This window comes from Equus asinus, unplaced genomic scaffold (assembly GCF_041296235.1).
Source record: "Equus asinus isolate D_3611 breed Donkey unplaced genomic scaffold, EquAss-T2T_v2 contig_2, whole genome shotgun sequence".
Taxonomy (NCBI): Eukaryota; Metazoa; Chordata; class Mammalia; order Perissodactyla; family Equidae; genus Equus; species Equus asinus.
Window position 1 is genome coordinate 781,980 of NW_027224849.1, and position 71,131 is coordinate 853,110.

General features: G+C 47.5%; 2 protein-coding genes and 1 pseudogene across 3 annotated transcripts; 2 read left to right on the top strand and 1 right to left on the bottom strand.

Moving 5' to 3' along the window:
• The first annotated feature begins 1,131 nt into the window (after positions 1–1,131).
• On the top strand, positions 1,132–2,782 carry LOC139043308 (olfactory receptor 2L5-like; annotated as a pseudogene).
• A 39,649-nt stretch (positions 2,783–42,431) lies between these two features.
• LOC139043317 (ral guanine nucleotide dissociation stimulator-like) lies at positions 42,432–44,125 on the top strand. The gene is made up of 4 exons (XM_070503549.1): positions 42,432–42,693; positions 43,071–43,192; positions 43,398–43,489; positions 43,824–44,125. Exons 2-4 carry the CDS (start codon positions 43,083–43,085, stop codon positions 43,883–43,885), a joined length of 264 nt encoding a protein of 87 aa, XP_070359650.1. The 5' UTR covers positions 42,432–42,693; positions 43,071–43,082; the 3' UTR covers positions 43,886–44,125.
• A 12,236-nt stretch (positions 44,126–56,361) lies between these two features.
• Positions 56,362–60,142, bottom strand: LOC123284031 (ral guanine nucleotide dissociation stimulator-like). 2 transcript variants are annotated; one of them, XM_070503547.1, is made up of 7 exons: positions 59,778–60,142; positions 58,931–58,999; positions 58,413–58,487; positions 57,794–57,826; positions 57,295–57,416; positions 56,998–57,089; positions 56,362–56,663 (listed from the first exon to the last, which is right to left on the bottom strand). In XM_070503547.1, exons 1-7 carry the CDS (start codon positions 59,919–59,921, stop codon positions 56,602–56,604), a joined length of 597 nt encoding a protein of 198 aa, XP_070359648.1. In that variant the 5' UTR covers positions 59,922–60,142; the 3' UTR covers positions 56,362–56,601. The 2 variants fall into 2 exon arrangements, with proteins under 2 accessions (XP_070359648.1, XP_070359649.1); XM_070503548.1 differs by lacking the exon at positions 59,778–60,142 and adding an exon at positions 59,239–59,405.
• Positions 60,143–71,131: the final 10,989 nt, after the last annotated feature.

Below are 71,131 nucleotides of genomic sequence, written 5' to 3' on the forward strand. Positions count from 1 at the left end.
GTTCACTTCCGACGTCTCTGGAGGAGAAGCCTCCTCCTACCTCCGTGAAGACCGTCAAGGTGCCAAGTCCTTTTTCTCCATTTAAGTAACTGAACATTTCTCTAGCCAAATTCTTTCTTTCAGAGAATCCTGAACTGTTTCATTTCTCATTGTGCCTTTTGCTCACCTGCTGTCTTTAATTTATAACACATCCAGTTGTTTATCATCATAATAATTGGGTTTTAAAAGAGAGAAATGGTAAGTATATATGCTTAAATTCACACACTTATCTAGAACTGGAGATAATTTTAAATACAAAAAAAAGGGAAAAATGAATAAGACAAAGTGTCATAAAGCAATGTATAATGTTATATACATGTTAGAGAAGCAGAGAGACAGAAAACATCCTCTTGGGGAGATGTTGAGCAGAGTGATGACAGCCACAATGAGCATGTGTGTAGATGTTGGAGCAGAGGGTCTTCTTTAACTGCAGCACTCAGAACCTGAGTGAGGAGGCAGAAGAGAATGACTTTGCATAAGTGCAACTTGACAATAACGATTTATGCTATATTTCAGAACAGATGAACCAAATGATAATACCTGACTTCAGGAAAACTTGACTTGACGTTATTGTGAAAAGAAGATTTAAGAAAGACAAAGCTCCTCAAACATGAGCTGATAGACTACTTCAATTTTAGAGGTAAGTTTTAGTGAAAAATATGAAAGAAAAATCATCCCTTAAGGGTCATAAACATTTATTGATACTAGAACTCTATCATATATGGGTTTCCATAAATTTTCTATGCATGAACTTTGAATACAACAACTGATGTTAATGATATCTGAGTTTGTGTAGGGCAGTAAAACATATTTATCCTAAGGAGATCAAAATAGAAATCTTGTTTTTAAAATATTTTAATAGATTCTTAGAAAACACTTTGGCCACAAATGTTCGCATTTTCACATTTTAATCTCTGGATCAGAAAATAAAGTTTATTTCTCCCAAAATAGATAAGTTCAGTTCTTCATTTAAGAGCTATGAAATTTTAAATAATACACAGTCTAAAATATTAAGTTAAAAAGAGATTATAGTTTTATACTCAAATCACTTACTCTTGTGTCTGTCTCTAGGAAAAATCATGTTAATGCTCCATGGAAAATTATAATCTAACATCAACTGATTTTATTTTATTGGGGTTGTTTCCACTGTCAAAAATTGGCCTGTTCTTCTTCATTCTCGTTGTTCTCATTTTCCTAATGGCCTTGTTTGGCAGCCTGTGCATGATTCTCCTCATCTTCCTGGACTCCCAGCTCCACACACCCATGTATTTTTTACTTAGTCAGTTCTCCATCATTGACTTGAATTACATCTCCACCATTGTCCCCAAAATGATTTCTAATTTTCTCTTTGGAAACAAATCTATCTCCTTCATTGGATATGGGGTTCAGAGCTTCTTTTTCTTGACTTTAGCAGGTGCGGAAGCGCTGCTCTTGACATCTATGGCGTGTGATCGTTATATAGCTATTTGCTTTCCTCTCCACTATCCCATTCGTATGAGCAAAAGAATGTGTGCGCTGATGATAAGAGGATCTTGGATAATGGGCTCTGTCAACTCTTGTGCCCACACCACATATGCCTTCCACATCCCTTACTGTTGATCCAGGGCCATCAACCATTTCTTCTGCGATGTCGCGGCCATGTTGACTCCGGCCTGCATGGATACCTGGGTCTATGAGTACACAGTGTTTGTGAGCACCACCCTCTTCCCCGTGTTTCCTTTCATTGGCATTGCATATTCTCATGGCGGTGTTCTCCTTGCTGTCCACTGCATGCACTCAGCAGAAGGGAGGAAGAAGGCCTATTCCACCTGCAGCACCCACCTGACTGTGGTGACTTTCTATTATGTGCCACTTGTTTACACTTATCTACACCCAAGATCCCTAAGATCGCCAACAAAGGACAAGGTTCTGGCTGTCTTCTACACCATCCTGACCCCACTGCTCAGCCCCATTGTCTACAGCCTGAGAAACAGAGAGGTGATGGGGGCCCTCAGAAGAGTGATTCAGAGAATCTGCCCTGTGAAAATGGAGACAGAGCTTTTTGCATGTGTAGCCAGGACTTGGATATACGTTCATTCACCAGTGTACAGAATTAAAAATATTATTTTATGCTTAGGGTGCAAGGACCACAATTAATCGAGAGAAGAAGATTATCACTTAGGTCTGGACAAAATTCTCTTGTAAATATATATGCATGTGAGTATATATATACATATATAAAATTCTAAGCCTTATCTTTTTTCTTCATGATGCTTTTTCCCATCAATTTCAAATAAATTTCCAAATTAATTTATTTTTTGCTGATGTGATGTTGATGATAATTATTGTTTGTCATGCAGCAACGAAAGGAGAAACTAACTGAAGTTGTCATTCATCATAGCAGTTCTACTATTTTCAAAAATATCTAAAACAAAAATAAATTTTTCCTGAATGTCAAGATCTAATTGAAAGTCAGAAGACTTCTTGTTATTCTCATAGTAAACCTGTAATTTACCATGCCAGTTAGTCTTTCTTTTAATTTAAAGAAACTTATCATTACAGGTATTTAGCTGAGACTTCAAGAATTCATCAGGGGTTCAGAATTCCTTATACTACTCTGAGTGGAATATGAGAGGTTTATGTCTCTAATAGGGTGATGAATGCTAAGGAAACGATTTAATTTCAGGTATACCTCAGGATCAACAATAAAAACGTGGAGGTGCTAACAGAGGTCAAGGAAATTGTGCAGTTAATTATACGATGAGTGGCTCAAAGGTTTAGTCAAATTAGTGGGAATTCATTAATCAAGGACATTCCCACACCCATCACTGGTTTTCTACATATACTGTTTGCATCCTAAGTAATGTTAAGAAACAAATTCAACTGAATAAATTTTAAAGGTTGTATTGGTTTTATTTAATGAATCGGGCAACATCCCATCTAGTAAACAGAAAGGAGCTCTGAAGAACTTTACACAATGAAATACTCTTATAGGCAGAAGCAGGCAGGGCAAGAAAGTTATTCTTGCAAAGAGCTGATTGTTTCAGGCAAGGTCACCTTCCCTTGGGGGATGGCAGGAGTCCATTAGGTGGGTTACGTCACTGGTGCTGAAGGGGTAATTCCAGATTGACTGGTTTGAGACTCCAACCCTGTGGAAGGTTGAAATTGTAATTAAGTTTGGTATCAAATCTCAGTTTTGTGATTTGGGCTTAGCGCATACGACTCCATTCTGAACCTTTTGTCTCTTTTTTAATAGTAGCCACTGCTACTCGTAGCATTAGATAATGTCTCTCAGATGAGATTTTATTCCCCATTACTGCATCTCATAGCTCTACTGAAATATGTTGAGAGAAGCCAACATCTATGGATCAATTTTACTCATTGATATTATGGCTCAGTCGCTATCACAAATAGATCCCACCATTACATCCAATAAAAATCCATCAGCTCCAGTAAACTCCCTCGGTGAAATGCCCATCAGTGATGAGTGCAGAAACGCTCTTTACCCTCTCAGGTATGGCAGGAGGGGAAGGGTCATACTCCACAGAATTTGAAGGGCACAGCACAAAATGAAAATACGAGGCTTCTTGTTCAAAAAGCAGGAAAGACTACCACTATTGGTGCTAAAGTATAAAGTTTCTTCCTTCAGAATTAATTTATTAGCTATAAAATGAAATACAAATTACAAACAATATGTTTGTATTATAATTTTATATATAATCAATAGATATAGTTTATTATGTAATATCAATATTGGTCATAAGATTTTTCTGGAACTCTTTTCTCCAAATTTATCTTCATCAAAATTTATAGTTTTAGGAACTTCGGTTGTTGTCAATATAATTGAAAATATTGTCAGTCACTGGTGGCAAATGCTAAGTTGCAATTACGTTTTGGTGATTTTTAATTTTGAGAAGAATCTGCTTAAGTTATCGGAGATATTAAGAGTGTTTGTGGGTTATGAAAATTTGGACTGAATTTCTGATACCTTATATAAAAATATAAATTACAGTAAAGATAGAGCTAATGATTCTCAAGGAGAATTTTTTATAAAAAAATTTCTCTTATGAATAAATTTCAACCTATCCATATCAGCCAATTTCATGTAACTCTGAATTTAATTTTAAATATAAAGCTAATAAATGGCATTTTAAAATAAAAAATCTGAATGAAAATAAACTTAAAGCTTCCAAATGATGGTCTCACTATTTCAAATCATGCTTATTGCTACCTAACTTCAATGAAAAGGACACATTCTGACAATTATTTCACGTTTGTTCTTTATAAATAAATGAACCTGCATTGCTGATTTGACTTCCATATGACTTTCTTTGACAAGGAAAAGAGCTTAAGAGAGATTGTCATCTATGAGCTTAATTTTAAAGAAGTGAGAAAGAAAAAAGCAGACTGACAGTTGTCTACTCAGCTTGTCTGATTAAACAGCTGGGTCACGCGGTCCTGTTGATCATCACTAATTGGAGTCGGGAAGACCTGTAGGGGGAGCTCTCACACCTTGTCACATGTCATCAATTACTCCAAACAAGAAGACGCAGAAGCTTGAATCTCTGACAGAAAGTACAACTACTTCACCACTGAAGGGAGATTTCTCTCTCTACCTGCCAGTAGCCCAGCCAATAAGAAACGCCACAGCTCAGCCACCGAGAAGTTGTTGCCACCCTGAACTTCTACTTTTCCCCAATGAACTTCGTTTAGAATAGACCATCCTTACTCTCTTCTTTCATTATAAAAGCATGCTCCTCTCCTTTCTTGTCTGGATTTGCCTGTGGTTCACTATAGCATGCACATCCCAAATGGGAATTCTTTTGGCTATTCCAAAATAAACTCATTTTGAGGGTAAAAATAATAAAATTAGCTTTAACGTTGACAAAACATATTTCTATATATTTTATCCTGAATAATGTCAAATGACGTGCGACAAGAAAGGCCCGTTTGGTCTTTTTTTTTTTTTAAGATTTAATTTTTTTTCCTTTTTCTCCCCAAAGCCCCCCGGGTACACAGTTGTATATGCTTCGTTGTGGGTCCTTCTAGTTGTGACATGTGGGACGCTGCCTCAGCGTGGTTTGATGAGCAGTGCCATGTCCACGCCCAGGATTTGAACCAACGAAACACTGGCCGCGTGCAGCGGAGTGCGCGAACTTAACCACTCGGCCACGGGGCCAGCTCCCTGTTTGGTCTTTTTGTCCCTCTTTATAATGGCTGTTTTTAAATGTGTGCTTTTTAACTCTGATGAAGTAAGATTTCATATAAGATCTACTTTATGGACTGTATTAGATCAAGTGGAGATAAGCAAGTAATATGGTTGGGATGACAATGTTACATTTTTAAAATGGCAAATAAAAGAAATGTGCTATGGAGGGCAGATCTCAGAACTGCATTTGTTGATATGCATCTAGAAGATAGAGTAAATGTTAGATATCAAATTGTAATTAAAAATATTTAAACACTATACACTAAAGCTATCCAAATACTGAATAGTTTCACTTCCTATATACATTTATTTTATATATGATACAAATATTTTACATATATTTATATGTAATGTGTATATTATCTATATTATCTGTATACTATTACATTTATCTTGAAAAGAGAAGATTGTTATATATGCCTGTCAAAACAAATATGTAAGGGCAAAATGAAAGTGGTGGCTATACAAAAAGAGTGGAAACTAAGAAACCCTTAGACGAGGCTTTCAATATCCACAAGGAACCCTCTGTTCTGTGAATGTTACAAAGTAACATAGATCACTCAGGGGCACTGTTTGGCCGGTTGCTAAACCACAGTTGTGTGTGTGGTCTGACCAGTAATCAGTTATCTAAGTAATTTAGTCTGTGCGCTGTAACCAGTCTTTGTTTAAAGGTAGTTGGCAGGAAGAAAATATGAAAGAGGAGTGGGGTGTAAATAGATTATAAAATCAAAACTGATTTTCCAATGATGATTGGGCTGATAAATGTTAGTGTCGTTTCTCCTGAGGCTTGTGCGTTAACGGAGGACTCAATAATATATTCTGTCTGTTTTTCAAAGGTGAGTTAGGGGGTTTATGGAACAACGACAAAAAAACCAAAAAACTTTTATTTGGGAACAAAGAAAAGGCATCAGGATTACCCAGTAATTGGAATTCACAGTGTGATTGCTTTGTTCTCAGGGACACTGTTCACAGGGAGTTTCCAGTTCGTGGTTTGCTTTCTCCAACTTGAACATCACCTGGCCTCCCACAGAGACTATTTACGAAAAACAGGGCAGGTTAAAAGCTCAGGGACTCAGTAAAGATTTACATTGTCTCTCACATAACATGAAAAAAAGGCTTGAAAGCAGCTTTGTTTCCTTTGCTAACCAACTTCCGAGAGCTGGGAGCCCTGCCAGTTCAACTCCTTCCTGGACAGGCCAGGGCACTTGTTAGAGTCTACACTATAACAATAACAACTTAGAACTAAGTAGGAGAAATTACAAGCACTTGCACCTGTAGTTTGGATCCAAAAAGAAAAGCTTGTTAAAACATCCCTGGGGTTTCCAACTCAGCTCTCCCAGGCATTTTGGAAAGTAATGAGGTCCCACATGAACATAAGGAGAATTTGGCAACAGTGAGATAAAAAAGAAACTTTGAGAACAAGTTTTAGGTTTGCCTCATGCAATTCTCATACACAATGCATGGACCTTTCGCGTCTCATTAAACTCGGTGTGTCTGTGTTGACAAGCACATCGAGAAGAACTCATTTTCACCCAAATATTCATTTTTACATTACTTTTGAACAGATGCCTTTTTGAAAATCTTAAAAAAACAAACCTTTCAAACAGTTGGCTAACACGCATGAACTAACACTCATTCAGTTTTTAAATTACGGATAATATCCGTATTAACATTATAATGACTCTGTACTACAGATTGACACGGTACATCGTAACAGCTCCGAAGGATTCTTCCTTGATGCATCTCAACACATCCTTGAAGCACCTCAACATGGACTGGAGAGGAGGCACTTGGAAGGAAATCAGAATGTACACTAAATAATACAGTCAACTTTTGGGGCGTGGATGGAAGTGGGGGGCCTCCATTTAAAAAGTAAAGTATGGTGGCACTGCCCCACTGGTCGGGGAACAGGACACCTTGTAAAGTGTGCCAGGAGTGTAACCTGTTTGGAAGGTGCGGTTCGCTCCAGGGTACATGTTGGGGGAGTAGGCGGGAGCCGCTGCTGCGTAGCCCGTGGGGAAACCAGCTGGATAACCAATTCCTTTGGCATTGGCATAGGGAACCCCAGAAGAACCAGGGCTATAAACAGGATTCATGATTTCAAGAACATGACATCCACAACCACGGCTAAGACAGAGGTCCAGATCAGCGCTGTCCAACAGCACTTTCTGCAGCGATGAAGCTCTTCTCCATGTGGGCCGTCCGATAAGCACCCATCACCTAAAAGTAACAATCGCTCCCCGCGCCGCGGCGGGCGGCCTGGGCCTCGCTGACCAGCGCGCCGGCCAGGGGAGCGCCGCGAGGCCTGCTCCGATGAAGGGCCCGAGCCGCCAGGGCCAGTCTCCGCCGCCGCCGCGGGCCTCTCCCCTGCTCCGCGCCCGGCGCGCCTCTCCGCAGCCCGCGCGACCCGCCCACGCTGCTGCATCTTTTGTTTTTATATATTCTTTGATATTTTTGTTTTTCTCCCAACATTGTAGTATGAAAATTATTTTATAAATGAGTAAGTTGAAAGACATATACAGTCAATGCTCATATTTCTACCTTCATTTAACTGTTTGTTTTATTTGTTTTATCTCATATCTATATATTTATGAATGCCTTTCTCTATTTAGTCCATTTTATTTATCTATTTTATTTGTTTCAAAGTGAATTTCAGACACTGGTACACTTTAGCCCCTGAACATTTGAGGATAGATATATAATATTAACTAAGTAGAGTTGTTTGCTTATTTTTAAATTTTATTTCTATATTTTCAATTAAAAAATTAGTATGTAAAACTACATATGCTATATTTTTACTTAAATACAATTAGATACACAAATTTAAGTGTACCACTCAATGAATTCTGGCAAATGCATACACCCACGTAGTGTGTTGCATTTATCCTGCAGAAAATTTCTTCCTCCTATGCCCATTCCCGTTAATCCTTGCCCCAAACCCCAGAAGTTTCAACATCGTTCTGACTTTTTACCACCTTGGATTAGTTTGTTTTCTGGACGTTTATACTAGTGGAGTTCTATGGCATCCAGTTTTGAGTAAGAGTTCTGTCATTCTACATGTTTTTGAGATTCACCCATGTTGTAGTATGTATAAATACTTGATTTGTTGTTGTTGGTTAATTTAAACTCTTTTCTTTTGAGAGATAATTTTAGATTCATATGCTATTGTAAGATATAATGTAGAGAGATACTAAGTAACTTTTACCCATCTTTCCTCAAGGATGACATCTTACAAAACTAAAGTACAATAATTATAACCAGCACAGAAACATTGATAAAATTTATCAATATTTCTCAGATTTTCCTAGTTTTACTTTTCTCAAAAGTATGTGTGTAGGTGTGTGCGTTTAGTTCTATGTAAGTTTATTATGAATGTAGGTTAGAGTGTCCTCCACTGTGGTCAAGATACAGATCAGGTTCATTACCATGAGAGTCCATCAGTTTGCCATTTACTGCCATACCAACACACCCTCCCCTAATTCGTGGAAATCATTAATTTATTCTCAACTCTATAATTCCATCATGAATTACATGAATTTATGTATATTACATAAATATTATATGAGAGGAGTTTTATACACTATATAATTTTTCAGGACTGGCTTTTTTTCACTGAGCATAATTGTCTGGAGATTCATTCAAGTCATTGAATGTAACAATTCCAAAAACTTAGACCATTTTTAATTAATTTGTTTTTATGTTGGAAATGGAAACATCTTGTATATTTTTTAACACTAGAAAAGAGGGGACTGGTGAAAGAGGAAGTTGACTAATATAAAGTTATTACCATGCAAGCTGTAGTTGAAATTATTCTGTTTAATATAATAAATTTATATAATAAATTTAAAAATCTCAAACTACACTTCAACATACTAAACTTTTGAGATGGAATGAAAATAGTTAATAAGAGAAATTTTATAGGAGCTAATGTCTGCATTTAAAAAAAACCTTAAATAAACAACCTAACCTTGAAGTTTCCAAAGAACTAGTAAAAGAATAAATTAAGTCCTAAGTTTGTAGTAGAAATAAATAAAACTGAGACTGAAAACAATAAAAGAGATGAATTAACCTGAGAAATGCTTTTTTTTAAAGGTAAACAAAATTGGCGAAAATTTGGCTGGACTAATCAAGAAAAAAAAGAAAGAGGGGTCAAAAAATACAATCAAAAATGAAAGATTACACATTACAAATGATACCACAGAAATAAAAAGGCCCATTACGTATTATTATGAACAACTATATGCTAACAATTTAGATGGTCTGGAAGAAATGGATGAATTTCTAGAAATGTAAAATCTACCAAGACTGTCATGAAGAAACAGAAATGATATCTACATATACAATGTAATATTATTCAGCCATAAAAAAGAGTGAAATCTTGCCATTTGTGACCATGTTGTTGGACCCTGAGAACATTATGCTAAATACAATAAGTCAGACAGAGAAAGACAAATACTGTAGGATCTCTCTTATATGTGGAATATATCTATACAAACACACACTATTTATACACACTATGTACTATACACCATGTATATACTCTATAATATGTATGCTAGATATGTATGCTATGTACTATAGATAGATCGATCGATAGATAGATACAAGCTCATGGATACAGAGACCAGACTGGTGGTTGCCAGGGGTGGGAGGAAGGAGATGGGAGAAATAGTTAAATTGCTGTTTGTTTTTGTCTAGTTTAAATCAATTGAACAAAAAAGTAGAAATAAAAAGAAGTAGAAAATCCAAACAGACTAATATCAAGGAAGAAGATTGAATTAGTAATCAAAAATCTTCCAACAAATGAAAGTCCAGGATCAGATGGCTTCACTTGTGAATCTGACTAAACAATTAAAGAAGAATTAACACCAATCCTTCTTAAACTGTTTCAAAAAACGGAAGAGAAAGGAACACTTCCGAACTCATTTTATAAGACCAGAATTATCCTGATAGCAAAGCCCGATTAGGACACTAGAAGAAAAGAAAATTACAGGCTAATATTGCTGATAAACATAGATGCAAAAATTCTCAAACAAAAATTAGCAAACTGAATTCAACAGCGTATTAAAAGAATCATATACCATAATAGAGTAGGACATATCCCTGCTATGAAAGGATGTTTCAATATGTGTAAATCAATAAATGTGACATTAGCAAAATGAAGAATAAAAATCATACAATCATTCCCATAGATACAGAGAAAGGATGTGAAAAACACTTAACATCATTTCAGGATCAAACATGATAGCTATAGTTCCCACTGTTGTATGATATATATGAATGTTGTTAAGAGAGTAAATTCTGAGTTATCATTAGGAGAAAAAATATTATTTTATTTCCATGTATTTTTATTGTATCTGTGTGAGATAATGAATGTTAGCTAAATTTATTGTGGTAATCACTTCTCAATATATGTGAGTCAAACATTTATGCTGTACACCTGAAACTCATACAGTGATGTATGTTAATTATATCTCAATGAAACTGAAAAAAGACCTCTCAAACTAGATATGGAAAGAATGCAATTCAACATAATAGAGACTATGCATGACAAGCCCACAGCTAACATCATACTCAACAGAAAAAGCTGAACACTTTCTCTCTGAGATTAAGAACAAGACAAGGGTGCCACTCTTGCCACTTCTAATTAACATAGTACTAAAATCCTAGCCAAAGCAGTTAGGAAAGAAAAATAAATAAAAGGCATCTGAATAAGAAAGGATGAAGTAAAATTTTCTCTGTTTGTAGTCGACATGATCTTACATATAGTAAACCCTAAAGACTCCACAAAAAACTGTTAAAACCAATAAATGAATTCAATAAACTTGCAGGTTATAAAATTAATATGCAAAATAAGTTACATTTCTATACACTAACAATATACTACCTGAAAAAGAAATTAAGATCTCATTTACAATAGCATCAAAAAGAATAAAATATTTAGGAATACATTTACTAAAGGAGGTGAAAATCTGTACACTGAAAACTATGAAATACTGATAAAAGAAACTGAAGACTCAAATAAGCTGAAAGATATCTTGTGCTCAAGCATGGAAAGAATTGATGCTGTTATAATGTCCGTTATACCCTAAATGGTCTACAGATTCAAAGCAATGCTTATCAACATCCGATGGCTTATTCCAAGAAATAGAAAAAAAATCTTAAAATTTGCATGGAACCCATAAGGCCCCAAATAGCTACAGCAGTCTTGATCAAGAACAAAGCTGATTTCAAGCTGTGTCACAAAGATATAGTAATCAAAACCATATGGTAATGGTATAAAAAAGACATAGGCCGCTAAAAAAGAAAAAAGAGAACAGAAATAAACCTGACTGATGTTTTTACAAAGGCACTAAGAAGGGGCTGGCCCCATGGCCGAGTCATTAAGCTTTGGTGGCTCAGGGTTTTGCCAGTTCGGATCCTGGGTGTAGACCTAGCACCACTCATCAGGCCATGCTGAGGTGGCGTCCCACACAGCACAACCAGGGGACCTACAAGTAGAGTATACGACTATGTACTGGGGGATTTGGGGAGAAAAAAAAGAAGATTGGCCACAGATGTTAGCTCAGGTGCCAATCTTTGAAAAAAAAGGCACTAAGAATACACAGTGGGGAAGGGTATGGATGTTAGCTCAGGGCCAGTCTTTCTCAGCAAAAAGAGGAAGATCGGCAGTAGTTAGCCCAGGGGTAATCTTCCTCAAAGGAAAAAAATCATTAAAACTCAAAAAAGTAGCACAAATCTCCCTGGTAATGGTAAATGTACAGCCATAGTTAAATCTGCAATATGGTAATAGTGGTGTATAACTCACAACTCTAGTTTACAAGGTAAAAAAGTCAACGTGGCAAAAATAACCAAAAATTCAATAATCTGTCATTAGTTACACAATACTAAAAAAATTTCAATTGTAGCAGCAAAAATCTAAAATTTGAGGAGGAGAAGAAACCAAAATATAAAGAATGTAAAATATATTGATGTTAAATTGTTAACAGTTCAAAATAGGATGTTATAAGTTTAAGGTATTTTATGTAAGCCTCATGGTAATCACAAAGAAAAATCTCATAGTAATTATTCAAAAGAACATGATAAAAAGTCAAAGCATACAGTTACCAAAAACATGAAAACACAAAAACACAGCAGGAAAAGGAAGAGAAACAAGGAACAATGGATATATAAAACAGCCAGAAAACAATTAATAAAATAGCAATAGTAAGTCCTACCTATATATAATTACTTAAAATTTAATCAAATTAAACTCTTCAATCAAAAGATAAAGAATGGGTGAATGGATAAAAACAAGACCCAGTGATATGCTGCCTACAAAACACTCATTATAATTTTAAGGACACACATAGGCTGAGAGTGAAGGGATGAGAAAAGACATTTCAGCAAAAGTTAAACAAAAAAAGAAGTGGTAGCTATACTTATCACAGACAAAATAGACTTTAAACTAAACATGATAAAAAGAGATAAGATTATTACATAATGATAAAGGGATCAACACATCAAGAAGATATAACAAGTGTAAATATTTATGCACCCAAGATCTGAGTAGCTAAATATATAAAACAAAAACTAGCAGACCTAAAAAGAGAAAGAAACAGCAATACAATAATTATTGGGGACTCTAATACCACATTCTCAACAACAGATGGATCATTCAGACAGAATCAATAAGAAAACAGTAAATTTGAGCAACACTATAGATCAAATGGACCTAACAAACATATAATGAACATTCTGTCCAGCAACAGCAGAATACACATTTTCTCAAGCTCACGTGAAATATTTTTCAACATATCATATGTTAGGCCACAAAATAAGTCATAGTAAATTTAGGAAGATTGCAATCATCCAACTATCTTCTCTGACCACAATGGCAAGAAACCAGCAATCAAAACAAGAGGAAAACTGGAAAATCCAAAATCACATGGAAGTTAGATAACATTATCCTGAAGAACCAATGGATCAAAAAAGAAATCAAAGAGGAAATAAAAAAGTTTCTTGAGACAAATGAAAATGGAAATACAACATACCAGAATTTATCGAAAGCAGCAAAAAGAGTTCTAAGAGGGAACTTCAAAGCAATGAGCACCTACATTAAGAAGCAAGAAAGATCCCAAATAAACGACCTAATTCTACACCTTTAGGAACAAGAAAAAGAACAAATTGAGCCCAAAGTTAGCAGAAAAAAAAGAAAATCATAAAGATTAGAGCAGAAATAAATTAAAGAGAACAGAAAAACAATAGAAAAGATTAACCAAACTGAGTTGATTCTTTAAAAAGATAAACAAACTCTTAGCTAGATTAACCAAGGGGAAAAGAGAAAGAACCCAAATCAAGAAAATTATAAATTAAAAAGGAGTTAACCTAGATTCACCAAGAAAGAAAAAGGCTCAGATAACGAAAATCAGAATTAAAAGAGAAGACGTTATAACTGATACCACAGACATTCAAAGGATCAAAACAGGCTACTATGAATATCTATATGTCAACAAACTGGACAACCTAGAAGAAATAAAAGAAAATTCTTAGAAACATACAACTTACCAAGAACCAATCAGGAAGAAGTAAAAAATCTGAATAGACCAATTACTAGTGAGGACATTGAACCAGTACTCAAAAGTCTCCCAGCAAAGAAAAGCCCAGGATCAGATAGTTTCACTGGTGAATTGTACCAAACTTTAAAAAAATCCTTCTCAAATTCTTCCCCAAAACTGAAGAGAAGTAAACACTCTCAAACTCATTTTACAAGGTCAACATTAAGCTGATACCAAAACCAGAAACAGATATTACTAGAAAAGAAAATTACAAGCCACTATCCCTGATGAATATCAATGCATGAATTATCAATAAAATACTAGTAAATTGAATCCAGCAGCACATTAAAAAGATCATTCACCATGTTAAAGTTGGGCTTACCCCTGGGATGCAAGAGTGTTTCAACATATGCAGAGCAATCAATGTGGTGCATCACATTAATAGAATGAAAGAAAAGAATTCTGTAATCATCTCAATAGACACAGAAAAAGCATTTGACAAAATTTAGCATCCATTCATTAAAAAAACTCAAAAATTTAAACATGGAACATATCTCAACATATTAAAGGCCATATATGACAAGTCCACAGCTAACATCATACTCAAGAGCAAAAGGGTGAAAGATTTTTCTCTAAGATTAGAAACAGGACCAGAGTGCTCACTCTCACCACTCCTATTCAACAGAGTACTAGAAATCCTAGCTAGAGCAATCAGGCAAGAAGAAGACTGACAAATTATCAGAATTGGAAAGAACGAAATAAAATTGTTCCTATTTGCAGATGACATGATTTTATATGGAGAATATTTCAAAGATCCAACCAAAAATCTGTTAAATCTAATCAATAAATTGAGTAAAGTTATAGGATACAAAGTTAATATACAAAAATCAGTAGCATTTCTTACACTAGCAGTAAAATTTCTGAAAAAGAAATAAAGACATTGATCCAATTCACAATAGCATCAAAAACAATAAAATACTCAAGAACAAATTTAACTAAGGAGGTGAAAGATCTCTGCTGAAAACTACAAAACATTGATGAAGGAATTCAAAGAATGCAAGTGGAAAGGTATTCTGTGTTCATGCATCGGAAGAATTAATATTGTTAAAATGTCAATATTATCAAAAGCTATCTATAGATTCAGTGGAATCACTATCAAGTTTCTAATGGCGATTTTTACAGAAATAGAAATAATACTCCTAAAGTTTACATGGAATGACCAAAGACCCCAAATAGCCAAAGAAATTCTGAGAAAGAAGACCAAAGCTGGGAGAATCTCAGTTCCAGATTTCAAGATATAGTAGAATGCTATAGGCACCAAAATATTACAACACTGGTATAAAAACAGACGAATAGAAGAGCATTGAGAGCCCAGAAATACACCCAAGCTTGTGTGGTCAACTAATATCTGACAAGGGAGCTGAGAATGCTCCATGGTGAAAAGACAGTCTCTTCAATCAACGGTGCTGGGATGATTGCATATTCACATTTAAAAGAATGGAACTGAGCTCATGTCTTACACCACTTGCAAAAATTAACTTGAAATGGATTAGGCTTAAATGTAGGACCTGAAACAAGGAAATTGCTAGAAGAAAACTTAGGAATAAAGCTCCTTGACACGGATCTTGCAATAAACTTTTGTATATGGATTTTTTTGACGCATAAAGCACAGGAACAAAATAAAAAATAAACAAGTGGGACTACATCAAACAAAAAAGCTTTTGCATGACAAAAGAAACCATCAACCAAGTGAAAAGACAACACCTGGAATTGGAAAAAATATTTGCAAACCATGTATCTGATAAAGGGTTAATATCCAAAACATAAAAACTCATACAACTCAATGGCAACAAACAATGAAATTGAAAAGTGGGCAAGGGATCTGAATAAACATTTGTCCCAAGAAGATCTGCGAAAGGCCAACGTACATAAAAATATGCTGAACCTCATTTGTTATTAGGAAAATGCAAATGAAAATCACAATGAGATATTAGCTCATGCCTGTTAGAATGACCACGGTCGAAAAGACAACAGTTAAGAGATACTGACCTGGAAGTGGAGAAAAAGGAATGCCTGTGCCCTGTTGGTGAGATTGTAAATTGGTACAGCCACTGTCAAAAACAGTATGGAGGATTCTCAAAAAATTAAAAATAGAACTACATTATAATTCAGCAATTTCACTTTTGATAATATATCCAGAAGAATAAAAGCATAAACCCAAAGTTAAAATAATACTCCAAAGTAACCCCATTGTTAGCCTCCAATATGGTTCTTTTTGCTTATCATCACCTAGAATATCAATACAGATTACAAGATATCCTGCTAAACTGTGTGCTGCTTAGTTTCATGTTTGGAGATTTCTGATAAATGTTATGGCAATAAAATATTCTTTTATATTTTGATTTTAATACTCAACTTCAAGTTTGTGTTCTTCGTTTAGGTTCATTAATGCTGCTCTGTTTGCGATTATTCTTCTTTAGGTTTAGAATGACAGTTCTTCCATCCTGGGAAAAAATGAAGACTATTAAAGGAAAATGCCACAGATGAAATTATTTTTGTGGCAAAAAGAGGGGAGATCATGCATGCATGTGTGAATACCTGCTAATGTACTCCATTCACGTGTGGCGATTCTGCCCAAATCTGAGCCCTTTTGTTGAACTAAGTGCTATGGACTGGATATCTGTATCCTCTCAAATGAATATGTTGAAATCTTAGCTGCCGATATAATGCTATTGGGAGACACTAGGCACTTTTGTAGATGATTATGTCATAAGGAGGCAACTCTTAAAAGGGATTAATGTTGTTGTAAACGAGAAGCCAGAAAGCTCCCTTACCCCTTCCACCATGTGAGGACACAACAAGACTATGGTCATCGATGAACCCTCACCAGACATCAGATCTGCAAGACCTGATCTTGTAGTTTTAGTGCCCAAAACCGTGAGAAGTAAATTTTTGTTTTTTAAGCCGCCCAGTCAGCAAATTCTTGTTATAGCAGCTGAATGGACTTACACCAAGGAAAGCATCCTTTGACAGGTTGGAAAAGATCACAGCCCCCAGTACAAGGTAGACGTGCAGACAGGGAAACTATGGAATGCAGAAATTCTGCAATGTCAACAATTTGCTGCTTTGGGGCCTACTGTAGAAACAGTTCAGAGCTGGGAATGTCTGGGTCATAAGGAGAAGGTCTCTCTGATCGCTCACCAGGGGAAGCTGGTGATAACGGCCCCAAATATGCCGGGACACTAGACAAGTTCTTTCCTATGCTAAGGAAGGAGAACTCACCACAAACCTGGAAACTATTCAGTGTATACTCTAGCACATCTCCAAATCCAAATCTTGTCTATGGTCTTGTTTCACTCTTCCTCAAAGCTTCTCTGAAGAACCAAAGGTTCCCTCAAGTTTTGAGGGGAGGGTGAATGCAGGGAGGTAAGCATCTTATATAAGCTTCTCTCCCATAATCAACTTAAAAACTAGTCTCAGAAACACACCCAAACAGAGACAGTGGAGAAGGCAGACCCTAACCCCCCACACAGGCTCTCTGACCTCATGTAGCAGCTTAACATCTGGTTGTTCTGGCCTCTCTCACATCACAGGATGAAGATAGTATGATAACAAGCAGGAGACACTGCTTCAAAGTCCATTCTGCAGACTGCAACTCTGTCTTCCTTAGAATCTGGCTACGAAATCAACTAAGGTATAATGGGAAGTGGGGGAGAAAGGTGATACATAGGTGGGGGGATTTTCCTGTTGTTGGATCTTTGCAAGCCAGCTGTTCCAGTCTGGTTCAAGCTCACTATAAGCAGAGTATTCAATCGGCAACCATATCCACCTGCACAATCTTCTGGGCCACCCCTTGCCAGACCCCTTCCCTCCCATCCCCCAGGGACTTAGTGGAGGGCTCTCCCTTTTCCATACAAACGTGGCCCTCCTGGCTCAAGAAGTCATTGACTGTGCCCCTCTTCCATGAAAGAATGAATTGTACACAGCAATTGCTCAGCCTTCTCTTGAAGGGTGTGAAAACACCACAGAGGACAAGTGGAGGAAACAGAGGGAGGTGTGAACTGTATGTGACTCCTTATGACAGGCCTGCTTCCCCTTGGCTGGCGAACTCTCCTATATGTGCTCCATTTAAAAATGATGTGATATTAAACATGGCAAATCACAGAGAATCAATGTTAAAACTAATGCCAACAGTTCAAACATCCAATGACGTAGCAGGATGTCAAACTAACGTGCAAAAGTCAGCAGCTTTCATGTAACAAACAGTAGCCACAGCATATAATAGATGAGTAGACCTTATTTACAATAGAAATAAGGAAAGATAAACTAAAAAAGGTTGCCAAGAAATGACCTGGACCTCTATGCACAAAAGTACAAAATAACCTATAAATGCATAACAAACACAGAGACAAGATGGTCCTCTCTGCTAAGTTCAACCATAAAACCTGGACAACAGTAAAAGAAGAAATTTAGTGAGAACTCTGAAAGGTGGTAAGAAGAAGGCAAACTGACTTGGGACTTCAGGACTGGAGGAACAACACAGTGACAGGGTGTCTTACTCCCCAACTTTAGAAGGAGACCCAGATTCAGTAATCTCAGATCCTGATCTGCCAACAGAACTCAGCCCAGATAGGCTTGTCCTCCTCCAGATGTAATGAGTCTCAGGAACTCTTCCGAATTAGCACAGCAACACTCCCAAGGGGGTCTTTGGAAAGTGTCACTAACAAAGAAACCAAGAGAAGATTCTCCTTCCCTGTCACCCATGAGACTTTCCTGCTTCCCCTGGAGGTACCAAGCCTGCTGGGCAGCAGCAAGAGGGACTTTGCCCACTGGAGGGGACAAAATGACTTCCTCCTAGGTTTTTAGGTTCTGTGGCTGCTCTGCAGATTAAGTTTGCGTGAGACAAATTAACAAAAGGAAATAAATTGATTACACAGTAATTTGACTATGGCTTGAATTTCATAAAATATAAGACTCAAAAAGGTAGCCAGATGATTCAGACTTTTTTCAATTTTTACCAATTTATTAAATTAATGTTTCTCTAATAAACACTAACCGCCACTTGAGTGAGGTTCATAATCATTCTTGTGATTGTGTTCACAAATTAGAGACAGTTTACTTACCCCTACTGCTGTGAATAAAATCAATTTTGTCAGTGCTGTTGGCACGTCATAACTGAAAATTCTGTAAAGTTGAGATTTGGGCCTACAAAACGCAATTTAAGAGAGTAGGTAGGTCTTGACAGTAAAGACAGCATCAAAAGCTTCATCCAGGCAGTTTGCTGTGACAAAACTTCAATGCTATCATACATCGCCTGGGATTTCTTCAAGGTCTTTTTCATTCCTCTGAGAAATGATGATTCACTTCCATCCTGCTCTGTGTGCTGCCAGCACTTTTTCTTTAATTCATTGGAAGATCAAGACCCCTCTGTAATTTCTCCAGTCATAACTACATTTGAATGTAAAAGCAGCCCACTAAAAGGTGAGGCAAGACAAGTCACTGTGATAACTCCAGCTTGGGGTCCATCTTTTGTGACAGCTCCAGCTGGAAAGTGCACGTGGATGTCTGTGTTGTTAAGATCAAAACTTCCAGAAGCACAGGGCAGATGGTATTTCTCGGCATTGCTGCAGAGTCTGATAATAGCAAGATGAGCAGACTCTTCTCATGATATCCCCTAGCTGAGCAGTTGGAGTTAAATGACCTTCGCCATCCATTCAACTTGCCTCCACAAATATGATTTCTCCACCTAAGGGAGTCCAATCCAAACTTATTGCCATTCCTGGTTGACTCAATTGCCCATTTTATATATCTGGAGCCCAAAGATGTCTTTTGGAGCATAGAAATCAATCAAAATTGGCATTTCAGGTGGTAGGGCCAAGTAACTGCTGTCATTGATAGATTCAGATTTTGCGTCTTCTAAGATGTTTTCTCTGTAAATTTCTTTCTCATTCACATCAAAATGGCCCAACTTGACTTCCTTATATTGTTCTTTTCCCACCTTCACAGCAACAGCTGGGCAAATGGCCCCAAACCAGCTATCCAGAGAATGACCCCCTGCCTCTCTGGCACACCTGGTGAAGATGTGAAGAGGAGTAACCTGAGAGATCTGAATCTGCTGAGGACTCAGCCCATGTTGTTCCAGTTGCTTTGGGATCAAGTGCTTGCTGGCAATCTATCTTCTCTTGTGTATACCCTGGCACCTGAATGTCCTCATTCTGTCCAAGAAGACAGGTGGAGTAGTAGCAGTGGTATTGGCGATAGTTATTAAAATAACTTGGGAGAGGTTAAAGCCCACATTTAGAGAATGATTTGTGAAGCTATGGTTTTGTTCATGATCCAATACCTCAAGCAGAGCTGCTGCAGGATCACCTGGACACAATTTTTTCTAATTTGTCAACCTCATCTAATAGAAACACCAGATTGTTAACCTCAACGGTCTTCAAGTCATTGATTGTATGACCAGGTATACTGCCAACATAGGTGTGCCTGTGTCCTCCAATGTCAGACTATTCATGTTCTCATCCAAATACAATCTTGTGGAAATCTCGATCTAGAGTCTTGGCCACAGACTTTCCCACATTGTTTTGCCAACTCTAGGAGGGTCAGCAAAGCAAAGAATGGGCCCTTCAGATTGGTTTTCAGCTGTTTGACAGCCTAATATTCCAACATTCTTTCCTTCAATTTTTCAAGGCAAAATGCTTATTATTCAGAAGAATTTAGGCTTCTTGAATGTCTGGATGGTCAGTTGCACTTTTGTTCCAGAAAGTTCCACCATAAATTCTAAATAATTTCTAATCTGAACATATTCTGGCATTGCTTGCAGCATTTTTTAAGTCTTTTTCTCTTGTTGACACAGATCTAATGGGCTTCTTCTGACATATTGGATGCTCACTTTTTTTTCTAGCATGACAATATCATGATTATCTTCTTCCTCACGTTCGTTTTTTAAAGTACCTACGATGGTGTCCAGCCCGGTGGTGTAGCAGTTAAGTGCACACGTTCCGCTTCAGCAGCACAGGGTTTGCAGGTTCGGATCCCGGGCATCGCTTGGCAAGCCGTGTTGTGGTAGGCATCCCACATATAAAGTGGAGGAAGATGGGCACAAATGTTAGCTCAGGACGAGTCTTCCTCAGCAAAAAGAGGACGACTGGCAGCAGATGTTAGCTCAGGACTAATCTTCCTCAAAAAATAAAAAAAATAAAGTACCCAGGATGTTTGAAATCCTATTGAGGCATATTCACATAATGCATTTATTATCATCCTTCTCGCTTTTTCTGTTTTATTATTATTATAATATTTTTAGGAAGATTAGCCCTCATTAACATCTGCCACCACTCCTCCTCTTTTCGCTGAGGATGACTGGCCTTGTGCTAACCTGCATGCCCATCTTCCTCTACATTATATGTGGGACTCCTGCCACAGCATGGCTTGATGAGTGGTGCGTAGGTCTGCACCCAGGATCTGAACTGGCGAACCCCGGGCCACTGAAGGAGAACATGCAAACCTAACCACTGTGCCACCAGGCTGGCCCCAAGTTCTCTGTTTTTTTAAAGCAATTTCAATTCTTGCATTTGTTTCACCAGCAGTGGTATCATCATCTTGGACAGTTCTTCCAGAGTCATGGTATCTAAAATTTGGAGCATTTTTGTTGCTTGTTTGGATAAGTGATGTCAGAATGTCTAGTAAATCTTCCCTAGGAGAACTGTCTAAAAGACATCTCAATGTAGCAACTGCAGGGACAGGTATATTCAACATTTCAATCAATAGTAGTTCATTTTTGTAGAACTCTTCTGATAATTCTCCAAGTTTCTCTTTAGTTTTACAGGTGTTGAAAAATTCCTCAAGGCAGCCCAACAGTTCCACTTTAATGACAGGATATGACTTCTCTTTTAAATCTGCACCATCTGCAAACAGCACAGGTGTGTGGTCAACAAAAGTGGGTGGGAATTGGGCTGGGTATTGCCCACAATCTGAACCATCAGTGCCACGGCCCCAATCCTGTGCAGTGGTGGCAGATCCTGAGTATTGCTGGCCAGGTAGGTCATGGTGGGGATGAGACTTAGGATGGTGCTCTGCAGCCCTTGAGCAGGCAGCTCCACACCAGCTGCCAGTTGCAAGTCCAGTCCACACTGGGTGCACATGGGGGAACTTGGAAGCAGGAAGCCATCTGGGTGAGCAGCAGCAGGAAGTGGCTGAAGAAAAATTATGGGAAAATGAGGGGAGAAAATGCATAATAAATACAGCTTGCCTTGTTATGCAGATAAATCTCTCAGCTAAAAAAATTCTCTAGGGGTTGGCCTGGTGGTTCACTGGTTAAGTGCGCATGTTCCGCTTTGGTGGCCTGGGGTTCGCCGGTTCTGATCCCGGGTGCAGACATGGCACTACTTGGCATGCCATGCTGTGGCAGGTGTCCCACATATAAAGCAGAGGAAGATGGGTGTGGATGCTAGCTCAGGGCCAGTCATCCTCAGCAAAAAGAGGAGGATTGGCAGCAGTTAGCTCAGGGCTAATCTTCCTCAAAAAAAAAAAAATCTCTAGGGGCTGGCCTGGTGGCACACGGGTTAAATTCACACATTCTGCTTTGATGGCCTGGGGTTCACCAGTTCAGATCCCAGGTGCGGACCTACACAACACTTATTGAGCCATGCTGTGGCAGGCATCCCACGTATAAAGTAGAGGAGGATGGGCACGGATGTTAGCTCAGGGCCTATCTTTTTAAGCAAAAGAGGAGGGTTGGTGGGGAATGTTAGCTCAGGGCTAATCTTCCTCAAAAAAAAGTCTCTAAGAGTCATTCTCTTTCTGGTGCAGATGCTTTCACTAATGGAAATTTCCTTTAGAAACATAAATTTCCTTTCCAAAGAGGAAGTCTATCCTTCATTTAAAGCAGTCAAGGTGGAGATCAAGAGTTTTTCCTGCATCTGCTGGCTCTCGATTGCTTTTGGCTCCAAATAATTTGTATGTCAAAGTACCATACTTTGGGCATCTTCAGCATTCCTTCAAGAAGAAACAACTTGTTCTTGGAAGTCTCTGTCTCCTCCCCAACCCAGATGCACTCAAGCTGTTAGGGGCCAACAGCAAACAGGGTTCTGCCTCAAGAAGCTTTGGGGAAGCCTCTTCACCCTCAAAGGCCTGAGACACACGAGAGGGATAGATCACTGCAGGTTCGTCAGCCATTGAAAATAATATAAACAGTTCCATTCTCATAAATTTAACAACTTGAAAACAAGGAACAACTTACCAAAAATTTCAAACTAACAAAACTCAACCAAGATGATAGTATTTTCCTCAATCGGGCGCTGCTAGCCAAGCTTTTTGCCACAAAACTCAAGACTTGGATTCATGCGACACACCTGAAGAAAGCACAAACTCTGGGGGGAACTGCACATCATTTGGTGACTTAAAAATAAAGATTTCTCCAAATGGAAGCAGACAGTATCTGATGCGAAGGTTTCCAAGGTGTCTGGACCAGGTCTGTTGGAAGTTTGTCTGCCAAACCTTTGAGGATGACATGACACTTCAGATCATCTCCAATGCCTATGATCTTGATAACATGCAAACTTCAGGTAAAAAGTGTCAGAGAGTTCTCCCTCCTCTCACTCCGTGTTCCTCAAATGTGGCCACAATAGGTTTCCAATCTGTGTGTTTTTCCTCCAACCTGGGACATGACTCCCAGAGAAGCTCCTTCCTGGCCTCGAGGGACGAGAGGCTACTGAAAGTGGAAAAATCTGACTGCAGATCAACAGTGCTTTCAGAGAAAGATGGCAATCAAAATGGGGACATGTGAAAGTTAATAAACGGAAACGTAGTTGAAATAGTGTTGGAAGGCTAATAGAGGGAGTTCTCATGCCCTATGTCAAAGGCGCAGTGCAACAGGAAGAATAAAGACATCCTCTTCCTGACCAGTCAGAAACTAACCCAAGGAGAGACTGTCACAACTCTACCGATGAAAAGCCACTGCCCTCAAGACTGTGTCCAATAGCCCCCACAGTTTTCCCCACTCTGAGATAAAAGAGCTTCTCCTCTCTTCCTTGCTGGGTGCTCCTGCATGGCTTGCCATGGTTGCACACTCCAAATGGCTATTCTTTGCTAATCCCAGATAAACCAATTTTTGCCAGAGAAATAACTGGCTGTCTATTTGTTTAAGGGCAAGACTTGTTAATAGGCAAGAGATGTAGAGAAAACATTTGATACAATCCAACTCCTGTTTGTCATAAAATTTTCTAGCAAGTTTGAAATAGATGGAAACTACTTTAACTTGTTGAAGGTCATCTACAGAAAATGCACAGTTGACTTCATGCTTAACAGGGAAAGACTAAATGATTCTCCCCACAATAAGGAACACGGAAAGGAATACCACTTTCACTACTCTTATTCAACAAAATACTGAAGCTTCTGGCAATAACAGAAGTAAAGGAAATAAAAGCCATAGAGTTTAGAAAGGAAAAAATGTAACCATTCCTAGTTTCATTGTTGTCTGTGTAAAAAAACTCTGGGAATCTACAAAAAAAAAAAAATCAGAACTAATACATGAGTACAAAAAGTTCACCAAGTACAAAGTACAAGATCAACACACAAAAGACAATTTTATTTCTACAACTAATGATGAACCTGCAGATGATAAACTTGAAAATGCTGTATTATTTAGAACAACTCCGAAGAACATGAAATATTCAGGCATATATTCAGGAACATGTGTACAGGATCTGATGCTGAAAATTATAAAATACCGATTACAGTGATTAAAGAAGATGCAAATAAATTGAGAGCCTTACTATTGTCAAAGACAAATGCAGCAGAAATTAGTTAAAGTGGTGAAAGCAGATTTTATTCAGTAACAGCTGACAGAAGCTGAGCTGCGCTCAGATTTGTACGGAGGTGAATCTAGAATTTTAAAGACGGAATGAAGGAGCAGTGTTCAGGGGCTCAGTAGAGTCAAAGAAGTAAAAAAGTACAAAGGTTGGTCAGTGTAACTGTGATTAGACCCACTGTGTTCGTTACTTTGCAGTTATCAAAGTTAGGATTCTATCCTCACTCAGAAGTTGAGAGAAAGAGGCTCTATCTGTCTTAATGATTGTATTTCAAAGGAGTGGCTCTTAGGTCCTTTAGAGAATTGTGAGAGATACATATCTACAGTTGTAAGCCCTCTTTAGTAAATACTCTAAGAAGGGGGATCAGAGGCCTATAATTGGGTGTTGACTAAAATAAATAGCAAATTTTTCTGTCAGCTTTGAGCTCTCAGGAAGGCATTTTAATGGTGGGCTGGAGTCATTCCGGTTACACAGACTTATGCAGCTAGAAGCCACGCCAGAGTTTGGTTGAGTCTCCTCCTGGTGTGGGGGTTTGGAAGGAGTTGTTATGTGCTGAGAATTCTGCAGTCCTCACCATGTTACTGGATAGAATAATGAGGACAGGTCTCAATTATCCCCAAATTGATCTATAGGTCTAATATTATTCTAATAAAAATTCCACCACAGTTTGTAGACAGAGACACCTTTTTCTAAAATTTATATAGAAAGGCACATAGCTGAGAGTAGCTAAAACAATCATGACAGGAAGAATAATGCGGCAGTAAACACTTTAACAATATTTAGTATTGCCTTGTACATACTGTAATCACAGCATCATCATTTTCATTGTAGGACAGCTACATAAATCAATGGAACAGAGTAGAGAATCCAGAAATGGACCACAGAGTTATACCCTAGTGATCTCTGACACCAAGAGTGAACCTTAATGTAAATTATGGACTTTGAGTGATAATGATGTGCCTATGTATGTTCATCAATTGTGAAAAGTATACTACTCTGATGAGGGGTATTGACAACAGAAAGGTTATGCATATGTGGGGGCAGGGACTATATGAGAACACTGTGTATTTCATTAAATTTTGCTGTAAACGTAAAACTGCTCTAAAAAATAACATCCATTGATTTTTTAATAGGCAATGCAAGAATACCTTGTAGTGATTAAACTGGTCATTATTTTAGCTGTGATGGATACAGAAACTTGCACATCTGATAAAATTGTACAGAACTAAATACACAGGAACAAATTAGTACAAGTGAAACTGGAGAAATCTGAATAAGATAGTGGATTGCATCAATGCCAACAAGCTGGCTGTGGTATCGTCCTATAGTTTTGCAGAATGTTATCATTGTAAGGAACTCGGTAAAGTGTACACTGGAACTTTTGGAGTTATTCCTTACAGCAGTGTAGAATCTACAATGATCACACTATAAATTTCAATTAAAAATAGTTGGCAAATGGAAAGTCAGTCTATGTTTTAAGTTAGGAAGTTTCATTAAATGGTCAGTCCCATTACTTTATAAATTGAATACAATGCCAATAAAAATTTTAACGAGCTTTTCTGTTGAGTTAGATAAATGATCCTACATGGAAAAAATAAACGCATAAGCTAAGCTAGGAAAATATGGACCAGGAAGAACTCTGAGGGAGGAGCTGGTCTATCACACGTTAAAAATATTGCAGAGACTGTAATGCGACAGGAGAGGATTGTCGCATGCACAAGAAGAGGACAGAAGGGAAAGGGAGGGGAGAGGGTGGCAGAGGTCAGGGGAGTGGGGGAGGGGTGGCCTGATTGGAAGTTGTTGACGTGGGGAAGCTGGAGCTCACTAAGTAGAAGGCAGGCATCCTATGTGATGGTTTAGGGAGCACATGTGGCTTTCTCTGGCGGTCCTGTGTTGAAAGCAGAACGAGAGTTTTGGAAACTGGCAGTTACTGACCAAGTGCTGACTGTTCTGTGCTGAATGCTGCAGGGGCTGTGATTTGGCTTCTTGGGATGTTTGCTTCCCACGTTGGGGGGTCAGAGTTATACTGTCATATATGATCTGTCCTTTGTCCATTTGTATATTCAGTCTCAAAAAAACAGTTGGTGCACAAATTCATCAGTTAGCTCGTCATTAAAAAATAGTCTCTTGGAAAGTTAAACCTTCGAAAGTTAAAAAGATGAAAATGGTAAAAAGATGAAAGATGCCAAATAAGTTTTATAGATAAATATGAAGAAATTGAATAAGAATCTCAAAATAAAATGTCCAGCAAAGTATATTTACTTGAGAATATATCATGCAAACTATGTTTCAGTAGAGTGTCATTTTTATTATCAGCATAGGAGAAAAGATGAGTTATGGAAGGGATTCTGCTCATGCTCAGTTATTTCCTTTACTTAACATTAAATCTTGAATAAAGTATAATGTCAAGCTGACTCATTTACTCCTTCATTTTAAAAGCTGTAGACTATTTCCTTGGTTTTTAAATAATGAGGTGTAAAGGAGGGGGTGAGGTGTTGAAAATAACTTCCACTGAGATTGACAGTAGCAATTGCTCTTGATTTTTTTGAGAGTCGTGGGGTCACCCATCAAAGCAGGAATGCTATTTATGTTCAGAAATTAAGAATCTGAATTTTATTAGAAATTTTGACTTTTATGCACCCTCAAAAAGTAAACTTAGGAATTTATTTGAATTTTTAGCTCTGTTGAGGTATGAGTAATAGACAAAAAATGCACACGTTTTCTATATGTGTATTGATTAGTTTGGACATATGCATACACCCGTCATATCATCCCCACAACCAAGTGCTGAACACATCCATGACCTCCAAAACTTTCCTTGTGATTTTTGTGTGATTTTTTAAGCTTAGGAATTTCATGGATTTTAACCTAATGCTCAGATAAAAGAGGGAGAAGATGAGGTGTACGTTGTTTCATTGTGGTACCTTAAGACATAGACTTTCAACATACACATGACTTCTGAAAAGCAACATTTATTACTCTCACAATGAAATATTTTCTCCTATTTCCTTCAAATATATGGCCTTCTTATTCTACCCCCCACCCACTTCCTTTTTGAGTAGGGACTCAGGAGAAATTTCCAATGGTACTAACAAACAGGGTCCAAGGGGTGGCTGCCCCTCAGCCCTGCAGGCTTTTCCCTTGTGAGAAGCGACCACTTTGCACATGTGTGAGCCAGTGTGGAACAGGACAGAGTATGTCTGCAGACTGGTTCAGCCTGCTGAGCCCCTTTGCTGCTTCTAACCTATGGCCACGAAAAAGGCTAAATGGAGGGAAATTAAACTTTGATGTGCTGATGATTGAAAAGGAAAGTGCCTTGCTCTCTAAGGGATAAAGTCATTTGGAGGAAAATCAAATAACTATCATAGTTATTTTTTCCTATCTTATTTTTCCGCTGAAGCCACTAGATATTTCAATCTTTCTGACTTCCTAACAGAATCCAGTAGTACTTTCCTTTTCTAAGGCCAATGAACTGTTATGTAAGGGGCTTCTCTTGCTTTTTCCAAACCCTCCTGGGATTCTGTTTATCTACTGTTCGTTTTTCACCCCCTGCTTTTCAGATTGCTTTGTTCACTGTCCTTGTCAAATAAATGTGGCTCATTAAAATAAGCAGCATTAATATGTATCTCTTTCACTGCATTTTATCTAATAAATATGCTGAAGATTTTCTGTATTCTGCATGTGAATCCTTTGTTGAATATTGGAACTGGGACAATCTCTTCGCATCCTGTGACTTGCAAATTCCCTCTTGTAATGTGTCTTATGATGAACCGAAAGCCTAAATTTTAGTGAATCCCAGTTTACCGATATTTCTTGTATGGAGAGTGTGTGTGTGTCTTCTTTGAGAAGTTTTTTCTACCCTGTGGTCCCGAGGATGTTTTCTTATGTTGTCTTCTAGAAGTTTCATTATTTTACCTTTCCCCTTTAGGTCAAAGTGTCCAGGAATTGAGTTTTGTGTGTTGTGAGGGTAGGGCTCAAGGTTTCCTTTACATCCATATGCCCGTCTCTACGAGTAATAACAGGCAGCATTGGGACAGGTGGACACAAGCCTGGGAGTTAGGGGTCCTGTATTCTCAGCCTTACCCTCCTTTTAAAGCACCCTCTGAACGTGGGCAGGTGACTTTCCCAGTTCTCCCTCCTCTCAGACTCCTTCCTTCCTCTCTTCCTCCTATCCTTCATTCCTGCCTCCCTCGCTCCCTCCATTCTTTCCTTCCTTCCTTCCATCTATCCACCCGAGCATCTGTCCAGGTATCAATCTGTCCAACTGTCCTCCTGCCTGTTCGCCGGTTTGTCCTTCTTCTCTCCTTCCATCCTCTTTCCTCCCATGTCTCAACTTCTCTTCCTTGTCTTTGTTCTTCCTGCTTTCCCTGTGACCCTCCATTTGTCCGCTCTTCCTCTGTCCATCCAGGTATCCCCTCTATCTGTGCCTCTACCTGTCTCTTTGTTGCGTCTCTCTCTTCTTCAAGCACACTGTCTCTCTTGGGTTCATCTCACTCACAGGCTCGAACATCCCGCTACTCACACAATCCCTCCTTCTGTCACTCACATTTATGGCTCACCTGTGAATGGTTGTCCTGGGACAGCCACTGTTGGAGTGCAGATGAGCCTGTGGGGCTTCACCCACTGTGTGGGGTCTCTGTGTCTCCCAGACGACAGCCCTTTCCACAGCTCCTGAGCCGGGCAGCATGTTCCTGCCTACTTCCTCATTGCTTGAGCAACCAGAAGCCACCACAGGCCTAGGGGGCCCCTCTTCCTTCCCCAGAGGAGCTCTCCAGCCCCACACCTCAACTGACCAATTCTTACTGGGCAGCTGGGAAGCCGAGGTGTGCAATTCTGCTTTGAGGGCAAGCATGCTGATCACAAGGATTATAGCAATATTTCAATCTGATGCAGCCCTCAGAGAGCCCCTGGTCTTGTGAAAGTCACAGAAAATTCTAATACAAGGTGGGATGTTTTGAGGAGAAGCACCTGGCATCCTTTGGGTTGGAAGAGCTCTCTGGAGGGAGTTTTGCCCAATTGGGGTCTTTAAGAAGGAGTAGGAGTTATATAGGGAAATAAGGTGTGGAGCGTGTTCCTGGCAGAGGAAATTGCATGAGCAATGGCCCTGTAGGCAAAAACAGCATAGTGTATGGGAGAAGTGACAGGAATTTTGTTTGCCTGAAGCACAAAGCCTAACTCAGAGTGAATGCATCAATGAGGCTGAAGAGTCAGCAGGAGCCAGATGTGCAAGGGCTTTGAGTGCCAGGTCAAGAAGTTTGAACTTAACCCTGAAGGCCTTAGGGAGCCACGGGTGATGCTAGAGCAGGAGTGTTCTAGTGAGATCTTCATTTCAGAAAAATGCTTCTAATGTTCAAGGCAGAGAACATCCTTTAGACAATGCATCCAGTGAGCATGTTAGGGTGTTGGTTCCGGTGAGAAAAGATAAGACCTACCTGGGACGTGAATGAACAGAAGGAATGCATTGAGGAGCAATCTGTAGGTGCAGTTGGTGTTACCGGCAGGGGAGGGAGGAGGAGCTGAGAGATATGCTGGCTTCAACTTGGATGAGCGCAGCATTGGGTGGTGGTTCCACTGGGAGCAAAGGCAACAGATGATACTGAGTTCAGGCTTCTGATCTGGTCTCAGCCCAGCTCTCAGTGATGGCCATCTCTCTCCCTCTCTTCTTGCAGCCAAGGGGCACGACCTGAAGGCCCTCACACTCAACTCCACCATCTCCAACATCCAGTATTTGACAGACATGAGCAAGAGCTCAGCCACATTGAACTCCACTGAGAGAGTCCTGCAGCACCTGATGAGACCCTGGTGCCAGCAGCTCCCGGCAGGATGAGTCCCAGCCAGCCGCACCCAACCTGCTGTCTCTCCTGCTCGTCCTTCTCCTGCCTCCTCCCCTGCTTGGATCCTTGTTCAAGAAGAGCAGCCTGGGCCCCTTGTCTTGGGCTGTAGACTGATCTCCCTCAGGGAAGTCCCTTTTCTGAGCATTTGAGAGTCATGAACACTTTCGGTGACCACCCCAATTTTCACCGACTCAATTTGCTCCAATTTTCACTGACTCAATTTCCACTGACTGCCAATTTGCTCCTCCCTCCCTCTGGCCCCCATTATCAGAGGATTCAGGACATCTCTCTAGAGTCCCCACATTCCTCTCTCCCCGGGCCTGCGGAGGAAGGGGCAGCCTCCAGCATGGAAGCTGCCTGCACCTACCACCCTGACCCCATGGCTCATGATGGAGAGTGTGACAGAGACCCCATGTGACAGAGAGCAGCATTCCTGGGTGCTGAACCAGCTGATCCACCATGTCACCCCGAGGGGCCTCTACTCCCTGCTCAGGGACAGCCTTTTTGTCAGTGGTGAGTGTTCGTGCTGAGCTGGATTGACAGTGATCGTTACTTATGCCTGTTCTGCTTTCTTTCCTCTCTAACACGTCAGCCCAGGTTCTGAGTGGGGGACACAGAAACCACGTATGTAAACAATTTCAACTTACAAATGGAGACTATGTAAATGGATTTGTTGATCCCAATTAAAAAAAAATGTGAACTATCTCACTATTAATTTTTATATAGATTGCCTGGACAAATGGTAATATCTTGGTTATAATGGGTTTACATATACCATTAAAAATTAGTTTCACTTGTTTATTTTTAGTTTTTTAAATGTCAGTATTTAAAAAAAGTTTAAATTTCATTAGATAGAGTGTGAAATTCTACTGTTGGACAGCACTGTTCAAGACTTGAAAATGAAGCCCAGAGAAAGTGGTTAGGGACAACTTTTCCAAGGAAAGAAGTCAATCTGACCCACGTGGCAAGATGCAGAAAACAGTCTCATACACACATACATACACACACACACACACTTAGAAAGCAAGACCAACATCATAGAGTTGAACCACTACTTCTCAAGTGGCAAGAGGTTGCAGTCCTACATTGTTCTAAGTGGACGAACCTCAGGAAAGGAGCCAGGAGTCAAGAAAATTTACCAATCAGGAAGATCTAAAACCAGAGAGTAAAGGTCAGGATCTTTTGTGAAGTTCCCAGCGGTGGATTCTGTTAGAGACTCAATACGTTAGTGAGAACTTTGCAAGAAGTGTTGTTACAGAACTCACCTATCCTTTCCTATGTAAAAATACACAAGTTTTGTAAAGAATACTAGCTCCTGCCAATCAACGAAAAGATGGTAGAACACGAATATCCCCCTTGTAAATCACTCCTGGATTAGTGAGCCAGTCAGGGAACAGATGACAGTGCATTGAGCTGGACCTCATTAGGCTGATTCTGACTTCATGACCATCCTGTGGATTGTCTCATGCCAGGAACTCTAAAACATGCTGTACCCACCACTCTTTTGTCACCAAGGTCCACCAACCAGACCTTGCTGACAAATGCCCTGGCTGGGCCCCTTCTGACCACACCTGGAGGACTCTCCACAAATCCTACTCCGTCACGGCGCTCTTCCACCTGCCACTGGCCAGGGAGGCATTTCCTCCAAGGCTGACACTCTGTGTGCCCAGCTCTGGGAATGACACGTCTCCCTCAAGTGAAGAAAAGGATCAGAGTGAAGAGCCTGTGGGCTGCAGCCATTAGGACAAGGCCTGGGGTTTGCTGCCAGACAGAAGAGAACCTGTGGTGGGTGTGGGTCCCAGGGTTCAAGAAGCCCCCGTGATTCCTGGATAGAATCCCAGAAGATGATGCAGGACGGAGGAGGGATGCTTGGGTGTGATTGTGCCTGGGAATGTCCATAGGGAGGCGGATCTGCCATTGGTAATGCCTTCAACAGTGTTGTTCATTCATCGATACGTGCTGTCTCAGGGAGTGCTGTCTACATCCTTCCAGCCCCTAGTCTCCCGTCTGGAGCAAACAGACAGCTTCAGAAGAACATTTACATTTCATTTGTAATGTATGCGTACAGGGCATGCAATGTGCTGGATGTTGCAAGTGTTTTGAAACATTAACTCCTTTAGCAGTCTCCATATCCTCACAAATTAGGTACGCTTATCCTTCTTGCCAACAACAGATGAAGAAACTGAGGCACCAATGAGGTAAGTACTTTGCCCTCTACCAATATCTAGGAAGTGATTGAGGTGGAATTTGAACATAAGTTGTGGCTCCATATTCTCTGCTCTTAACCATCTTCTTTGCTCCCTATGACTTCACACCATGAAGACGTTGGCTCAGTGTATCCATTTTCTTGTTACATCCTGTAGCCCCACTCTTTGATCTCTGTCTGAAAAAGATGCTATTCGCATCAAAACTGTTGCACATACACAACCAAAATGACTTCTCCCCATATCCCATGTCCTGGAAAATACATAGAGAACATTTCAAGACATTTCTTGCCCAGTCTGGGAGTGCTTCTGGGAAATCCCACTGTTCCTGTAAGAAGCCAAGGGCAGGCTGGGAGCTGTGTCTTAGGGGAAAGGTGAGATCAGGAGATACTATGGGGTTACAAAATGGATGTGGGACCTCAGCAGGAATTGACTTCAGGATCTGGTGGTGTTTCAAGCTGGGTGCTAATTTTCTGGCTTTGGGTGTAGGGGCTGGTGCCGCATTCCAGGGAGAGGCCAGTCTCCCTGAGTTCTTGGGGAAACCAGACCCTTGAAAGCAAGGGAATGAGAATTTCCTTTCACAATGGACTTGGGAGGGGAAACATTCAGCCCAGAAGAGACAGTCATGATCCTGAGGAAACCAGAAGAAGCTGCCTCCTCGTCCGCCAAGCAGAAAGCCCTCCTTCATGGACTCACTTTATCCAGATGAGACCAAGAAGGAGGACATGATGATATGCCCTTGCAGGTGGGAGACCTGTGACAGTGGAGCCTGTGCCTGGGAGGCTCTGAAAGGCATCATAGGGGTGACATTTGCTGTGAGCAGGGTGCCAGATGAGAGGCACGCCTGCCTGTGTCTGGGAACAGTTTGAGTGTCAGGGGGAAGGCACCGCTGGCGCAGAGGCTCACAGGAAGAAGTGGGTCTGACCAGACAATGTCCGAAAGAGGGCAGTGGAGCTGGAAGGAGCCTGAGAAGAGAGAGGAGGGTAGATGGGGACAGGCAGGGCCAGAGGGCAGGAACTGGCAGACTGTGCTTTTCCCGTCGCTCTCTGATGACACTGCTCTAAGACATTGCACCTAGAAAATACAAATCCTTAACATCTCACAAATTCTGTGTGCCAGGAATGGGGCACAGCTTAGCTGGGTGCCTCCGCCTCAAGGTCTCTGTGAAGCAGTGGCTGCGGCGATATTGCGGCTCGACTTGTGGAGGGTTTGCTCCCAAGTTCACTCACATGCATGTTGACGGGGTTTGTTTGGACTGAAAGTCTGAGTTCCTACCTGTCTGTTGGCCAATCATTCCCTCCGTTCTCTCCTATGGAACATCTTCATAGGACAACTGAAAGCATGCACACTTGCTCCCCCAGTTCCAGAGATATAAGATGCAGAGAGAGAGAGAGATGGAAACAGAAGGAGGGAAAGACGGAGGGGACTAAAGCCAATGAGTAAGAAGGAAGGGCCAGGCTTTTTGTTCTTAACCCTGGGTTGCAGGCCATCCCATCACCTTGGCTGCATTCTATTCAGAAGGCAGTTCCTGACCACTTGTGGTTCCACAAGGACGTGCACAGCAGAAGACAGTGAGCACCAGGAGCCATAGTGGAGACTGCCCACTACATAGGCCGACACGAGGCATTTGGGTCTGATTCTAAGTCAAACAGGAGACCTTGCAAGGTTTCATGCCAGTGAATGGAAGTATCTGAATTTCCCCTAATTTCCACCTCTTAAAGGTGCAGACCTGGAAATGAGGCCCAGAGGGGCAGTGACTTTCTCAAGGTCATAGAGCTGGAACCAAGTCCTGTTTTGAGGGGTACTCCACACTACATCCCACCCCTTCTTGTCATTCTTTCATCTCTAAGTGTGTGCATCAGACACATGCAAACCAGACCACAGGTGTTGTCGCTATTGTCTCTTCTACACCTGAGGACGTCCTGAGGGAGCTATTTCTGGCCTCGCCCCCATCGTGCAGGTTGGGTGATTGAGGAGGCCCTGGGAGGCCCATTGGCATTTCCAGGACACAGAGCTTGTAGGAAAAAAGAGGTCGGAACTCAGCTGCATGTCCTCAAGCTGGAACCCTGGTTCCATCTCAAGGTCCTGTGTTGGGATCTGTGCTGGCTATTTGTGTACAGTTCTGGAGGTGACATGGGCAAGGAGGGTGAGCAGCCAAGATCCCAGAGAGGTTTTCGGTGGGTGTGATTGAAGGAAGGGGCCCAGGTAAGGGAACCTTGAGGAAGTGACCTCACTTCCTTGGAGACAGACCCCAACAGAACTTAGCACACTGGTCTCCAGGCGCCCACATTCTAGACATAGCATCCTATCGAGCCCACTTGAGTGGCGACACTGAAGACAAGAGGATGTTCTCCTGCTGTCTCCCGAGTTGTGGAGGCTCTGGCTTCAGGAAAGCCAAGAAAAAGAGCCTTTTCAGTCACTATAGACACTGGCTTGGCCCTCACCTGCACCGCCTCTGTCCAATTGGTAGGAGGAGCACTCAGGTAACACAGGGAAAGCCAACAGGGTTAGGCCACAACTGGATGCCACCTGCACAACAATTTGAGCTTCCTTGTGTGTCGGAGGGGAGTGAGAGATGGACGGCGGTGCTGAGCGGGGACCCACCCTGGGCAGGAGCCATTTGCTCGGTGTTGGAAGCCTGGCAGTGTGTCGTGTTCCCAGCCTAGGTGGTGGCTAGCAGGATGGGAGAGTGGGTGCTGGGAACCAAGCTCCTCTACCCATAGGTTAGTCCCGAGCCCTCCAGGTGTCATCTCATTCCCTCCCTGGCTAGAGGTCTAGGCAGATGCTGCTCGGTACCTGATCTGTGCGGGGGTTTCCTCCTGTGGCCAAGTCGAGGCAGGCCCCTCAGACCTCCGGGACCGGCTCTCGGGCACTGTCTTTGCAGAGCTGCACGCAGGAGGTGGTGGAAGAGCTGGCGGATGGCTTCGGGTACTCCATCTCCCTGGACAGGGACCAGCTGCACCGCGCCATCATCAATAACCAGGGCTGCTCTGAGGTGAGAGTGGGCACGGAGGGGTCTTCCCACCCAGGCCCCTGAGATGACCAGGGCAGGCCCAGAATCCAACCTCAAATTGCCGTTCTCCTGGGACCCTAACAGGGCTGTCCCCCATGAGTGTCCCACAGTCCCATTCCCAAAGGAATCTGGACTTCCGCTCCTCCCCACCAGCTGCATAGGAGGGTAGGAGGGCACTCTTTGCATTTTCCTAGGAAGATTAGAGAAAACGTTGCTGTCGTTGTCGCTTCCCAATAGGCCCTGAGTATCTTTGAATTTTGCCTTTTTTTGAAAATGAAACCTCGATAACGAGGGTCTCCAAACTCCCTTTAATGTAAAAGAAATAACCATCAGCGTGTTTGGAAGTCAAAGGGATTCTCAGAACGTGTCACTGCCCTGTACACTGTTTCCAGACCTGGGAGGGGTGAGGTGGCCACATAACATTTCCCTCCGGGTCAGGGTCTGATGAAGCCTCAGGCAGTTAGAGGGGATGTCCCTCAGCCCTCACTTTGGGCGGTTCTCAGTTCTGAGCCACAGGACCTAGAGAAGCCACTTGGCATGCCAAAGCCTCTGTTCTCCTCTCTAGAGAGGGGTGTCTGTTGAGGATTCACTGGGCTGGTGCTCTTCACAGAGGGAGCTCTGTTGTCCCTCAGCGAGCAAATGGCCTTGAGGGAGATCAATGTGGAATCCTTCGCAGGACCAAAGTCAGATTGTACTTTGAGAGCGCAGAACTTTGCTGAGTTGGGACCCCTGGCTCTCCTGTCGCAGATGTCTGGGAGGGGCTAGGAGTTCCTGGGTCAGCTGCAGACCCCGATAACACTGGTGGTTCGCAGTGGTGACCCTGACTCTGTGTCCCTCCTCATCCCACCCAGAGTGAAGATGAGTCCACTCTGTCTGTCACTGAGGCCTGCAGGATGCGTGGCCTCCAGGCAGGCATGATGCAGAGGCTCTCAGAGACTGTGCTGCCAGCCTTCCCCAGCAGAGTCCTCTGCAGTGTCATCACCTCCCTCTGCAGCTACTCAGGCTCCAGCACAGCCCACCAGGTGCTGGACCAGCTGTTTCCCAGGTGACTGCCCACCTCCTCCTCAGCACAGTGGTGACTCTGCCCACTGCCAGCTGTGTGTCTTGCCTTGGGAATGTCACCGCATCTCTCTGAGCCTGAGTTGGCTCCTCTGAAAGGTGGGGTGGCAGAGGATGAACTTGCTAGGCTTCTCCCAGGGATGAATGGGATCAGCCCTCCAGGTGCTGCCCTGGTGCCCGGCTCTGCAGAGAGGGTGGTGGGCCATGCTGTGGTTGCTGGTGGTGATTATTTCTCTGTCCCCCACGGAAAGTAGTCTTCCTCTCCCTTCACTGGCTTGTGGCTTTTTGAGTTTGGAAAAGCACCTGGAGAGCACCCTGTCAAGGAGTTTGAGATGCCATCCAGCTGGTCCTGGTGCTTGTCCTTGGTGTAGCCACTTAGGGATCTCTAGGGCCACAGAGGGGACCCGGCCCACTCAGACACCCGGGGTGGTTCTGGTTGGAGATCATTCAACAATGTCTATGAAGGACCTACTCTGAGCAGGACTTCTGGACACACTAAGTGTCACTCAGTGACTGAAGCAGACAGCCTCCCTGGCCCTCCCCTCTAATCTGAGAGTCAGACAGTCACACTTGACATCATTCACAGGTCCCATCTACCCTCCATCCCGGGCGATGCCCTCATCCCCTTTGGGACACATGGAGGCAGCTTGGCCCATTGCGTGCGGGATGCTGGAGGACAGGACCACCTCCCAAAGTGAGTGGTCTTTGGGTCGAGAAGGACGGCCTCCTGTCTCTAGCAAACAGGGTGCAGGGAGAGGATGGAGGCTGTGGCCGGGTCAGGCCTGGGAGAACCCTGCATCTCACCCATCTTGTGATTCCCATGGGAGGGCTGAGTTCTGGTGGCTTCCACTCCGGCAGGACTGGACTCAAAGAGAGCTGTGCATGGGTCCCAGGCCCCTTGAGAATTGGAAGGGAGGCTGGGCTGCGTTGTTCACTAGAGACCCACTCCCAGCAGAGTCCCAGCCCCTCCTGCCTCCCTTTCTCCACATCCACCCCTTGTGAGCACCACCGCCAGGTCCATAGTAGGAGGTGTGTGAGCAAGCTGCTCCCAAGTCTGCTGGAGTCTTCATTCCAGTGGCCCACATTCATGCAGGGCTTGGGTGGGCTGTGTCCAGACCCTTGGGGAGGAGAGTATCGGTGGGAACAAGAGACTCTCACAGACTCTGTGTTCAGCCTGCTGGATGAGCAGGCCTGCCACAGCCAGGACAGCCAGCCAGGGCTCAGGGCTGGGATGGGGCCCTCCTCTGGAGGGGGAGGGTCTGGCACAGGGGCACAGATGCTAACATGAGTGCCTTGGGAGGGCAGTGTTTAAGGAAAGGCCAGGCCACTGACTCTCTGGCCCATCTGCCTCCACGCAGTGCTATCTATTTCCTGCTGGGAACCTGGCTGGGCCAAGGGCAGGATTGCAGGGAGCCCCTGCGGTTTCCCTCTTGGACCCTGCAGCTGGCCACTCTGCACGTCAGCTTTGGTGGCTCCCACGTGGAGGGCCATGCCTACCTTCTGCCAGGCCACCTGGAGCATCTCAAGGCCATTGAGGCCGAACGGAAAGGTGAGGGGACTGGAGTCTGGGAAGACTGTCTGTGTTGAGGTTCATGGGCTAGCGTTCCCTTAGAGGCAGTGGAGCCCTTCCTATCTTTGGAAAGGCATAGAAACTGTCAGGTGTGTGGGTGAAACTTTCTCTTTATCCTCCTCCAGAGCAAGCTCCAAAGCTCCTGCCACTTCCAGAGCCAGAGCCAGTGCCATCCCCCGGGCTGGAGCCAGCTGCACCTCCAGTCTCACCACGTGTGGTAGAGCTGGAGCCAGCAGCCCCTGAGTCAGCCACTCCAGGACCAGAGCAAGGGCCATCATTAAAGGCAGCTTCAGAGCCCAGCTGCCCCTGGGCCGTGACCACCGAGGACCAGCTGCGGGAGGAGAAGCCGAACATCTTGGACTTCCCTCCCCAGCTGGTGGCAGAGCAGCTGACGAGGATGGCTGCGGTGAGCAGAGGAGCTCGCGGGGTGGGTGGCCCCTGCCTTCCCGGTGCCATGAGCCGCCCCACACCTGCCATTCCCTGCTCGGGATTCCGATGATCTGGGTCCAAATCCCTGCTCCCTCCCTTATCAACACTGTGACCTGGGCAGCTTTCTTTCTCCCCAAGCCTTCGCTGTCCCCTAGCGAACAGGGGACGGTAGAGACGGACACTCAGCACCTGCTGTACAGGGTGGCTGTGCCGATGAATGAGGTGGGAGAGAGTGGAAGGTGGGCAGAGTCTGGCCCTTTGGTGGGGGATGGGCACTCACTGAAGTGCTGCCAGGTCCTTGGGTGGATCCCCCATCTGCGCAGGTGGCCCGGACAGCCTCAGCACTTACCAGGAAGGTGATGTGTATTGACTCCAGTGGAGACAGTCAAACAAAGCTGGGGGTTGTCCCTGCCTCGGGGGGAATGTGCATGGGAATGGGCAGTGGGACCCGAGGGGCACTGGGATGGGTGGATGATGGCCCTTCTGGTGGGCATGTGTGGGCTGCCTTCTGGAGCTTGGAGGAAGTGAGACAGGGCTGGGAGCAAATGTCCCCTCCCTTCCCCACAGTCCTGAGTCCGGGGTCATCCTGGACTGGGTGCATTCAGTGGACACAGACAAAACCCAGGGACTCCCACAAGCCTCAGGCCACATGCTCTGCTTCCTGAGCTCCAGTTCTGATCTCACCCTGCTGGGCCTATGGGGGACTGTGGACGCCGAGCTGGGGTGCGGCAGGACCGGGTGACACTCCGAATCTTCTGCAGGAGCTGTTCAAGACGTTGGTGCCCGCCCACTGCCTCGGCTCCATCTGGTCCGAGCGCGACAACAGGGAACGAGACTACCTGGCACCCACCGTCCGTGACACTGTGATGCACGACAACACCGTGGCCAATTGCATCCTCGTCACCTGCCTTGGGGACGCGAGCATGACAGCACAGGACAGGGCCAGGGTGGTTGAGCTGTGGATCAGGGTGGCTGAGGTAAGCCTTGGCACGCCCTGTCTGGATGCGTGAGAATTGCCTCTTGTTTCTCTGCTCTCAGGATTGAAGTCTGGGGTCTTAGTCCCTGGACTGTCCCTTGACCCTCATGCCAGGGCCACGTTGACCTTGACTTGAGGTCCCAGTGGGGACAAGCTCACTTCCTCCCTTGTGCTGAGCTACAAATCCTTGCGCCTGGCAGTGTTACTCGTCGGGTGGCAGGTGTGCCCTCCCTGGCTTCCCTGGACATGTGTCTCCTCCAGGACAGGGGAAGTCCATGAGGGGACAGAAACCAGAGGCAGCAGAGCTTCAGCTCCCCCTCACAGCTCCATCTCTTCGCTTCCCCAGGAGTGCCGATGCCTCGGGAACTTCTATTCCCTCCACACAATCCTTTCTGCCCTGCAGAGCCCTGCCATTGCCCGTCTCCAAGACACCTGGGGACAAGTTTCCAGGTGGGTAGTGGGTGGTCTGCTCTCCAGCCAAGCACCATGAGGGTGAGGTGGCCCAGGCAGCCTGATTTGGGCCGGCATGTCCCCCAAAGTCAGCTGAGACCACCTGGGAGACAGCGAATGCCGGGCACAGGGACTGACCTGGGTGCTGGGTCTCTGAGTCTCTCAGCGCCCTTCGGCCAGCAGTTCCGTCCCAGGGATTCATTTCCTTCCAGACCAGATCCTGGCTTGAGCCCAGGTGGAGATTCTCAGGTGTTTCCTTTGCAGCAACAGAAGCCTCTATGCAGCTGAAACCAACACTGTTCCAAAGAGATCTGTTTGGGACATCTGGGAATGGAGGCCCCAAGGGACAAGAGGAGAGGCCCCTCCGCAGTCCCATGGGGACCTTAGAGCTCAGAGCACCCCAGCGAAATCCCTCATCCAGGTCCCAGGCAGTTTGGATCTGCTGGGTTCTCAAATAAATGGGACTTGCCTTCAAGCATCCCACAGTTTTTCTTGCTTGCTTTCTTTCTTTCTTTCTTTCCCCACCCCGCAGGGAGAGTTCTCGAACCTGGAAGAAGTGGGTCAGGAGAGAGAAACGCGTGAGCAGGGAGCTGCTGGTGCAGGTAACCTGGAGGCTGGAGATCTGGAAGGAGGCCAGAAGGAGAGGGGAGGGGGGCATCCCGAGGGGATCCTAGGAGGTGAGGCTATGGCAAGGCTCGGCCCAGGCTGGGGGTCAGAGAGCCCCGTGAGGGTGAGGCAGGCCGGGGCCACTCGGCCAGGTCCCCCAAGACACCCTGCCCTCCCCCTCCCTGTCTGTTCAGCTGGGGTCTGGACACACCCCTGGAGTCCAGAGGTCGGGGCCTTGGTCAGATTTGGAGCCAGGGCTGGGGTGAAGGCAGCGGGGACAGGGCCTGTAGCTGGCACGGGGAGCGGCCTCTCCCAGTGGGTCCTTGAGCCAGTCACTGCCCCTCTGGGGGCCTCCGTCTCCTCCTCTGGGAAGTGGAGGGAAATGATCAGCGGTGCAGGCCTCCCAGCGGGGTGCTACCATCCAAGGGAGGACAGGAACGGGAGGAGATTTGTGCCGGCTCCTCCTCGAGAGGTGAGGGGAGAGCAGTGATGACACGCAGATGACTCTGAGTCCTCAGGAGACTCCTGGAAGCAGGTGACGTTCTCCTCACACTTTTCAGCTGAGGAAAGAGGGCCAGGGAGGCCTGGGCAGGCCCAAGGTCACACAGGACTGAGTCCTGGAGCCAGGACTGGTCTAGAATCAGAGCACCCTGGAGGTGGGAGCAGCAGAGGCAGCAGGGGACTGGAGCCGATGGCCAGGGTCTGAGATCAGGGGCCTTGGGGGACATGCGGAGGGGAGTATGGGCGCACTGACCCTGTCCTCGGCCCCGACAGGAGGCGACCTCCGTGTTAAAGACTGCAGAGAGGGCCCGCCAGGGAGCCCAGGAGAGGCAGCGGCAGCAGGTGAGGGTGACTGTGGGGGAGGGGCCCAGGAGTCAGAGGAGAGGGGGCTCCCCCTCCCAGCTGGAGACCTCCCTCAGGAGAGGGGCCTTCCTCCTCAGGCGAATCTGCTGTGGCTGCCAAGCATGACGGGCCTGCAGTGGCAGTGAGCAGGAGGAGGCCTGGAAGGGCTGGCAGCAGGGCAGATTTGGGGTGGGGAAGGGCAGGGGCCACTGCCCCTGGGAGGGGCCAACAGCCAGCCCTGGGACTTGACTGATGGAGTTTGGTGTTCCTGGACGGAAGCGGGGGAGGGAATTGTGTGTGTTGGGGTGTCCCGACGATCCTAGGCTGCTCTGTGTGGGAGCGTGGGGTGGGCAGCAGGCTGGGCTGAGGGGTTTCAGGGGAAGGTTCATGGGGGCACCTGAGAGCGGGAGCTCATCAACATGCCCATCCCGATGGCGGCACAGGGTGTCGTCCCCTCCCTGGTGACGTTCTTCCGTTCCCTGGAGCTGCTGGACACTACGATGGAGGATTATGTGGAGGTGAGTGAGCCTGGAGGTGGGTCCGGGGGCTCAGGCTCCTGAGGGTGGGGAGGAGAGAGTCCTGTCCTGAGCCCTGAGCTCTCTGCATTTGGCAAAGGTCCTCTCAGCAGGGCCTCCAGCCTCGTGTGGGAGTTAGGGTGTCAGGCCCATCTCCCCAGTGGGTGATGCAGGCTCTGCATAAGCCACCGTCCAGGTTCCCTGGGCTGCTGAGGCTCAGAGCTGCCTGACTGTGTGGCCGCAGGAGGTGGTGTCTGAGCTGGACTCAGCCTCTCCCTCTGGCCCTGCCAGTGAGGGAAGAGAAGTCGGGCCCCTCCCAGTCAGGAAGCACATCAGAGGCTGAGCTGTCCCTTCCTGCCTGAGGCCTCAGTCTCCCCACGTGTCATCAGAGAGGGTTGGGTCACAAGGTCTGTTGCCTCAGTTGCTCTGCGCCCCCTGCTCTGGAGCCCAGAGACTGGCCCAGGTCCAAGTCCGGGCTCTGGATGGGCCTGCCCACTGGCAGTAGTGCAACATTGCAAGAGGTGTGGACGGGGGCTAGTGCTGGCCCAAGGGGGCTGTTTCTGATGGACTGCGGCTGTCTGCTTTCCAGGGCAATGTGCTCAACTGTCGGAAATGGAATGAGGTAAGCGGCTGCGGCCTCCCGGTGGGGAGGGTGGGGGTTGGAAATCAGAGACCCCCCCGCAGTGGGCAGGACCCCCTCTGGCCCAATCCCCATTTGGATTGGGACATTTATTTGCACAGTTCGATATACAGAGCTAGGGATCCTATGGCATTGGCGGGTGGGGGAAGGGCTGGCATCAAAGACTCCTTCCTGGAGGAGGAGCTATTTTGGGCCAAGTGTGAGAGCAGGCAAGCCCTGACTGGAATCGCAGGGAGGGAGGGTTCCCAAGTGGGCAAAGGCCCCAGACTGGCCCCTTGCCCCCTTCCTCACCCCCTCCACGAGCCCTGCAGGGTCCCCCACTCAGGCCCTGTGGGCATCCTGTGCTTGCTCTGTCCTAGCAATTCAAACTGATGGACGAGATCGAGCTGCTCCAGGAGGCTGCAAATCTGTACACCGTGCAGCCCGACGAGCACTTTGGGGCCTGGTTCCAGGCCGTGGAGCCCCTGAGCAAGGAGGAGAGGTGAGTCGGGTCGGGAGTTGGGGGAGGGCAGGGCAGCCTCTCTCTGCTGACCAGCTCCAGAGCCCATGGCCGTTGCTCCATGGTCAGCCCCTGATCCGATTGCATGGCGACCCCTGGGGCCCTTCGACCCCAGCTGCTGGCAGGCTCCAGGATGCACATGTGATGTGTGGCTCCTGAGAGCTCCCAGCTCCGCTCTGTCCTGTAGCTACAGCCTGTCCTGCCAGCTGGAGCCCCGATACCACTGGGTCAGAAAGATTCGACTCTTCTTCAAAGGCAAGAAGAACCGCTCAGGCCAGAGTGAGTGTCCAGACCGGCAGTGGCTGAAACCATGGGCTCAGGAAACATTCAGGCTGAGCGTGGGCCTGGGGAGGCAGACAGCTGGCCCTGGGTTCCAGCTCCACTGCTGAGCAGTCCCGTCCTGGGCGATTGCACTCACGTTTCTGGGACTGGTTTCCTCCTCTGTGAAGTGGGTGATGCTAAATATCAGCCCCTGTGTCAGGGACAGATGGGGTGCTCTTGGCTGACTGAGCACTGAGCACAGGGCTGGAGCACAGAGCGCAGTGGGGGCCGGGATGGGGTGTGCACTGTGGTTCCAGGGCAGGTCGCTCAGGAAATGCCTCTCTTTCTCCAGACACCAGACCCCCAACCAAGGGCCCAGTGGTGGTGGTCGATGACCCTCCTGAGACCAGCTGAGCTACAGCGGGGACACAGCATTGACACTCAGGGTGCACAGGGCCACCTCCCCTGATTCTGATGAGGAGAACTTTGTGATCCGTTTCTTGGGGTCCCCTGTTGGCCACGAGAGAAGGCACCAACCCCTCTTCCCCCTCCCCCCTTTTGCCCAGCACCTATTTCCCTATTTGGCGGGGCCATATTTTGTTGTCAATGGTAAATGCTCCGTTTGAGTATTATATTAAATTGTTGCTTCTTTCTAATCCTGGGAGTGGAGGTGTGAGTCTTTCGCTCGCAGCACTCATGGAAACCAGATCCAGAAACTCACATTCCTCCTCGAATTTAGAAATCTCCCAGAGTGAGCGGCTCAGTTTATGTGGAGAAGGGAGAAGTGCCAGTCCCCTCCCTGGCTACTGAAGGACTTGCCCAAGTGCCCCTCCCGCCGAGGACAGGATCATTGCAGTGTGGTTCACCCTGTCCAGGAGCAGAGATGGCCCCTCCGACCTCTTGGGACTAAGCGGTTGGAGGCGTTTTCTCAGCCAGAGCCACAACCACTAAGCTGGGTGTGTCTGTCAAAGTAGCACGTGCCTGTCCCTAGCACACGTCCTGCCCAGGACAGTGGCTGCCTTTTGACACTCTGCCGGAAGAGGGAACATTTTCCCGGTTTCTCTTGCACACAGATTAGGACCTTGTTTTCTGATTCAGTCTCCGCAATGGCTTCAGCTCTAAGTGGGGAAAATACCGTCAAAAGCTCAAAACGTGCACATAGAGAGGATGAGGCCAGAGGAAGGTCCTGTGGACATGGACCATGGGCAGGCAGGACTCTTCCTTCTCGGGCCCACTAGGGGCTCCCTGTTCACCTCTGACCTAGACTGGATCCCCCTGGGCTTCTGGTCCCTGACTCCGAATACCATTTCCTGCTTGTTGCCTGTCCAAGGGGAAAGCTGTGGGATGCAGCTTTTAGGGCCTCAGCCAGTTCTCCCTCCATAAACCTAGTGCTCCCAACAATCTGTTCCAGAAAATATAACCAGAGACAACACTTTCCAACTCATCTTATGAGCCCAGCAGTACCCTAAAAGCAAAACTAGGGTTTAAAAGTAGGGAAAACTTGAGAACAGCAAGTCTCAGAAATGAGCAGTTACTGTCTTCTACAAATATTAGAAAACTGAAGCCAACAATGTAAAACAATCATACACCAGGACAAAGAGGAAATTTATTCAGGTATGCAAGGTTGTATCAGCATTCCAAAATCAAATCAATGTGATCCACCCTGTCACAGGCTAAAGGAGAAATTTATACATATCTGTCAGTTGATATGGGGGGGCAAGTCATCAAATAGTACATATTAGAAATGTCAGGTTCTTTTTCTATCAATTGCACCTCATTAAAGCTCTTACAAAAATGAACATAGATTAGAATTTACACTTTCACAAACTTTTAGAAAATGGAACAGAGACCTAAATGTAATGCAAAACAATACAACTTCTAAAAAGATTATGCAACAAACTCTAAGTGGACTCGAATCTGGAATTATGTTATTAAGATACAAACTGAAAATGTAATCTATGAAAAAAAACTGATGTTAGACTTTATTTATTATTTTGGTAAGGAAGGTTGACCCTGAGCTAACATCTGTGCCGATTTTCCTCTATTTGTCCTGTGGGATGCTGTCACGGCATGGCTTGACAAGCTGTGTGTAGGTCTACACCCAGGATCCGAACCTGTGAACCCCAGGCTGCCGAAGTGGAGTGCGTGAACTTCACCACTGTGCCAGCGGGCTGGCCCCAAGTTAGACTTTATTAAATTAAAAACTCCTGCTTTGTGGAAGGCAAAATTGATGAGTCAAAGGACAAATTACAGACTGGCAGACGATATTCGCAAAACAGATATATGATAAAGAAAATATGTCCAAGATATATGTAAAGAATTCTTAAAAGTCAACCACAACAGGGGGCTGGCCCTGTGGCTGAGTGGTTACGTCCGCGCGCTCTGCTGCAGGCATCCCAGTGTTTTGCTGGTTCGAATCCTGGGTGCAGACATGGCACTGCTCATCAAGCCACGCTGAGGCAGTGTCCCACGTGCCACAACTAGAAGAACCCACAATGAGAAATATGCAACTATGTGCTGGGGGGCTTTGGGGAGAAAAAGGAAAAAATAAAATCTTCAAAAAAAAAAAGTCAACCACAACAAAAAAATAAACAACCTTATTGAAAAATGGGCAAAAGACCTGAATATATCCCTCACCAAAGAAGACATACAGATGGCAAACGAGCCTGAGGACAGACAACCACCGCCACAGGTCATTCGGGAATTTCAAATAAAACCTCAATGAGACACTTCTACACACCTATTAGAACTGATAAATGCAGGAAACTGACAATACCAACTGCACGTGAGGATGTGGGGCAAAGCAAACTCTCATTCATTGCGATCTGGAAAGCAAAATGGTACAGCCATAACAGAAGACAGTTTGGCAGTTTCTTACAAAGATGAGCATAGTCTTACCACACAATCCAGCAACTGCATTCTTAGGTATTTACCCAAGTAATTTGGAAATAGGTTTACAAAACACCTGTGGGCTAATATAGATAGTAGCTTTATTTATACTTTCTAAGCACTGGAAATGACCAAGATGTTCTTCAATAGGTGAGTGGAGAAAGAACCGGGGTACGGCTATAAAATGGATTATTATTATTTAGTGATAAAAGGAAACAAAGCATTAAGTCACAAAAAGACATGAATGAATTTTAACGCTTATTTCTAAGTGAAAGAAGCGATCTGAAGAGGCTATTGTAGAACACCAATTTTATGTCATTCTAGAAAAGGCAAATGTATAGAGACAATAAAATGTCAGTAGTAGCACGGTCTTCATGGAAGAGGAAGGAGAGTCGAATGGATAAAGCACAAGGGATTTTTTAGTGCAGTGAAACTCTTCTGCATAATACTGTAAATATGGAAAAAACCTTAGATAGTTATCAAAACTCTGAATTTTATAGCACAGAGAGTGAAACAATGTGTGCAAGCAAAAAGCCACGTATGTGTCCAAGAAAATTCCCAAAGTGAATGAAAACTGTGGAAAAAATCTAACTGTATTACAAATGTATGAAACAGTCTGAATGAAGGGAGTGGGTGAAAAGGTGCAGAAATATGTAATTTGGGAAGTGAGTCGAGTCTGTAAAACTGAAGATGAAAGAAACTGTGCAGACGCACTGTATTGTAGCTGATAAAGTTGTGACCCGGGGGGTATTGTTAACAATGCTGATACTTCTATCCATGTGGACTGAAAATGAGCAGATAAGTAAATGGACAGTGAACAGTGGGCACAAGGTTATTATTTGGAGTAGGAGTTTACAGATAAGCAAGGAGAAGAGGCTAGAATGATCCACGTGGTGATAGAGTTGGAGACATCAGTATGAACTTACTTTAGCTGAACATAGACACAGAAGGCTGTGTATAGATATATTTATAGGTGTTTGAATACACACAGGCTACTACACACAGATATATTTCCCTGCTATGTCCGCTGAAAGAACCTAATGCCCTGACAGCTGCAAACACACCTGGTACCCAGGTCTTAATTCTAATACCACAGTCCAACAAAAGGAAACAGGGTTCCTTGTAGAAATAACCAATTCTAGGATTCGAGAAGGAAATGTAAGAAAATGAGACTAAAGTGTCATTCAACATAAGAAAGTCATGAAATGCTACTCAAAAAAAGCCAAGAATGCTGGGGGGACACCAAAGGGACACATCGACTAACTGAAGGAGCTCTCAATCGCCAAAGCTGGAACAACCTGAGAAACAAAATAAATAAAGTTGTTGGATTATAATCCGGAGAATGTATGAATATCAATACTGTAACAATGTAAATAACTGAATAATAAGGAAATGAAAAGACACAAATCTCCTGTGCGGGAGAATACCAATGATTCACTCGGACATTCTGCTCTAAAGGAGGTCGAGGCTAACTCTCCGCTTCTTAGGCACGGGCTGCACAGACAAAAGTCCCTACAAAGGGCACAGTGTGGACAGAGGGGACAGAGTGACTGTGCAGGGGAGACATCTGACAAACGCTGCCTCAGCCAGGTGACCAACATTAACATCAATGGGGGGAAGTCACAGGGAGAGCATGGACCCTTGAAATGATGAGATGAAAATGGCAATTTACCTCTCTGATCTTCTTGTCCCAAATCCATAATCCCAATCTAATCATGAGAATAAAACAAATTCTGTTGGAGAACATTTTACGAAACACCTCACCATTACTCCCTAAAACTACCAAGTTCTTCAAGAACAAGGAAAGCCCAAGAACCTGTCACAGCCAGGGGAGGCTAGGCAGAAAGGACTAAATGTAGTGTAGGATAGCAGACAGGATGTGTTCATAAGAGCAGAAACTGCGAGCGGAGCTGAGGGAAACTCTCTGTACTATCACAGCAAGTTTTTGTAACTGTACAACTGTTCAAAAAATAAAGTGAATTAAAAATCAGAGTACTAGCGAAATGCAAAATACCTGGAAACCATGAGTTCTGAACATGTCTCCAGACTCCATTATGTGCCCTGCACAAGCACTGTCACTACAGTCACATTCTTCATGAAATAGGATAATGATACCAAATTCATAGTTTCTGGGAGATTTAAATAATGAATATAACATTTCTGGCATTGTTTCTAGTAAAAATTCACTACTTAATGGAAAAATTAATTGGAATTTTGGGATACATTATTTTTCACCCCTCAGAGACCCGCTCCTCTCCTTCCACTCCCAGGGTTCCCGTGCTGTTTCCGTCCCTCAGTCTCTCTCACACTTTGAAAGCAGCAACAGTCTGTTCCTCACATTGACCTGGGTGACTTTTCCACAGAGCAGACCTGATCATGGCTGTCCCCTCGCAGGAAACCTGCACTTACCGTCCACTAATTTCAGAATCAAACCACAATCCTGTGGCCAAAATATAAGGCTCTTTCTTAACCTGACTGTGTTCTCTCTGACCAGGCTCATTTCCCACCCTCTGCTATGCAGTATTGGTCAAATAGGAATAATCTGCATTACAATGTCGTATTGCAATTTTATACACACAACTTCCAGTCTAATTACCCCCTAAACGTCCTCCTCTCCCGGCTCATCCTGGAGTGCTCCCACCTCTCGATCACCTGGGAGAATTCCAACACCTTGTTCAAGGCTGAGCACAGTCACAAGCTTGTCTGTGAAGCTTTCACTAGACTCTCACTGAAGAGTCAACTTCTTTGGATAGACTTCACCAGAGTTCAATGTCACCTCTGGATATTACAGTTTTTTACATCTCCCATCATGTTTAGCCAATGAGTGCCTTGTGAGAATAAACAGTGTCTTAGTCATTACTTAATATCCAGAATAAGATTTAGTGCCTACCATACATCAATTGCTGGGAAAAAAAAGATTTTTTTAATGACTGCAAAAACAAACTATTGAAGGAGGATAAACAGACATTCCCAAAATGGGAGACAAAGAATAAACCATGAAAGACGGAAATACTATTGAGGAATGAAGACCCCGTGATGAAGCACAGACACTGGAAAAACAGAACAGAGAAAGAAGCTTGATTCCTGAGTTTCCTTCCAGAATCAGTCTGTACTGGCAGGACTTGGTGTTACTACATTCTCTCTAACTTATTTTCCCTAGTGATGCCCCCAAAGTAACTACCAACAAAAAGGCTCCCTCACACCATCACACGTCCCCTCAGCACTTGTGAAAATGCCGTGCTCACCTAGATGTCATCACAGAACAGCCTGAGAGCACCGATCCACCTTCCTCCGTGGACGAGTCATCGTGTTGGAAGTCACGCCTCTACGAAGGTCAAATGGCCCCTCCTGGGCCCTTTCTCACTTGCTGTCAGCCAGGTTCTACGCTTGACACAGCCCTGCATCATCTCATTGGCTTCACAACTGCTGCAGCGCTGAACACAACAGCAAGCCGTTACCCTGTAAATATCCGTGCAGATCGTTCACGCAGATGCTAGCGCTGAAGTGACAGGAGTGCTTCACATGGTGACCTGTTATTAAGTCCAAAAGTTTGGTCACGGTGCCGACCCAGAATCTGAGCGGCACCGTCAGGAGGCAGAGAACACCACCTGCGGCCCCTTCTGCAGAGAAAGCCTTTAAGCGACCTCCCGAGACACCTTCCCTTCTCCAGGGAGCAGAGGAACATCGCCTCGTCTACTCAGAAACTTAATGCCAATCACGACACGCCAGTTGCAACAGCATAAACAGCAGCAGGACCCAATGGTGACAGGAAATAACTCTGCTTCCCTCTGCAACTGCTTTATGATCATAGACCAAATCCTTCCCCAAACCATCCTGCTCAGCATGGCCTCAAAAGCAAGGGGCTGTCGCTCTGAACTCCTACAAAGAAATGCTGCCCTGTGTTTCCTCCGACGCTTGCAAATTTCAGCCTCTACAGGCGATCCCAGTAAAACAGAGAACAAGAACAAGAACTCAGGAGGCTCTTCCACTGTCCCCCAACCCACCGCCCTCCCACAGCCAAGCAGGGCATCCCGGTCGTTCCAGGACAGGGAGCTGTGGGGAGACGGGAGGCGTCCACACCAGGCGAGACACAACCAGGTGAGTCGCGGGGAGGCAGGTAGAGAAGCAGGCGGCCTCCCGCTCCCTCCGCCCGGACTCAGCCGGCTGTCCCTCCCTCGAGCCCCTGAGAGCGGGGAGCTCAGCAGGCTGCCTCTCTGAGCCTCAGACAGCCGCCAGGACGGCCCCGCCATCGCTGGGGAGCGGGGACGGAGGGGACGGAGGGGACGGAGGCCCCGAGGAGCCCTGTGCAGCCCGCGAGCCCCGCGCCCCGGCCCTCGAGGACAGCGCCCCGCAGGCCTCAGCGGACACGGCGGGCCAGGGCCGCGCCGCCGCCCGGAAGGCTGTCGGGGATCCGTGCCCGGGCTCAGGGCGCGTCTCCCCTCGGAGCGGCCCTCCCGCCCCGCTGCGGCCCTGCCCGCCGTCCTCCGAGGGCCTCCTCGTCTCCGCGGAGCCCCGTCAAAGCGCTCCCGCCCGAGCTCCCCGCGGAAGCGACGCACGGACCCCGGGGGCCTCGCGGGCCAGGGCGGCACAGACCGTCCTCCGCCGGCCGAGCGCCCGACGCGGCGCGCGTTGGACCGGCCGCTCCCGCCCAGGAGGGACGAGGCCTGGACGGGACAGCCCCGCGCGCACTGGGCTGAGGGGAACCGGATCGTCGCGGACGCCCGCGAGGCCCCAGCTTGCCGGCTCTCCGCGTCAGGCACGCCCCTCACGCCGGTCTGAACCTGCAGCCCCTTTCACCGGCTCCACACGGTGGCACCGCCACGCCTGACGCGGACGTCTGGGGCTTCCCCATTGGCTCAGGGGCGGGGGGCGGAGCGAGTGAGGAGGCGGGGCGAGCGGGGAGGCGCGGAGACAGAGGAGCCGGGGCTGCAGCCTGCAGCCTCACAGGGGAAGGCCAGAGAGCATAACTCTGAGTGACAGGCAGAGCGGGGAGGCGGGGCGAGGGGGGCGTGGCGAGCAGGGGGCGTGGCCACAGAGGAGGCGGGGCAGTCGAGCCGCCCTGGGAGGGGAGACAGCAGGAGCGCGAGGAGCAGTGTGAGCGGAGAGGCTGTGCCCCCTCGGGAGCAGAGCGTGTGAGGAGGCGTGGCCAACAGGACGACCCGTGGGGGCGGAGCCCAGGCTGGCCAACTGCCTGCTCACAAACTCCTGGAGCCGCGCCCCTCCCGCCCGCTGCCTGCTGGGAAATGGAGTCTTTTTTTACTGGAAACAGAGAAGCTGCGTGTCTCTGCCCCTTGGCCTTTGGGAAATGTGGTCCACAGTCGGACCTTCGGATCAGATGCCACAGCCCTCCATGCCAGAAAATCTCAAATGAACATGCTAGATCATTGATAACTCTATGTTTAATTTTTTCTAAGCAAAATTCACCTTGAGGTGGAAAGTGGCTCCACGAAGTTGAGTTTCGTCACCCAAAATAACTGCAGTATTTTCCGTATTCTGCCTGCAGGAACCAAAACACACTTGTTTGGGTAGGTTTCCCAGGTTTTCCCTGTAAATCGAGATGAGGCAGTAGGTACAGTCCCGGACAAAGACAGAAGAAAAGAGACAAATCCATTTCCGGCATCCACGACCTCTGACTCTGTCTTGACCCTAAAACAGAGGTTTTCAGCATATTGCTGCTTAGGAAGACAGAGGCTCGACACAGGAATGTGAACAGCAACAACCAGAGAAAGCTTTGTGTGCTCGCCCCTGAGGGCTTCCTCAGGGACCCCATGTGTTCTTAGATTTTTCCTAGGTAGGAGCCATCCTTCTTTGTCTCTTTGTATGCCCTGGGACTTTTGGCAGAAAACTTACCATTTGGAATATTATGACGTGACAACTAGGGAAATCATGTTCTCCCCCTCCCCAGCATTTCTGGGGGATGCTGACTGCAATCGATGGTGATAGTTTCTTTAGGGGATACTCTGATCCAACCCTGAAAGTTCTGTAGTGTTTGTCATGTGTGGCCACTGAACACTTGGATCTGTTAGCCTAAGGATCTTCTAGAGATCCTGAGTTCAGTGGGTCTTCGGATGTCCTCCTGGGGAAACAGGGCGAGGGAACACTGTATGTGACGGGGAGAGCGACTGTCTGCTTTGGTGTAGAGAAAGAGCGTGGCAGACTGCATCCAGTTCTCCTTTCATTCTGGCACACACAAGACTAGGTTTCCTAGCCCTCTTGGTTTTCGAATGGATGTGTGGCTACTTCTGCCCAAGGCATCACTTTTAGGCCAAAGGAGAAAGGAGGGTGTGTAAGGCCCCAGGTGCTCTTTGTGTCCTTCAGTGGCAATGGAAGAAGGCGTGAGTTTCAGATGGTGTAGCAACAAGGTCATGGGGTCTCCATCAGCCTTGCCCAACGAGACTTGGGAAGCAGGGTTCCCTTCACCCCGGCGACCAATGTTTGATGTAAATCTGAGGAGAAATACATCTTGAGTCATGGATTTCTTAATCATTGCATTTAATTTCTTACCAGAGCATTACCTAAGGTTGTCCTGAAGATTACGATGACCTACCCTCTCAGATTGTCTAAAAGGTGATTCTCCCAAAGCAGAATTTCGTGAATCTCATGTTGCTATGGTCAGAAGTCGTGTCTGCTGACGGCTGCTTGTCACATATCAGGGCCCTGCCAAGAGACTCTGAGTCTGATGGGGAGTATTGCATGTGGAAAGTGTATGGAAGTGTTCTGGAGAGATATCCCTATGGGAAGGTAGCAAAGCAGAGATGGTCGCAGGAGAAGCTGAAGCCCAAGCCTGCTGCCACTGGGTCTCAGCCAACCCTCAGGGATCTCTGGAGCTGGGACGGCCCTTTGGTGTTGTCCCAAATTGAGACAAGGGAACCAGGCTTCTTACTCTCTTATCTGCCAGACATGGGCCCCTGGCTGTCCCTGGGGAGGGCTGCATCCTCGGATTAGGCACTTTCCTACACTGTGGGAATGTCCTGTGAGGGACAGAGCTGTGAGCTGTCCTCAGCCAATATTCCCAGGAGCTGTGGGGTGGATGCCTTGGCCTTGAGCATGAGTCTGGGCTGAGTCTCAATGTTTCAACGGCACTTCTCCTTCACCGTGGTCTTCCTTCCCAACCCAGTTAACAATCTCCCCATGGGAGGATGTCCCTGGGAGGACTTATGTAGAGCTCTGCCTTTCCCTGTGATTGGCTGAGAGAAAGGCATGGGGGAAGACCAGAATCTCTCTCTCCAGCATTCAGACCCTCTTACCTGGGGGCTTCTGGAGAGCTCCAGAAGGGTTCCGACCTCGGCTGACAGTGCTGAAGTTGTTCCTGTAACAGTGGCCACGGATTTGCTGTAGTCGGGCGCTTGTAGTTAGGGAGAGTCCGATTCCCTCCAGAGAGCCAGAACAGTGTGCTCTCCAAGGTCTTGGCATCACAGGGACAGGCCTGGTAGACATCGAAACCCAGGGGCAGCTTGGCGAGTCGAGGGGCGTCCTCGTTGGTCTCCTCAAGGGTGAAAGAAAGGCCAGTCTATGCTGGTAATTCTTCCAGACACACCTAAGCCAGGGGGCAGCATTCAGGAGAATGGGCGAGTCATGCCATTCAGGGACAAATCCTAAACCAAGCCTAGGGAAAGGCAGGGTTCTGGACTCAGGTTACCCGTCCAGAGATGCTCCTTTCTTGGCAGATAGAGGGGGTGTGAACATGGTTCCCGGGGCTCTAGAACCCCCTGGCATGGCTCTCTCACTGTGATGAGGCAAATCGTGTCCAAATCAGCAAGACAGGTGTTCAGGGCACTGTGAGTAGGGGGAGACGGCTTTAGGCTGGATGGTATGGCTGTCAACTGGACAGATTTTTTGTTAGCTCCCATAAATGGAAGATGCATCTGTGCATGGACCACACGGCAAGATGTTCTCGAGGTCCGTGAGTGAGGAGTACAAACGCCGTCTCATCGACCACTTTGGAAAGACTGAGTTGAATCCCAACGTGGCCTTGTTTTCGCTTGCAGTGGAAGCCAAGATGCAAGCATCCATCCCCACCTTAGACCTGGAATAGTTTAAATGGCACCCAACTTACCAGTTCCTCAAACATTTTGAGCATTTCCTGTCAAGACCATATTCACCTGAGGCATTTCAAGGGACTCACATTGTTACTTTCTCTTCCCCTAAGTCAGCTTCTAGGAAGCCAGTTTTGGTAACTTCTGTGTGCCTTGAACAAGAAACATTTCATCCAGATTTGCTAATTTCTTTCCTCGTGGACTTCCACAACCTACTTCCAATTTGGAAACCCAAAGATGGGATGAATGGTGCCTCCTGTGTCCACAGCTGTACTCCCACAACAAACTAAATATTGCTACCTGCTGGGTCGGCTCTCAGGAGCACCCCAGTCCCGGAGGAGACTCTCTTGGGACACCCATGCCTTCATCCCAGCCCTGGGCTAGCCCTGGGACCTGCCACGACTCTTTCTCCTCCGAGGGACTGGACAGCCTTCCCCACCTTCCTCTGGCAAGTCTCTTTGCTGGGTGGCTGTGCCGCATCAGCAAAGACCTGGGCTGCCAGGGACCAGGATTGATCCTCAGCTTCCCGCTGTGCTGAGACGGCCTCCCTGGCAGAGCCCAGCCTGCCTGTGTCTGAGTGACACTTGCAGCCACCAGGAAGGAGGGGATAACTCAGAAGTGCCAAGCGCTTCACCCAGCCCTTGTCTTTCAGGCTCTTTCCAAGGGACGACATTGCAAAGGGTGGGTGGTCACGCTTTCGCTCCTGCTTCTGGACCCGGTGCTCCTGTTGAGCTCAGAGCAGTGTCTGTTTAGCACCCAGATGGGAAGCATTTCAGCATTTCCCTTGGTAAGGCTGTGTCCACGCACATCCACAGATCATCAGGTTACTGACATTCCCCGCAGGACCCCCAACTCACACCCTTCTTAGGCCTCCTCTTTCAAAGCTCCCAACAGGAAAGGCACACATCCCCATGACAGAACCACAGCACAAGACTGTGGAAAAGAACACAGCCAGCCGAGGGTCTGCACACTTGCTGGGCTCAGGCACAGCAACGACTTTAGGAAAATCACTAAAAATACTCCAGATTGTGTAAATTTGGGACTGTCTGACACCACGGGCCTGGGAAGCACACAGGCGCAGAAGTCACCCTCGGCAGCAGGGAGACTGTAGGGTCATTCCTGGTCAGGATGATGAATAGAAAGGCTGGGGGCATCTAGGGAATTTCTGCCCCAAGATAAAATTGTATGCAAAAGTGCAGAGATGCTGAAAATCCTAGCTCACAGGCAGCACTAGGTTTATGGAGGGAGACCTGGCTGAGGCCCTAAAAGCTGCATCCCACAGCTTTCCCCTTGGACAGGCAACAAGCAGGAAATGGTATTCGGAGTCAGGGACCAGAAGCCCAGGGGGATCCAGTCTAGGTCAGAGGTGAACAGGGAGCCCCTAGTGGGCCCGAGAAGGAAGAGTCCTGCCTGCCCATGGTCCATGTCCACAGGACCTTCCTCTGGCCTCATCCTCTCTATGTGCACGTTTTGAGCTTTTGACGGTATTTTCCCCACTTAGAGCTGAAGCCATTGCGGAGACTGAATCAGAAAACAAGGTCCTAATCTGTGTGCAAGAGAAACCGGGAAAATGTTCCCTCTTCCGGCAGAGTGTCAAAAGGCAGCCACTGTCCTGGGCAGGACGTGTGCTAGGGACAGGCACGTGCTACTTTGACAGACACACCCAGCTTAGTGGTTGTGGCTCTGGCTGAGAAAACGCCTCCAACCGCTTAGTCCCAAGAGGTCGGAGGGGCCATCTCTGCTCCTGGACAGGGTGAACCACACTGCAATGATCCTGTCCTCGGCGGGAGGGGCACTTGGGCAAGTCCTTCAGTAGCCAGGGAGGGGACTGGCACTTCTCCCTTCTCCACATAAACTGAGCCGCTCACTCTGGGAGATTTCTAAATTCGAGGAGGAATGTGAGTTTCTGGATCTGGTTTCCATGAGTGCTGCGAGCGAAAGACTCACACCTCCACTCCCAGGATTAGAAAGAAGCAACAATTTAATATAATACTCAAACGGAGCATTTACCATTGACAACAAAATATGGCCCCGCCAAATAGGGAAATAGGTGCTGGGCAAAAGGGGGGAGGGGGAAGAGGGGTTGGTGCCTTCTCTCGTGGCCAACAGGGGACCCCAAGAAACGGATCACAAAGTTCTCCTCATCAGAATCAGGGGAGGTGGCCCTGTGCACCCTGAGTGTCAATGCTGTGTCCCCGCTGTAGCTCAGCTGGTCTCAGGAGGGTCATCGACCACCACCACTGGGCCCTTGGTTGGGGGTCTGGTGTCTGGAGAAAGAGAGGCATTTCCTGAGCGACCTGCCCTGGAACCACAGTGCACACCCCATCCCGGCCCCCACTGCGCTCTGTGCTCCAGCCCTGTGCTCAGTGCTCAGTCAGCCAAGAGCACCCCATCTGTCCCTGACACAGGGGCTGATATTTAGCATCACCCACTTCACAGAGGAGGAAACCAGTCCCAGAAACGTGAGTGCAATCGCCCAGGACGGGACTGCTCAGCAGTGGAGCTGGAACCCAGGGCCAGCTGTCTGCCTCCCCAGGCCCACGCTCAGCCTGAATGTTTCCTGAGCCCATGGTTTCAGCCACTGCCGGTCTGGACACTCACTCTGGCCTGAGCGGTTCTTCTTGCCTTTGAAGAAGAGTCGAATCTTTCTGACCCAGTGGTATCGGGGCTCCAGCTGGCAGGACAGGCTGTAGCTACAGGACAGAGCGGAGCTGGGAGCTCTCAGGAGCCACACATCACATGTGCATCCTGGAGCCTGCCAGCAGCTGGGGTCGAAGGGCCCCAGGGGTCGCCATGCAATCGGATCAGGGGCTGACCATGGAGCAACGGCCATGGGCTCTGGAGCTGGTCAGCAGAGAGAGGCTGCCCTGCCCTCCCCCAACTCCCGACCCGACTCACCTCTCCTCCTTGCTCAGGGGCTCCACGGCCTGGAACCAGGCCCCAAAGTGCTCGTCGGGCTGCACGGTGTACAGATTTGCAGCCTCCTGGAGCAGCTCGATCTCGTCCATCAGTTTGAATTGCTAGGACAGAGCAAGCACAGGATGCCCACAGGGCCTGAGTGGGGGACCCTGCAGGGCTCGTGGAGGGGGTGAGGAAGGGGGCAAGGGGCCAGTCTGGGGCCTTTGCCCACTTGGGAACCCTCCCTCCCTGCGATTCCAGTCAGGGCTTGCCTGCTCTCACACTTGGCCCAAAATAGCTCCTCCTCCAGGAAGGAGTCTTTGATGCCAGCCCTTCCCCCACCCGCCAATGCCATAGGATCCCTAGCTCTGTATATCGAACTGTGCAAATAAATGTCCCAATCCAAATGGGGATTGGGCCAGAGGGGGTCCTGCCCACTGCGGGGGGGTCTCTGATTTCCAACCCCCACCCTCCCCACCGGGAGGCCGCAGCCGCTTACCTCATTCCATTTCCGACAGTTGAGCACATTGCCCTGGAAAGCAGACAGCCGCAGTCCATCAGAAACAGCCCCCTTGGGCCAGCACTAGCCCCCGTCCACACCTCTTGCAATGTTGCACTACTGCCAGTGGGCAGGCCCATCCAGAGCCCGGACTTGGACCTGGGCCAGTCTCTGGGCTCCAGAGCAGGGGGCGCAGAGCAACTGAGGCAACAGACCTTGTGACCCAACCCTCTCTGATGACACGTGGGGAGACTGAGGTCTCAGGCAGGAAGGGACAGCTCAGCCTCTGATGTGCTTCCTGACTGGGAGGGGCCCGACTTCTCTTCCCTCACTGGCAGGGCCAGAGGGAGAGGCTGAGTCCAGCTCAGACACCACCTCCTGCGGCCACACAGTCAGGCAGCTCTGAGCCTCAGCAGCCCAGGGAACCTGGACGGTGGCTTATGCAGAGCCTGCATCACCCACTGGGGAGATGGGCCTGACACCCTAACTCCCACACGAGGCTGGAGGCCCTGCTGAGAGGACCTTTGCCAAATGCAGAGAGCTCAGGGCTCAGGACAGGACTCTCTCCTCCCCACCCTCAGGAGCCTGAGCCCCCGGACCCACCTCCAGGCTCACTCACCTCCACATAATCCTCCATCGTAGCGTCCAGCAGCTCCAGGGAACGGAAGAACGTCACCAGGGAGGGGACGACACCCTGTGCCGCCATCGGGATGGGCATGGTGATGAGCTCCCGCTCTCAGGTGCCCCCATGAACCTTCCCCTGAAACCCCTCAGCCCAGCCTGCTGCCCACCCCACGCTCCCACACAGAGCAGCCTAGGATCGTCGGGACACCCCAACACACACAATTCCCTCCCCCGCTTCCGTCCAGGAACACCAAACTCCATCAGTCAAGTCCCAGGGCTGGCTGTTGGCCCCTCCCAGGGGCAGTGGCCCCTGCCCTTCCCCACCCCAAATCTGCCCTGCTGCCAGCCCTTCCAGGCCTCCTCCTGCTCACTGCCACTGCAGGCCCGTCATGCTTGGCAGCCACAGCAGATTCGCCTGAGGAGGAAGGCCCCTCTCCTGAGGGAGGTCTCCAGCTGGGAGGGGGAGCCCCCTCTCCTCTGACTCCTGGGCCCCTCCCCCACAGTCACCCTCACCTGCTGCCGCTGCCTCTCCTGGGCTCCCTGGCGGGCCCTCTCTGCAGTCTTTAACACGGAGGTCGCCTCCTGTCGGGGCCGAGGACAGGGTCAGTGCGCCCATACTCCCCTCCGCATGTCCCCCAAGGCCCCTGATCTCAGACCCTGGCCATCGGCTCCAGTCCCCTGCTGCCTCTGCTGCTCCCACCTCCAGGGTGCTCTGATTCTAGACCAGTCCTGGCTCCAGGACTCAGTCCTGTGTGACCTTGGGCCTGCCCAGGCCTCCCTGGCCCTCTTTCCTCAGCTGAAAAGTGTGAGGAGAACGTCACCTGCTTCCAGGAGTCTCCTGAGGACTCAGAGTCATCTGCGTGTCATCACTGCTCTCCCCTCACCTCTCGAGGAGGAGCCGGCACAAATCTCCTCCCGTTCCTGTCCTCCCTTGGATGGTAGCACCCCGCTGGGAGGCCTGCACCGCTGATCATTTCCCTCCACTTCCCAGAGGAGGAGACGGAGGCCCCCAGAGGGGCAGTGACTGGCTCAAGGACCCACTGGGAGAGGCCGCTCCCCGTGCCAGCTACAGGCCCTGTCCCCGCTGCCTTCACCCCAGCCCTGGCTCCAAATCTGACCAAGGCCCCGACCTCTGGACTCCAGGGGTGTGTCCAGACCCCAGCTGAACAGACAGGGAGGGGGAGGGCAGGGTGTCTTGGGGGACCTGGCCGAGTGGCCCCGGCCTGCCCCACCCTCACGGGGCTCTCTGACCCCCAGCCTGGGCCGAGCCTTGCCATAGCCTCACCTCCTAGGATCCCCTCGGGATGCCCCCCTCCCCTCTCCTTCTGGCCTCCTTCCAGATCTCCAGCCTCCAGGTTACCTGCACCAGCAGCTCCCTGCTCACGCGTTTCTCTCTCCTGACCCACTTCTTCCAGGTTCGAGAACTCTCCCTGCGGGGTGGGGAAAGAAAGAAAGAAAGAAAGCAAGCAAGAAAAACTGTGGGATGCTTGAAGGCAAGTCCCATTTATTTGAGAACCCAGCAGATCCAAACTGCCTGGGACCTGGATGAGGGATTTCGCTGGGGTGCTCTGAGCTCTAAGGTCCCCATGGGACTGCGGAGGGGCCTCTCCTCTTGTCCCTTGGGGCCTCCATTCCCAGATGTCCCAAACAGATCTCTTTGGAACAGTGTTGGTTTCAGCTGCATAGAGGCTTCTGTTGCTGCAAAGGAAACACCTGAGAATCTCCACCTGGGCTCAAGCCAGGATCTGGTCTGGAAGGAAATGAATCCCTGGGACGGAACTGCTGGCCGAAGGGCGCTGAGAGACTCAGAGACCCAGCACCCAGGTCAGTCCCTGTGCCCGGCATTCGCTGTCTCCCAGGTGGTCTCAGCTGACTTTGGGGGACATGCCGGCCCAAATCAGGCTGCCTGGGCCACCTCACCCTCATGGTGCTTGGCTGGAGAGCAGACCACCCACTACCCACCTGGAAACTTGTCCCCAGGTGTCTTGGAGACGGGCAATGGCAGGGCTCTGCAGGGCAGAAAGGATTGTGTGGAGGGAATAGAAGTTCCCGAGGCATCGGCACTCCTGGGGAAGCGAAGAGATGGAGCTGTGAGGGGGAGCTGAAGCTCTGCTGCCTCTGGTTTCTGTCCCCTCATGGACTTCCCCTGTCCTGGAGGAGACACATGTCCAGGGAAGCCAGGGAGGGCACACCTGCCACCCGACGAGTAACACTGCCAGGCGCAAGGATTTGTAGCTCAGCACAAGGGAGGAAGTGAGCTTGTCCCCACTGGGACCTCAAGTCAAGGTCAACGTGGCCCTGGCATGAGGGTCAAGGGACAGTCCAGGGACTAAGACCCCAGACTTCAATCCTGAGAGCAGAGAAACAAGAGGCAATTCTCACGCATCCAGACAGGGCGTGCCAAGGCTTACCTCAGCCACCCTGATCCACAGCTCAACCACCCTGGCCCTGTCCTGTGCTGTCATGCTCGCGTCCCCAAGGCAGGTGACGAGGATGCAATTGGCCACGGTGTTGTCGTGCATCACAGTGTCACGGACGGTGGGTGCCAGGTAGTCTCGTTCCCTGTTGTCGCGCTCGGACCAGATGGAGCCGAGGCAGTGGGCGGGCACCAACGTCTTGAACAGCTCCTGCAGAAGATTCGGAGTGTCACCCGGTCCTGCCGCACCCCAGCTCGGCGTCCACAGTCCCCCATAGGCCCAGCAGGGTGAGATCAGAACTGGAGCTCAGGAAGCAGAGCATGTGGCCTGAGGCTTGTGGGAGTCCCTGGGTTTTGTCTGTGTCCACTGAATGCACCCAGTCCAGGATGACCCCGGACTCAGGACTGTGGGGAAGGGAGGGGACATTTGCTCCCAGCCCTGTCTCACTTCCTCCAAGCTCCAGAAGGCAGCCCACACATGCCCACCAGAAGGGCCATCATCCACCCATCCCAGTGCCCCTCGGGTCCCACTGCCCATTCCCATGCACATTCCCCCCGAGGCAGGGACAACCCCCAGCTTTGTTTGACTGTCTCCACTGGAGTCAATACACATCACCTTCCTGGTAAGTGCTGAGGCTGTCCGGGCCACCTGCGCAGATGGGGGATCCACCCAAGGACCTGGCAGCACTTCAGTGAGTGCCCATCCCCCACCAAAGGGCCAGACTCTGCCCACCTTCCACTCTCTCCCACCTCATTCATCGGCACAGCCACCCTGTACAGCAGGTGCTGAGTGTCCGTCTCTACCGTCCCCTGTTCGCTAGGGGACAGCGAAGGCTTGGGGAGAAAGAAAGCTGCCCAGGTCACAGTGTTGATAAGGGAGGGAGCAGGGATTTGGACCCAGATCATCGGAATCCCGAGCAGGGAATGGCAGGTGTGGGGCGGCTCATGGCACCGGGAAGGCAGGGGCCACCCACCCCGCGAGCTCCTCTGCTCACCGCAGCCATCCTCGTCAGCTGCTCTGCCACCAGCTGGGGAGGGAAGTCCAAGATGTTCGGCTTCTCCTCCCGCAGCTGGTCCTCGGTGGTCACGGCCCAGGGGCAGCTGGGCTCTGAAGCTGCCTTTAATGATGGCCCTTGCTCTGGTCCTGGAGTGGCTGACTCAGGGGCTGCTGGCTCCAGCTCTACCACACGTGGTGAGACTGGAGGTGCAGCTGGCTCCAGCCCGGGGGATGGCACTGGCTCTGGCTCTGGAAGTGGCAGGAGCTTTGGAGCTTGCTCTGGAGGAGGATAAAGAGAAAGTTTCACCCACACACCTGACAGTTTCTATGCCTTTCCAAAGATAGGAAGGGCTCCACTGCCTCTAAGGGAACGCTAGCCCATGAACCTCAACACAGACAGTCTTCCCAGACTCCAGTCCCCTCACCTTTCCGTTCGGCCTCAATGGCCTTGAGATGCTCCAGGTGGCCTGGCAGAAGGTAGGCATGGCCCTCCACGTGGGAGCCACCAAAGCTGACGTGCAGAGTGGCCAGCTGCAGGGTCCAAGAGGGAAACCGCAGGGGCTCCCTGCAATCCTGCCCTTGGCCCAGCCAGGTTCCCAGCAGGAAATAGATAGCACTGCGTGGAGGCAGATGGGCCAGAGAGTCAGTGGCCTGGCCTTTCCTTAAACACTGCCCTCCCAAGGCACTCATGTTAGCATCTGTGCCCCTGTGCCAGACCCTCCCCCTCCAGAGGAGGGCCCCATCCCAGCCCTGAGCCCTGGCTGGCTGTCCTGGCTGTGGCAGGCCTGCTCATCCAGCAGGCTGAACACAGAGTCTGTGAGAGTCTCTTGTTCCCACCGATACTCTCCTCCCCAAGGGTCTGGACACAGCCCACCCAAGCCCTGCATGAATGTGGGCCACTGGAATGAAGACTCCAGCAGACTTGGGAGCAGCTTGCTCACACACCTCCTACTATGGACCTGGCGGTGGTGCTCACAAGGGGTGGATGTGGAGAAAGGGAGGCAGGAGGGGCTGGGACTCTGCTGGGAGTGGGTCTCTAGTGAACAACGCAGCCCAGCCTCCCTTCCAATTCTCAAGGGGCCTGGGACCCATGCACAGCTCTCTTTGAGTCCAGTCCTGCCGGAGTGGAAGCCACCAGAACTCAGCCCTCCCATGGGAATCACAAGATGGGTGAGATGCAGGGTTCTCCCAGGCCTGACCCGGCCACAGCCTCCATCCTCTCCCTGCACCCTGTTTGCTAGAGACAGGAGGCCGTCCTTCTCGACCCAAAGACCACTCACTTTGGGAGGTGGTCCTGTCCTCCAGCATCCCGCACGCATTGGGCCAAGCTGCCTCCATGTGTCCCAAAGGGGATGAGGGCATCGCCCGGGATGGAGGGTAGATGGGACCTGTGAATGATGTCAAGTGTGACTGTCTGACTCTCAGATTAGAGGGGAGGGCCAGGGAGGCTGTCTGCTTCAGTCACTGAGTGACACTTAGTGTGTCCAGAAGTCCTGCTCAGAGTAGGTCCTTCATAGACATTGTTGAATGATCTCCAACCAGAACCACCCCGGGTGTCTGAGTGGGCCGGGTCCCCTCTGTGGCCCTAGAGATCCCTAAGTGGCTACACCAAGGACAAGCACCAGGACCAGCTGGATGGCATCTCAAACTCCTTGACAGGGTGCTCTCCAGGTGCTTTTCCAAACTCAAAAAGCCACAAGCCAGTGAAGGGAGAGGAAGACTACTTTCCGTGGGGGACAGAGAAATAATCACCACCAACAACCACAGCATGGCCCACCACCCTCTCTGCAGAGCCGGGCACCAGGGCAGCACCTGGAGGGCTGATCCCATTCATCCCTGGGAGAAGCCTAGCAAGTTCATCCTCTGCCACCCCACCTTTCAGAGGAGCCAACTCAGGCTCAGAGAGATGCGGTGACATTCCCAAGGCAAGACACACAGCTGGCAGTGGGCAGAGTCACCACTGTGCTGAGGAGGAGGTGGGCAGTCACCTGGGAAACAGCTGGTCCAGCACCTGGTGGGCTGTGCTGGAGCCTGAGTAGCTGCAGAGGGAGGTGATGACACTGCAGAGGACTCTGCTGGGGAAGGCTGGCAGCACAGTCTCTGAGAGCCTCTGCATCATGCCTGCCTGGAGGCCACGCATCCTGCAGGCCTCAGTGACAGACAGAGTGGACTCATCTTCACTCTGGGTGGGACGAGGAGGGACACAGAGTCAGGGTCACCACTGCGAACCACCAGTGTTATCGGGGTCTGCAGCTGACCCAGGAACTCCTAGCCCTTCCAGACATCTGCGACAGGAGAGCCAGGGGTCCCAACTCAGCAAAGTTCTGCGCTCTCAAAGTACAATCTGACTTTGGTCCTGCGAAGGATTCCACATTGATCTCCCTCAAGGCCATTTGCTTGCTGAGGGACAACAGAGCTCCCTCTGTGAAGAGCACCAGCCCAGTGAATCCTCAACAGACACCCCTCTCTAGAGAGGAGAACAGAGGCTTTGGCATGCCAAGTGGCTTCTCTAGGTCCTGTGGCTCAGAACTGAGAACCGCCCAAAGTGAGGGCTGAGGGACATCCCCTCTAACTGCCTGAGGCTTCATCAGACCCTGACCCGGAGGGAAATGTTATGTGGCCACCTCACCCCTCCCAGGTCTGGAAACAGTGTACAGGGCAGTGACACGTTCTGAGAATCCCTTTGACTTCCAAACACGCTGATGGTTATTTCTTTTACATTAAAGGGAGTTTGGAGACCCTCGTTATCAAGGTTTCATTTTCAAAAAAAGGCAAAATTCAAAGATACTCAGGGCCTATTGGGAAGCGACAACGACAGCAACGTTTTCTCTAATCTTCCTAGGAAAATGCAAAGAGTGCCCTCCTACCCTCCTATGCAGCTGATGGGGAGGAGCGGAAGTCCAGATTCCTTTGGGAATGGGACTGTGGGACATTCATGGGGGACAGCCCTGTTAGGGTCCCAGGAGAACGGCAATTTGAGGTTGGATTCTGGGCCTGCCCTGGTCATCTCAGGGGCCTGGGTGGGAAGACCCCTCCGTGCCCACTCTCACCTCAGAGCTGCCCTGGTTATTGATGATGGCGCGGTGCAGCTGGTCCCTGTCCAGGGAGATGGAGTACCCGAAGCCATCCGCCAGATCTTCCACCACCTCCTGCGTGCAGCTCTGCAAAGACAGTGCCCGAGAGCCGGGCCGGGATGTCTCAGGCACCTGCCTCGACTTGGCCACAGGAGGAAACCCCCGCACAGATCAGGTACCGAGCAGCATCTGCCTAGACCTCTAGCCAGGGAGGGAATGAGATGACACCTGGAGGGCTCGGGACTAACCTATGGGTAGAGGAGCTTGGTTCCCAGCACCCACTCTCCCATCCTGCTGGCCACCACCTAGGCTGGGAACACGACACACTGCCAGGCTTCCAACACCGAGCAAATGGCTCCTGCCCAGGGTGGGTCCCCGCTCAGCACCGCCGTCCCTCTCTCACTCCCCTCCGACACACAAGGAGGCTCAAATTGTTGTGCGGGTGGCATCCAGTTGTGGCCTAACCCTGTTGGCTTTCCCTGTGTTACCTGAGTCCTCCTCCTGCCAATTGGACAGAGGTGGTGCAGGTGAGGGGCAAGTCAGTGTCTATAGTGACTGAAAAGGCTCTTTTTCTTGGCCTTCCTGAAGCCAGAGCCTCCACAACTCGGGAGACAGCAGGAGAACATCCTCTTGTCTTCAGTGTCGCCACTCAAGTGGGCTCGATAGGATGCTATGTCTAGATTGTGGGCGCCTGGAGACCAGTGTGCTAAGTTGTGTTGGGGTCTGTCTCCAAGGAAGTGAGGTCACTTCCTCAAGTTTCCCTTACCTGGGCCCCTTCCTTCAATCACACCCACCAAAAACCTCTCTGGGATCTTGGCTGCTCACCCTCCTTGCCCATGTCACCTCCAGAACTGTACACAAATAGCCAGCACAGATCCCAACACAGGACCTTGTGATGGAACCAAGGTTCCAGCTTGAGGACATGCAGCTGAGTTCCGACCTCTTTTTTCCTACAAGCTCTGTGTCCTGGAAATGCCCATGGGCCTCCCAGGGCCTCCTCAATCACCCAACCTGCACGATGGGGGCGAGGCCAGAAATAGCTCCCTCAGGACGTCCTCAGGTGTAGAAGAGACAATAGCGACAACACCTGTGGTCTGGTTTGCATGTGTCTGATGCACACACTTAGAGATGAAAGAATGACAAGAAGGGGTGGGATGTAGTGTGGAGTACCCCTCAAAACAGGACTGGGTTCCAGCTGTGTGACCTTGAGAAAGTCACTGCCCCTCTGGGCCTCATTCCCAGGTCTGCACCTTTAAGAGGTGGAAATTAGGGGAAATTCAGATACTTCCATTCACTGGCATGAAACCTTGCACGGTCTCCTGTTTGACAGAATCAGACCCAAGTGCCTCGTGTCGGCCTATGTGGTGGGCAGCCTCCACCATGGCTCCTGGTGCTCACTGTCTTCTGCTGTGCGCGTCCTTGTGGAACACACAGTGGTCAGAAACTGGCTTCTGAACAGAATGCAGCCAAGGTGATGGGATGGCACGCAACCCAGGGTTAAGAATAAAAAGCCTGGCCCTTCCTTCTTACTCATTTTCTCCAGCCCCCTCCCTCTTTCCCTCCTCCTGTTTCCATCTTTCTGTCTCTCTCTCTGCCTCTTAATTCTCTGGAACTGGGGGAGCAAGTGTGCATGTTTTCAGTTGCCCTATGAAGAGGCTCCATAGGAGAGAATGGAGGGAATGATCGGCCAACAGACACGCAGGATCTCAGATTTTCAGTCCAAACAAAACCCATCAACACGCATGTGACTGAACTTGGGACCAAACCCTCCCCAAGTCGAGCCCCAGTAGAGACACAGGCCCTGCTTCAGAGAGACCTTGAGGCAGAAGCACCCAGCCGAGCCGTGCCCTCTTCCTGGCACACAGAATTTGTGAGATGTTAAGGATTTGTACTTTTTGGGTGCAACCTCTTGGAGCAATGTCGTCAGAGAGCGATGGCAAAAAGCACAGCCTACCAGTTCCCACCACATGGCCCTGCCGTGCCCCCATCTGCCCTCCACTCCCTTCTCAGGCTCCTTCTCGCCACACCCCCACCCTCTGCCCTTCTCTGGTCACACTCACTTCTTCCTGTGAGTCTCTGCACCAGCGGTGCCTTCTCCCTGACTCTCAAACTGTTCCCAGATACAGGCCGGCGTGCCTCTCATCTGTCACTCTGCTCACAGCAAATGTCACTTCTGTGAGGCCTTTCAGAGCCTCCCAGGCACAGGCTCCACTGTCACAGGTCTCCCACCTGCAAGGGCATATCATCATGTCCTCCTTCTTGGTCTCATCTGGATAAAGTGAGTCCATGAAGGAGGGCTTTCTGCTTGGCGGACGAGGAGGCAGCTTCTTCCGGTTTCCTCAGGATCATGACTGTCTCTTCTGGGCTGAATGTTTCCCCTCCCAAGTCCATTGTGAAAGGAAATTCTCATTCCCTTGCTTTCAAGGGTCTGGTTTCCCCAAGAACTCAGGGAGACTGGCCTCTCCCTGGAATGCGGCACCAGCCCCTACTCCCAAAGCCAGAAAATTAGCACCCAGCTTGAAACACCACCAGATCCTGAAGTCAGTTCCTGCTGAGGCCTCCCATCCACTTTGTAATCCCATGGGAACTCCTGAGCTCACCTTTCCCCTCACACCCAGCTCCCAGCCTGCCCTTGGCTTCTTAGAGGAACAGTGGGATTTCCCAGAAGCACTCCCAGACTGGGCAAGAAATGTTTTGAAATGTTCTCCATGTATTTTCCAGGACATGGGATATGGGGAGAAGTCATTTTGGTTGTGTATGTGCAAGAGTTTTGATGCAAATAGCATCTTTTTCAGACAGAGATCAAAGAGTGGGGCTACTGGGTATAACAAGAAAATGGATACACTGAGCCAACGTCTTCATGGTGTGAAGTCATAGGGAGCAAAGAACATGGTTGAGAGCAGAGAATATGGAGCCACAACTTATGTTCAAATTCCAGCTCAATCACTTCCTTGATATTGGTAGAGGGCAAGTTATTCACCTCATCGGTGCCTCCCTTTCTTCATCTGTTGTCGGCAAGAATGATAAGCGTACCTAATTTGTGAGAATACGGAGAGTATTAAAGGAGTTAATGATTCAAAACGCTTGCAACATCCAGCACATTGCATGCCCTGTACGCATACATTATGAATGAAATGCAAATGTTCTTCTGACGCTATCTGTTTGCTCCAGACGGGAGACTAGGGGCTGGAAGGAGGTAGACAGCACTCCCTGAGACAGCACGTATCGATGAATGAACAACACTGTTGAAGGCATTACCAATGGCACATCCACCTCCCTATGGACATTCCCAGGCACAATCACACCCAAGCATCCCTCCTCTGTCCTGCATCATCTTCTGGGATTCTATCCAGGAATCACTGGGGCTTCTTGAACCCTGGGACCCACACCCACTACAGGTTCTCTTCTCTCTGGCAGCAAACCCCAGGCCTTGTCCTAATGGCTGCAGCCCACAGGCTCTTCACTCTGATCCTTTTCTTCACTTGAGGGAGAAGTGCCATCCCCAGAGCTGGGCACACACAGTGTGAGCCTTGGAGGGAATGTCTCCCTGGCCGGTGGCAGGTGGAAGAGCACCGTGAAGGAGTGGGATTTGGGGAGAGTCCTCCAGGTGTGGTCAGCCAGGGCATTTTTCAGCAAGGACTTGTCTGGTTGGTGGACCTTGGTGGCGAAAGAGTGGCGGGGGCAGCATGTTTCAGAGGTCCTGGCACAAGACGATCCATAGGATGGTCTTCAAGTCAGAATCAGCCTAATGAGGTCCAGCTCAATCCACGTTCATCTGTTCCCTGACTGGCTCACTAATCCAGGAGTGATTTACAAGAGTGATATTCGTGTTCTAGCATCTTTTCATTGATTGGCAGGAGCTATTATTCTTTACAAAACTTGTATATTTTTACATAGGAAAGGAAAGGTGAGTTCTGTAACAACGCTTCTTACAAAGTTCTCCCTAATGTATTGAATCACTAACAGAATCCACCGCTGGGAACCTCTCGAAAGATCCTGATCTTTACTCTCTGGTGTTAGATCTTCCTGGTTGGTAAATTCTCTTGACTCCTGGCTGCTTTCCTGAGGTTCGTCCACTTAGGACAATGTAGGACTGCAACCTCTTGCCACTTGAGAAGAGTAGTGCAACTCTATGATGACGTTGGTCTTGTTTTCTATGTGTGTGTGTGTGTGTTTGTGTGTGTGTGTGTATGAGACTGTTTTCTGCATCTTGCCATGCATTCAGATCGACTCCTTTCCTTGGAAAAATTGTCCCTAACCACGTTCTCTGGGCTTTATTCTCATGGCTTGAACAGTGCTGTACAACAGTAGAATTTCTCAATCTGTCTTATGGAATTTAATTTTTTTTAGTAGCCACATTTAAAAAAGTAAAAATAAACAGGTGAAACTAATTTTAATAGTATATTTAAACCCATTATAACCAAGCTATTACCATTTGTCCATGCAATCTATATAAAAATTAACAATGAAATAGTTCACATTCTTTTTTGTTTTAATTGGGATCTACTAATCCATTTAGAGCACAGTCTTCATTCGTCAGTTGTATATTTTCTCATCTGCAGTATCTGTGTTGAGATACTATAATGCTCACAGAGGTAACATAAGATTCACTTATCTAAGGAGCTCCAAGCTTATCAAAGTTTCCCACTGAACAAGCATGTCAGATGAATGATGAAAAGCCCCTATTGGTCTAGTAAGAAAGGAGTCAGTGTGGCCTTACAAGGGAACAACCCATAGAATGGTGAGGGCAGATGGAGCATGGGGTTTTCTGAGGAGGTGTTTGCAGGTGAGGCCACAGAAACACATAAGGTAGATGACCTTTTCTTACTGGTTCATGTCAAAAGGGAAGGAGAAGAGACAGCAATTTCTCTGTGAAATATCAGGCAAGTTAAGGGACCCTGAATATGTATGAAGGAAAAAGAAATGTGGGGAACATTGAAAACAGGCTTTGTGGAAAATCAAGGCATAAATATGCCAATCCATAAAAGAAATTAGAATTTCCAGGCATTAGGGATGCTTCCCAGTTGATGCAGCTGATTTTGCATTTACACTGGTACCAAAAAAATCCTGTTTTGTCATAAGATCATAAGATTGGCAGCAGCTAAGGCCTGGCTGATAATCAGGATCTTCTGGGGTTGAAATTTTACAAGACACATATGATGAGCAGTAAGAAATTTTGGACGGCTCCAAGGGAATTACTGAGATCACAGACCACAGATTGCAGGAATGGCTGGGTAGGAGAAGAGAAATTAAGCTGAGAACACGGTGATGTGGCATCACTTCCGATCTTGAGGAATGGGTATCTGTTGTATGAGTGTTTGACCAAAATCCGGCCATCAGGGATTTGTGTGGGTTAATACGTTTCTGAATTATTTATTTTTGAACATGATCCTTTGGGTTGATGGAAACATGTGGGACAGGGGAGTCAGTCACTCAGAGTTGGGCAGATGACAATTTCACAACTGGTTCAAGCTCTAAAGGAGCTATGAACACCAGCTGGTCAATGGGAGACACTATCTGCACAACAGATCCTTAGCAAAGCACATATGTTTATAATGTCCAAAGGACTCTTACAATCCAATAGTTTAAGAAGACAAGTGACACTTCCCTGCTTACTAGGAGACAGCAGTTCAGGCATGTGATGAGCACCAGGAGTCCTGCCAAGCAGATGAGGACGATGGCCCAGAAGGGGAGGTCTGGGGAGACAAATGTTGGGCTGAGCCACCTCCTGCTATTCTCCCAGGGCTTCTGCTGTTGCCCACTGTGCTCAGCAGTCCTTCACATGGTCTGGCCACCTTTCATCATCAGCCAAGACCCTGTGTGCAAGGTGCCCTTTGATGAGGCACAGCATTGAGATATGAAGCACAAGCCCCACCTGGGCTAGGACTTCCTTGAGACTCACTCGAATTCTCAGTCAAGGCATCACTTCTGTTGGCAAAGTACCCTGGAAGTCAATAAAATGGAGAATACATGTGAATGTGTTTTACTTTTTTAAATAAAATTTTTGAAACAGGTAGAAAAGGAGAACAATATTGGAAACATCCATGACCTGATTTAACAATGTAAACTTCATCCAGTTAAACCATGTTTCATCCAATGTGTAAATTATTCAGACCTGCCACCCATGCTTTCTCCCATATTTTCACTGGAATATTAAAGTCAAGTAGACATCCTGATATTTCACCCCATTTCAGTTTGCATATCTGAAAAATTAGGACACTTTGCTA

Excerpts from the sequence above, each read along its gene's own strand:
- LOC123284031 (XM_070503547.1), bottom strand. The coding sequence starts at position 59,921 with ATGGGACTTGCCTTCAAGCATCCCACAGTTTTTCTTGCTTGCTTTCTT. Across the intron at positions 57,417-57,793 it reads ACTGTCGGAAATGGAATGAG|CAATTCAAACTGATGGACGA; the intron begins GTAAGCGGCTGC and ends GCTCTGTCCTAG. Across the intron at positions 56,664-56,997 it reads GAAGAACCGCTCAGGCCAGA|ACACCAGACCCCCAACCAAG; the intron begins GTGAGTGTCCAG and ends CTCTTTCTCCAG.
- LOC139043317 (XM_070503549.1), top strand. The coding sequence starts at position 43,083 with ATGGACGAGATCGAGCTGCTCCAGGAGGCTGCAAATCTGTACACCGTG. Across the intron at positions 43,193-43,397 it reads CCCCTGAGCAAGGAGGAGAG|CTACAGCCTGTCCTGCCAGC; the intron begins GTGAGTCGGGTC and ends TCTGTCCTGTAG. Across the intron at positions 43,490-43,823 it reads GAAGAACCGCTCAGGCCAGA|ACACCAGACCCCCAACCAAG; the intron begins GTGAGTGTCCAG and ends CTCTTTCTCCAG.